This window comes from Apis florea, unplaced genomic scaffold, assembly GCF_048593485.1.
Source record: "Apis florea isolate Af1SG1 unplaced genomic scaffold, ASM4859348v1 contig_3811_pilon, whole genome shotgun sequence".
Classification (NCBI taxonomy): Eukaryota; Metazoa; Arthropoda; class Insecta; order Hymenoptera; family Apidae; genus Apis; species Apis florea.
The window spans coordinates 148,435-202,560 of NW_028256868.1; the positions used below are offsets into that span (position 1 = coordinate 148,435).

General features: G+C 45.6%; 1 protein-coding gene across 1 annotated transcript; it reads left to right on the forward strand.

The window, feature by feature from the left end:
• Positions 1–27,618: 27,618 nt before the first annotated feature.
• LOC100869820 (uncharacterized) lies at positions 27,619–53,896 on the forward strand. Its single transcript, XM_003692172.4, has 5 exons — positions 27,619–27,910; positions 30,945–31,210; positions 43,173–43,367; positions 47,957–48,114; positions 52,440–53,896. Exons 1-5 carry the CDS (start codon positions 27,906–27,908, stop codon positions 52,989–52,991), a joined length of 1,176 nt encoding a protein of 391 aa, XP_003692220.1. The 5' UTR covers positions 27,619–27,905; the 3' UTR covers positions 52,992–53,896.
• Positions 53,897–54,126: the final 230 nt, after the last annotated feature.

The following is a 54,126-nucleotide window of genomic DNA, read 5'->3' on the forward strand; positions in this document are numbered from 1 at the left end:
CCGAGCGTTAAACTCTCTGACACGCACACACGCACGCACGCATATACGTACGTGTATATATAAAGAGCGAGCGTGTGTAGCACGCGTGTGGAAGAAAGCAAGCAAGAGTAGTGTAAGCGAGGCGTGTAAGGGTCTATGGTGGCTTTGGAACGCTTGGAATAATTCATTCTGATTGACTCGGGCCTCGTCTGTCGTTCGCGGGGACGGAGTTTGTTCAGTTTTTTTAGGAAATGGAATTTTCTTCTTCTGGACGAACGTGTGAATGAATGGCGCGTATATCGGTGGGAATATTACAGTTACAGGTTTTTTTCTTCTCGTTTACTTTGCCGAGAGTTTTACGAAGGGGAGTTGTTAATTTAATTTAATTTTTTAATTTTTCATTTTGTTCTACGTAAGTATTGGATATTTACTGGAGTAAATATATGTATAAGGATATTGTTTTTCTTTTTTCTCGTTACGAGAGTCTTTTTTTTCTTCTTCTTCTTCTTCTTTTTTTTTTTTTTTAGAAAGTGATGGAACTTGGACGAAGCACCGGATATGATTTTCCGGAGATTCAAGGATGCAAAGTTAACTGCTCATCCTCGAGTTAAGTCAATGGTGTTTCCAATTTGTTGGAATTTAGCTGGATAATGCCCGCTTTCGACCAGTCACTTCCGCCTTTGGTTCTTGCGTCGTGTATCTCGTCGAAGATGCTCTTTAGAGTTTCTTTTCCAATTTCTTTTTTTTTCCGTTGCGTTAATTAAGTGGAAGATGGACGGGGATAACAATTGCGAACTGTTCGATTAATAGTTCTTTTTTTTCTCGTAACTCGAGGTAATGTACAATTTATTTTATTATAATCTGTATACATATGTATACGTATATGTATATATATATATATATATTTTTATCACAGTCGAAAGTTTTTCCTTCGAAAGGAAAAATTTATCTTAATCCCTTTTTACGCTTATCGCGAGATTACGTTTCTTTTAATGTTTTCTTTGTGTCGTTAATGCATTTGGAAATATGTTTCCGCCGTACTAACTTTATTATCCATTTTCCATTTCCATTCAAGATTCGTTAAAAAAGGACGTAAAAGCTTATCTTCGGACGGAGCCGCATTAGAACCTTTATCTTCTTCGTTAGCTGAAAGCATTTTACGAGCGTGTTTTCAAGAGTTTTACGAGCGAATCGATATTCGAAAATTAGTCGCTTCCGTCGATTCACAAGAAAAAAAAAAAAAAAAAAGGACCATAAAAAGAAATCTTGGACGATTAAACACCGCTCGGGAGCGTTACTTCAATTATCGATTCTCCACTCGCATTCCATCTCGAACAACGCTATAAAAGTTCTAGAATAGAGAGAAGAGAATCCTTCTCGTCTCGATTTTCTTACTCTTCAAACAGTTCTTCAGTCAGGAATTTTCGGAATGGTCGAATGATTTTCATACCGATCTCTCTTCGAGGAATCTACAGTTTACAATACTAGGCGATATTTCGGCTAATCCTCACTTTACACGGTCGAACCAAGGCAACCGACTTCTCCGCATTTGTATCTCCTCGAGTCTTTCGCGAATACCAGTTACACGCTGGGGAAACAATGCAAAAGGGGTTGTTGCGCGATCCACCCTTTCCGAACGAGTAATTTTTCTCAATACCCTAGCACGAGGTGGATCTTAATCCCGTGGAGAAAGGTGCACGGTTAAAGGATTCCTTCCACGAGAGTGGTGGAAACCGGACACGGAGGATGCGTTTCGGACAACGCACCGTGCACGGTTTGGCGCGTTCCCAAAGGCGTCGCCGGTATTCGCGTCCCTTGGCGATTTCACCCCGATTCTAATGCAAATCGGGGTCAGTTATGGCGATACCCCGGAGCCCCCCATTGAAATAACATTAATCTAGTGTGGCAGCGAACGCGCCACACGGTTGCCACGTTCGATTATCCCCTGCACTCTCTCTCTCTCTCTCTCTCTCTCGGTTGCCTTCGAAAGTCTAGCGTCAATGGATCGAACCCCTCCTTTCTGCGTATTTCTTTTTCTTTTTTCTCTTCTTCTACGTTCTTGTGACGTCAGTTGTTCGGCCCCTGGCACACGTTATTTCCTTCCGTGGCGGAAAATGGATCGAGGTTGGTTTTTTTTTTATACCAGATGAAGAGTTGAAATGTGCTCGAGTGAGTACAGTTTCGAAGATGATTCCAAAAAATTGAAGTTTCTATTGGATAGATGTTTTGTAATTTCGTTCGTGTTATATATATATATATTTTTCTTTTTCTCTTTTCCTTTTCATCGAACGTGGAAATGTCGATGCAATAATGCAAATCGAAGAAAATAACGCGCGTTTGTTGGATGATTCGATCGATGACGAGAATTCGACGTTAAACGTCTCGCTTATAAAAAGTTACTTGTCGGCTTAAATTTCAATATTTTATTTTCCGCTCTTTGTAACGCGTCGATACAAACGTGGCGAGGCGTGGAAGCGAATAATAGGTATAATACGAGCCAAAGCGTCGATAATATGTAACCGTGGCAAAAAAAAAAAAAAAAAAGAAAAAAAAAGGAAAAAAAGAAAGAAGAACGAAACAACGTTCACGAGTGTCACGAGTTATTGTTTCGGAACGTACCTCTTCCATCCTAACTAAAGAAAAAAAAGAAAAAAAAAAAAAAAGAAAGAAAAACGTTCTACGATCGAGCAAAATTGAATCGCTTTCAAATCAATTACTACGTGCTCCTGCAAAAAAAAAAAAAAAAGAAACCTTCCTTTTCACAAAATTATCACTTACTACCACACCATCGAACCTTATTCTCTTTTTCTCATTCCATCCGCGAGAACGATTTTCAAATTCTCCGCGCCACATTGTGACGCGCACGCGCGGTTACGTCGAAACACTAACGCGGCAAAAACGGCTAAGTGGAATTTATTGCGGTCTCGACAGGCCACGGCACTGCCAGTGTTATGCGCACACGTACGTACCTACGTACACGCGCGCTTATTACAGCCACACTCCACATAAACCCACTCCACGGCTCCCTCCCTATGATTTACACGGTTTCCGTCGTAACTCTTACCGGCCCATAAAACCGAATTAATCGTTGGAGAACGGGCCCTCCCGCGAATAAAATCGAGGACCCACACCGCACGATCCTCCGATCACTTCTCGCTCTCCTTTTTCCCTTCCTTCCTTCCTTCCTTCCTTCCTTCATTCCTTCCTCCCCGTCGACTTCCATCCACGCGGGAATATTTATGCGGGCCCCGTTCACCTTTCCCTCCACGGCGTCCCTCATTTTCTGCCTTTTCTCGCGTTGAATAGCGCGAACGGTTCATTTCTCCGCGTTCGCTTTTTCTTCCTTATTCCTTGTGAGCACCTTCGCTCCGAGAACGTGCAGCGCAACGGGCAGAGAAAAGAATACATTATCGAGCGTGTCGCGCTTTAACGCTCGCCAAGAGATTCCTCCTCGGATCGGGTTAACGATACGAGGAGAGGTTTTCTTCTTTTTTTCCGTTTCTTTTCTTTTCTTTTTTTTTTTTTTTTTTGTTTCGTTTCGTTTCGTTTCGTTTCTTGCTCGAAACGAGGTTTCTGCTTCTTTTATAAGGGGGATAATAATAATAATAATAATAATAATAATATAAAGGGGGAAATATAATATTGGGTATCGAGGAGGAGGTGAGAGTTTCACACGGATCGGGAAAAAAGGGGTGAGCGATCCCGGGGTGGTGCAGCACCTGCGCAACGGGGAGTGACCCGTTGTTAAGGGGTTGTTCTTCTCTTCTGCGTGGAAAGGGTGTTTCGCGATTTTTATGGGGATGGCGCGAACCCTTTCCTTTCGAGCAACCGTTGGAATTCGTTTATTTCCGAGGGAAATATTTTGGGAAATCGTGCGTTGCCCGACAGATGCAGACGGAAGGATTGCGTTGCCTTGTGTCGTCGTTGAATCGAGGAAAACGGATATCGAGTCCTTTTCTAAGAGGCGACGTTGACGTTAAAAGTTCGGTCACGGGACGATTGTGCGTCGTTGAACGCGTTACCTGCAAAATTTCGAAAATTTCAAATCTTCTCCTTCGCACGGTATTAAAAAAAAGAAAAAAGATTGATTTCTTCGAAAAAATGAGAAAAAACGAATAGCGAATTGGAGAAGTGTCGACGACGAAGCGGATGCCATCCGCGGAGTTCTCCGGAAGCGGAGAAACAAGAAGAATCCCATCCCCAATCATCCCCCTGCGCCCTGTTTCTCGCGCGCAACGGCCGTCGTAAAGGCGTCGTGGTCGAAAGTTGAAAGTGAAATAGTTTAGTGACGAGGGCCCCCTCTGACAAAGCGGGCGTTCCTCTACATTCTATCGGGTGTCCCCGGCGAAAAAGCGAGTTCGCCGACGTGCTGGCTCGTAAACTATGCGGCCCTCCCCCCCTCCTCGCATTGAAAACAGCCGAGCCGTGATATTTCAGGGCCCACGACGCTCGTATCCGCGCGTATACGATCCGTATTATGCAAAACAGGCGCGCGGAACGTATCGCCTGTTGCGAATCGCTCACGTCTCCGTGGCCATGCCCCGGCCATTTATCCGCACGAAACGCATATATCCTCGGCCTAATTGCCGTGCCGTCCGCGCCGCGGCCTTTCCTTTCTCCTCGACCGCTTCGGTTCACGGGGAAAATGCGCGTACGATCCCGTGCGTGGATCGTGCAATCGTTCCGTGCAACGCTCCAAGGATCCCTGACTTTTTACCGAAGAGCTCGATCGATCGTCGTCGTCGATTCGAAAATTTCATCCAACGCGAATATACGGATTGCAAAGTCTTCGTCGGTCGCGAATCCGTAAGGATTCTGCCGCGATTCGAGTATGAGAGAAATGGCCGCTGATCATCTTTCTCGAGTATCGTGCACATTTTTCGCTCGAAACGATTAAGCTTGTACGAGGAAAGTAAGACTCGAAGATATAATCGGATCGAACGGATTCCAATAATTCTTCGAAGAAAGGAAATTTTGATGACAATTTGCGTCCGTCAATTTGAAGCCAAAGAAAAAGAAATATCGTTCGAGGCGCAGAATCCTCGCGGATTCACGCACGGGCTTTGAAAAAAAAAATAAGTTATCTCGCCGGGAAGCTCGCGACTGGATAATGGAACCCCTCGCGCGGGGGTACCCTTTGATAAGGAGCACAATCGAGGATTCCATTAGAAGGTATTGGGGAAGAAGATAGGGTGAGGAAGGATAGAGAGAGTATCGGTGAATTCGGACACGGGCTATCCATTACGAATCCTCCGCCAGAATTCCGCCCTATCAATCTTCGCGAACGCCACCTCTCTCTCACCCTCTCTCTCTCTCTCTCTCTCTCTCTCTCCATAGATATCGGTAGTATTCGTTCGGATGTTCGATGTCCAAGGCACGAATCGGCCCGTTAATGCATACCATCGACGTGGCCAAGTGCCACGGCCGAAATTAATAGTCATCCAACGCTCGCCTTCTTTCTCGTTCCTTTTTTTCTTTCTTCTCTCTTTCTCTCCCTGACCACCCCTCCGTCCGGATTTTTTCCAGATGCCCAGGAAAAAAGTAACGCGGTCGAAATGGACCAGCACACGGTGAGGGTGGGAGAGGGTTGCATTCGTTCGAGAGGGAACGGTCACTTTGCACTTTCGACGAGGGTGATAACGATGATGGCTGGCTCTGAGGGGTTGATTTGGAAAAGCTTGTTTCCCCGATGATCTTTCAATAATTTGGAAAGGGGAAATGGTTTCGCGTTATAATGGTAAATTTGAATTTGGTGTGAAAATTAACGGTCATCGCCTTACTTTCCGTTTCTGTCTCTGTTGCCCAATTTTCCGACAACTTGGTGAAGAAAGAATTACGTTGGAATCGCAACGAAGTGATCTCGAAAAAAAGAAACGAAGATTTCTTTTCGAAATCGGTATCGAAATCGATAGAAACCCTTAAGTAAGAGAGATCGTCGATCCTTGAAATCGGGGGACAGGCGAAGACGCAACGTTTCTACGAGAGGCGACTAGAAACTTTTGCCAGGAATAGGAAAGATATTCGCGGTCTAATTATGAGTTGGCGGGATAAAGCTGGCATTATGAGAGGGCGTTGGTGCACGTTCAGGCATTCGCGCGCTATATCCGACGGGGGTGAAAGAGGGTAGAGAGGCGGAGAGGTAGAAAGAGAGAGGGAGAAGCGGAGCTTTTGCCGGGTGTATAGAAATCCGGAGACTTGGAATTTCTATCTGCCTATCCACTCGCATGGATGCACGTCGGATGGATGGTTAGGAAGAGGCGTCGAATATATACGCGGCATTGTATCAGCCTATATACGAGCGGTTAGGCGCGTTTCTGGCTGTTGGAGAGTCGGCCGGATAGAAGGGTGGCTATATATATATATGTATGTATGTGTATATATGAATGGTGGGCGGAAAAGAAAGGCGGAACGCGGGCAAAATCAAAATGTTATTCGTAATATTCGTCAGTCGGTGTGCATAGATGGCGCGTGTACAAGGCGGTTCACGAAATTGGGCCTGCAAGAGTTTGAGAAATGGATACAAATGTGTGAGATCGAACGAAACCACGTATCATTTGACACGCGCGTGTCGAATTGCGGTCGAAATTGTTTTAATTTTGAAAATCTCGTCTTAAGAATATTGCGAGAGATAATCCAGCAAGCGTGGAACAGCCTGTACACGCGGCGTTAATGCGATAATATGCGCGTACATATCGTAATTATAACCGAGTCTCGAAGCTATATATATATATATATATATATATATATATATAATCGTTGAAAAAGGTCGAATAACGCAACCCCGCGATCCTTTCTTCCCCCTTTTTTCCTCTTTCCTCTCCTCTTCACCCTCTCTTTCTCTTTTCTCTCCATCTGTTCCATCGCGGCGTCGTTTGTCCGCCTCTCTTTCACGCCCAGTCGATTCGACGACGATGCCCTCCTCCTCGATGCAGTCGCGAAACCACGCGTCATCTCCGTCGACAAAAAACCACGTGCACACCTCTGTCTTCCTCTTCTCCTCTGTACGCACGCGAAACCAGCGACTAACGAGAGCAGAGAAAGGGAAGACGGGCGAATAGAAGCCCGTTAGATTCGTTATTTCAATATTTCCTTTGTCCCTTCGTTTCGCGCCCCCCTTTTTTTTCCCTACCCTCGCCGAGCAACCACCGCACGCTCGTTTTTCTCGAAGTTCCACGCTTCTCTTCTCGTTTACGATTTACGATTATATTTATAATAAATATAACGGCACGTTTGAAATCGCGCAGCACGATTTTGCCACGCGTTTCATCGTGTTCATTAAGGACAATCTCTTTCGCGACGCTTGTGACAAGCTTGTATTTTATATCGGCGCGATGAATGTCGCGATGATAAGCCCGATTCGCGGTTTTCAGCCTCGTTCGTTCTGGATTCGAGTGGCTGGACGAGCTCAACGAAACGGTCGAGGAAATTTGTACTATCGATTCTCAACGAGCGAACTAAAATTTCTCTCGAATTTGAAGTTTTTTTTTTGTTAAGCACTCGTACGAATTTCCAACAATTTTCAACAATTTCAATTCCACGTCGGATATAATAATTCTTCTTATAAAAAGGAAGAAAGAAAGGAAGGAAGAACAATGGAGGAAAAGAGCATCGGGAGGGAAGAATTTCCAATCACGGATGGGGAAGGGTTCATAAATTACCCTTTCGTTATCGATCCACGGTGATTCCTTGAAACCACGTGATTACCGGCGTGGCGATGACGCGGATCCAAAGGGGCCACACATCGGGCAAAGACGTGTCGGCTCGACACGTTTCGGAACTGTTGCCAACGCTAACGAACGCCCATAAATAATAAGGTTCCGGCCGTGTATCTACGTGGAAAGGTGGCCGGGTTGATTTATTGCGGCGTACCGACTCGGCCGACGACGTAGCTGATTGGCGCTCGCAGGTGTTGCGACCGAGGAGGTGAGCGTCTTCGTGTTTCTTGCCTTCACGCATCCTCGCGTCACCGCTCGCCTTGCCTGTCTCTCTCTCCTTCCAGTCATCGATCGATCCTCCTCCCCCGCCCCGATCTTCTCGATTCCACTTGGAAACGCGTGATATTGCCATCGCGATATCGATGAATCGGTGGAAGAATCATCGTTGATTGTATCAGTGAGTCAACAATTTAAAAAGAATACTCGTGAAAAAATGAATAACTTTCGTCGATTCTTATATACATATTTCTTCATACAACTATCTACGAATTTGCTAAATAATCGAAGAGCAATGGATGAGCCACCGTTGATATTATATTTAGTTGGCAGTTTTATCAGACTGTTTACGTTCAACAATTAACAATATTTGTCTCGTTGAATGACTCAACGTTCCTTCGATGCGACTACTTTGCCCGAACCATTCCAGCTCGAGCTTGGTTCAATTCGTAAAAGGGATCGTAAAATATCGGGGGCGGCGTTATCGAGAAAAAACGCGGGTGAACAAAAATGAACAAAATCCACGGAAGGACGGTTTCGAAGCGGATCCGTCGGTTAAGGTCTGTCCAGGGTCAGTTTGATGGCTCGTCCGACTGTCAGATACGTCGCGATAGCGGCAGATCGGATCTCGAGGCGAGGAGAAACGATAGCTGCTAATGTACGTCGCGGTACGGAACAAGGGGGTGCCACCCAACGAGCCACTCCGATAGGAAGCGTGTTGGCTGCCTTGATCCCGAGTGTATCCACGTCTGTCCGATTAAAGCAAACTCGACACGGAGATCTCTGTCCGACCTGTCCATCGACCAACGACTCTCCTCGTATCACGATGATTATTAGCAGCGCCAATCGATCGTGTCGCTCGCTGCACTGTTTTCGTTGTGTCGCGCGGATAAACCGATTTCTTATATCGAGGCGAGCTTTGCTTCCTCGATCTTGGACGAAGTCGATCGATATACTTTTTTTGACGGATGAGAAATTTATTCGTAGAACAGGCTCTCTAACGATCCTTTTTGAAGATGGTCGGATTGAGAAGAAGGTTATCGAACGAGATTATTAAAATATCGCAACGATACGTTCTCACTCGGTTCACACAAATACAGTCCCTCGTAAATTATACCAATTTCCCACCTCGACGAGGAATCTTGGCCGATTTCCATTCTCCTCGCGTCAACCTCGTATCGATTTCCATTCCCGCTCGTATAATTTCGCGGATATATGATTCTCATTGTCGAGGCCTCGATCTGTATCCAAACGATACTCGTGTAACTATTTCCCTCGTAGCATCGATCGCGTCTTTCACGACCCCTCCTTCCCTCGATGTCCTTTTCTTCTTCTTCTTCTTCTTCTTCTTCTGAGGATACGCGGGGTGATTGAAATAACATCGAACGCGATTGGGGAGAGGATCGGATCGACCTATCGATAACCTCGATCGCGAGGGGTCGCGTATCGAAGAAAGGTATCCGCCAATAGGAATTCCAATACAATGCTAATTAAGGGAAAGGGTTTATTCCCGTCCGAAGGGCACGAATGGGAATTTGTAACACACGTGGATCACAATGAGAGCAGTTTAAGGGGGCACAATGTCGAGAGACGAGGGTACTACTCTCCCCCCCCCCCTCTCCTTTTTTTTCTCGAGCTACCTTGGATCGTCCACGAGCCTTCTCGAATCCGAAACGAATTTCTCTACCCCCCCCCCTCTCTCCCAGAGAAATGAGATTTCCTCGTTGGGCTCATTGTCGTCGATCGAAGTCGCAACGGATCTACTCCCTCTTTGTGGATGCGCACCTGTCGAGTCGATCCGCTGATTATTAAAAAATATTATTTTTGCATAATCGATGCGGCGGGACAGATGTCGATATCCGGGGTCGAGGAAGAAAGAAAAAGAGAAAAAATTGTTTTCCGTTCGGCGTCGAGTTGCCGGATTCATCCGTGAGAAACGCGACGGGTGGATCGATTTCTTCGAATCGATCGCACAATCGAACTTGATTCATACCGTTAATTGATATTCATCGTTTGGGGAATTAATTTTTATATATTCCTTTCGCGTTATATTATCCCTTGTGAGAGGATATAAGGAGCGAGAGGAATTCTTAAAAGGAGCGAGTTTCCCCTAGTTTCACCCGTGTGAACGTATCGAGATTATTATTCCTTTTCGCGACTACCAAATTTAAACGTTTTTTTCATCGAACGAATCGCCAACCAAGTTGATTTACTCGTTCGACGACGTCTCGATCGTTATCTCTCTTATCGATATATTTTTCCAAGAATAGAATCGCGTGGAAATCATTATACTCCAATAATACAAGTTTCATTCAAAATCGCGTACACGACGCCAAATCTTTTCTTTACTCGTCGAATCGAGGGTGTGGGCCGCTAACGTGTCCGCCATTGTGCGCGATTCGAGGCCGATTTTCGAGGAGAGAGAAAGAAGAGAGATTGGGGAGGAGACGCGTCTGTGGCGGGCATCGAAGAAAGCGTGGTGGAAAACCACGAGGAGAAATAAGGGTGTGGAAAGTTTCGACTAACCCCCTCCTCGAGGCGCGTACGTGGAGGCAGGGCGCGCGAGTATACAAGTGTCAGGAACACGTGTCGCCGCGGCGCTCCTGCGCTCGAGCGCTGCTTTAAAGATGTCAGATGTGTAGAAATTGGTCCAGATATACGCCTTATAACCCCGGACAACCCTGTATCCCTTCGAGAATCCTTTCACCTATTCCCGCGCGCAAAACGTTTCTTGGCCGCGAATTATCGAGAAATATAATTTATTTTTAAATAAGAAATTCGAAGATTTTCTCGTATTAATTCGGACGAATGATTTTGAAAAAACTTTCTTACAAAAAAGGTATTCAATTATTTCCAAATTTATTCCGTTCGATCGATGCACAATGAACCCCAATCTCTGAAAACCGCCCCCATAAAATTCTTGTTTCCATCAAATCCGTCGGCCGCGATACCAATCATTTCGAATAACGGATCCCCCTCCATCTTGTTCCGCTTTGTTCACCAATGACAGAGAGGTGTCATCGAATCGAATCGCTCGGGAGGCAAGCAATCTCGATCCAATCGGTGTCGCCCTCGAGAGGACACCGATCCTCCTTCCTCCTCGACTGCTGCGTAAATTAAACGTCGAATTTAGGCGATCTACGTCGCCCTCGACGAGCGGGAAAGAAGGTGGGTAAAAAGGTTCCGAGTGCTACCCACCCCGTCCTCAAGAAGAAGAAGAAGAAGAAGAAGAAGAAGAAGAAGACGAGATCCAGATCCTCTCCTCGGATTTCGAGATCAATCCGGTATGCAAATCGTCGGCGCGGTGGCGACGAACAATCGAGCGGGAGATGGCGCGAGGGAAAATAAATCGGCATATCGAGGGTTGGATTCGACGTTGGAATATATCTTAATCACGGATCTTCCTCTCCCTTACCTTCTCGTCGCTCCATCCAATTCCCATCCGCGAATAAAAGTGGAAATCTCGTCGGACGAAGAGGGAGGGGAGGGGGGAGAAGTGGCCGACAAACAGATCGTGGCTGGAAAAACGGATAATTATCCGGGCTGGCCGAGCCCTCTATTTACATATCGGCCGGGCGGACAATGACGGATTTAAATTAAAATGTTGTTTGCCCCGATACTTAAATACCGCACTTTGTCTTTCCCGCGTCGCGACGTCGGCAACGCGATGGACGATTCGAAGGAGAAGGATCGAGGGGAGACGATTTGCTCGAAAATAAAAGCGAGATACAATGTTTGCGGGTGGTTAACGGGTGTAATTTTTGTTCGATCGTGTTTCGTTTCGAGGGTGATGAAATGAAGGAGAAAGGAGGGGGGGGGAGCTTCGATTTTCATTTCGGGGAAGAAAAGCGTAAAGAAATTTTGTTCTCTGATGTATTATTTGTTTGTTCCAACAGGTACTCGACTCGAGATGGATCCGAGAAACACACCGTTCAGCGGGAAGAAATGTAAGTTCGTAAGTTCGTTTCGCCGTTCGTTAAAATTTTCGAAAAATCTCCTTCGAAAAAGGAAGCAAGGAAAGAAAGGAAATACGATGCTGCGTTGAGTTGATTGGAAAAAAAAAAAAAAGAAAAAAAAACGTAATCGTCGCTCGATCGACGATATTTCGCGTTAAATTGAACGAAACGAAACGGATTATAATTCGTAGTTATCGCGCGCGACAAACGGATTGGTTGACAAACGGGCCGAACGGGAAGGGAATTTATGATAAAACTCGGTCGAGCAGGCGTGCACGGGTGCGTGAAACGGGCGCGCGATCCGTCGGGCAAAAGTGCGCGCGATGCGAGCGCTAATTGAAACGTTTGTTTGCCTCGTTTGACGAGCCGCGGCTCTTTTCAGAGAAATTTAATGGCCAGTGACAAAAACAACGTGGCACAGCCGCTCGATACACGCGACAATGGCCGCTCCCGTCCATGTGCAATTGCATTTTGAAAATTGGAGTTCGGTTTTCGCGAGTTAAAGGCAGATTGCGCGGTGTCCGATACAATGTGAGGAGGGGAGAGGAGGGCGCCACACGCCGGATCAAGTTAAATAATAAAAAGTATAACGAGCTCTGTTTTGTCACGTGTCCGCACAGATGTTACAAACTATGATATTGTTATACGCGATAGAGAGTGGGACAAACGCGCATTTGATAATTGATGCGGGAACACGGATTTGGATAAATACGTATATTTCGAGATATATATATATACGTGTCGTGAGTATAAAGAGAATTTTTTCTCTCTCTCTCTCTCTTTCGTCCGAGAAAAGCGAAGAATGGAGTTCTATCGAAAATAAAATGTCATAGAAATTATTGTCGCGTCGCGATAATGCATCGCATTCTTTTCATTAAAAATAGAAAACAATTCGGTTTTTGATGCTTGGAGAAAAGGGTTATTTGCGTGCAGAATTTCCCTTTTGTCTTCTACCACTGTATACCCTTTGTGCCCGACACTTTTTCGAGTTTTCGCCTAGATTTTTATATTTTCATTTTCAATTTCCGAAAACGTGTGAAACGCGAGTAGAGATCTTCGAGATATTCGCTTCCATCGACGCGAAGATGAGGGAGAAAAATCTGCATATCGCGGTGGTGTTGGAGCCGAGGTGAGAACCAGTGCTCGGTCATCGGTTGGAAGGGACGAAAAGCTTGGTGGACGTCTCCCATGGGGACGTGTCCTTTAATAAGCTGTCCGCCATTCATCCCGCCGATCTCCCTTTTTCAATTTTCATTGACGCCTGTGTGGACCGTGTCACGGGCCATTAGCACCGTGCAAATCCATTGATAGATTTTTCCGTCTCGAAGGAAGAAAAGGGCCAGCGACGATCATCCACGTTTCACACGCACCTGTTGTGTTCGATGCGAATTTTAAAAACGCGCAAGAGGGGATGCAAATTACGGAATTACGAAGATTCTTACGGAACTTGATCGATTTTGAAATTGATTTTTGTCTGTGAGAGATCGTTATTAAGAGATAGGAATTTGTAAAAAGGTAGGATCAATTTTGAATAATTTTCATCTGTAAGGGATAACGAGAAATAAAACTTTATTCTTGTCGTTAAAGAGACAGGAAAACGAAAAAATGTTAACTGCTTACGTTCCTCCACGCAACGACGACTTCATTCCCTTTGAAATCCGGTTTTCCAAAAATCATTCATCCACACCTGTCCTTCTTCCTCTCCGCAACTTCCTCCCACGAATCCCCGCCCACCACTCGACCTGCCGCCAGCTGTGACTCGGGTCACCGGTCCCTCGGTTTTTTCCTTTCCTCGATAACTAGATGCACGCGTGACAAAACGCTGTTTCTCCACTCGGTTCCTCCATTCAGCCGGTTGTGCCATTACGCGGCGTCGCGGTTGCCGAGACGAATCCCCGAAAACGAAAGCTCATTGTGCTCGAGGAAGAAGAAACGGCGAGGTTGGTTACCGTCTTGTTACAGCCAGATCGAAAGGGGCCACGTTAAACGTCACCGATATCCCTCGGTCGAGAAGAAACGAAGAAACTTTGATCTTCTCAGAGGAGGATAAAATGGAGGATAAGCGTCGAAACAACATCATGGTCACGAAACGAAGGATCTGATCGAATAGAGAGAAGGAGCTCTTCTCAGCGAAGAACGTTGGAAACTTTGATTCTAACACTAAATATCTACCACGCGCGATCAAATGACCATTTTTTAAATTTCCTTTAGAATTTCTTATACTATACAAAGTTACTGTATCGCCGTATGACTTTACAATAGCACAAAATTCGGTGATTAAATATAACCGATCACACATTATTGTAGCACCAGAAAAATATTTTGTTTAACATCCAATTAGCTAAAATTCTCTTCCTATATTAAGATACAAATGTTTTTTTTGCAGCGGTCATTTGACCGCTCATGGTAGGAATAGGTTTACATGAAATGTCGGTAGGTTTAGTGTTTTATTAGAGAGAAGGAAGACGTAAGGATAAGGAAAGAGATAAAATAATTTCGCCTTTTTTTTTTTTTCGCTCCTTTGATATTCTCTTCGTCGTGGGAAGATTGCCTTCCTTGGCGCGAATCTTTTTTGGATTTTATGAGGGGAGGGAGGGAGGTTTGTCTCTTGAATTAGGGAATATTTATGAATACTTGAAAGATTCGATAGAGGGGTGAAACTGGGATTGAATGTTGCATGGGTGTCGTATTATCTGTTAATTTTACCAGATGAAAATATAGTGGAGAAGGATTGTAGTGCATCTTGCGAGTGATCTTTTTTATACATAGCAATGGCGATGAAGAATCTTTGAAAGAGTTACAAAAGCTTCGATAGTCTATATCGAATATGTAACATAAATAATTTCTCAAATAAGAAAAGAGACTAATTTTATCTATCTCTCGATTCGATCCCTCTCCAAACTTACCCCTTCAACGAAAAAAGGGAAAAAAAAATATTCACCCTCATTCTAACACCTCATTCTTCTTACAAGCCATATTACCCGTGAGAGGAAAGATTCCCTAGCCAAGAAACGAGACTAATTCCATCCAGCCAAATCGAACGATAAATATCGAATAAAATTCTCTGACGCCCGACGTCATTCAAAATCATCTCGATTCGATCCAAACTTACCCCTTCAACGAAAAGAGGAAAAAAAAAAAAATATTCACCCTCGCCCTAACCCCATTCTTCTTACAATTTTTTACATCGCACATTTCTCTCCTCGTGCACAAAGAAACGAAAGATAACGGTCCCGGCTCGCAAGGAAAATTGCTCTCCATTGAGATTCAAAGTTGTCCGCGACTTATTACCGCCGTTGGTAGTCGAAAGGGCGGAGAGGGGAGGGAATTAGCATCCGGATCCGGCGGTGGTTGCGAGGATGGGCGGCGTGAGCCGATTTATTAAGCGTTCGAATTCGAGATCGATCCAAGATGGTCCGCGTGTTCACCGTCTGCCCTTTTTCCTTTCCCTCGCGCGATCGAGGCGTGGTTAAAGCCGATCTCCTCGTCGAGCAGGCGACGAGGTAATAAACGATTATTTATCGGTAGGCGTGTTTCGCGGCTCGGACTGGGGAGAGATCGATTGAGTCGTTGCCTTCGGGTGTGCGCCGTTTAACGAACACCCTGCCTTCCTCCTCTCCCCCCTCTCTCTCTCTCTTCGGTTATGAATTTCATATCCCTTTTTTATGCAACTTTTATGCGCGTGCATTTCGATCGGAAGGACAGATGTCGAGCGAAGAGAAATTTATATATATATATATATATATATATATACATATTTTATCGACGATGATGGTCGATAAAATTGACTCGAGGGGTTGATTCGATAATTGATTTCGAGATTGGACTCGAGTCTTACTTTGGTTAATCGATCGTGTTGGAAAGGAAGATTTTTGGAAGGAAAAATTAGGAGACACGAGGCTATGTACAAGTTTGTTTGGAAAAGCTTTTCGAAGGAAAAGTGGAAAAGTTTACAAGAATCGAAGCTTTCGGGGGGAAGGGGGGGAAAGGAAAAAAGGAAAAAAAAAACAGGTTTTAAAATGGATCCTTCGATTAACCATACGCCTCGTAACCGGACACGACTAATCGCTAATCCGGGCGTGCAGCGGGTGAACAATGATCCGGGAGTGAGTAAAATCAGCGCGAAATTGGCGCGGTTCGAGCGATTTGACATCGTCTATTCTGACGATTGGCGCGCGGCGTGTGCCATTTCGACGTTCCCGCTTGCACGGGGCCCGGGTCCACTGTCATGCAAAACCGCGACACAAATCTCGAATCCCCGATTCGATTGCCATTCAACGGGCAATGGGGATGGTGACTGTGCGGCCTGTCGGGACGCGAAATCGAATCGAGTCGAATCGATGTTTCCAGCCGCGCTCCTCCATCTCTGCAAATGCATCCATCCGTCCTTTTCTCCATCCTTTTTTTCATCCTCGTTCCATCCGATCGATCGAAATATTGCGCGAACAGGAGAGAGAGAGAGAGAGGTATCCTCGGCTGCATACGCCACTTGCCCTTATCCACGGCATCGAAGGGCGAAAATGGTGAAAAGGGGCGAAGAAGGGGTGTGGAGGTCGAGCAGGTAACGCGCACGCTTACGATTACGGCGTCGAGAGATGCTGGTATGAATAATTTCTAATCGGCCGTTAACCCTCTCCCCCATATGTAATTCGACACGTATTTTCCGCGCCCAACCGGGATCGAATCGAACGGTTACACGGATGTTCGACTCCATTCGCCTGTGACGTGTTCCACCTTTCCCCGCCGCTCCAATTCTCCCGTTGCTCTTTTCGAGAACCGAATTTTCGATTGTCGATTCGAAAGACTTGAAAACCGTGTCTTACGGTTTTTTCGAGCGAGTCGAAATGCGCCGGCATCGCGAATAAGATGGTCGTCTTCGAATGGTTTTCTCCTACGGGATTTATATTTTATCTTCGTTACGATAGGTGATGGATTCCGTGGTAAAAATTCTGGATCCGTCATATAAATATTCTCAAAGAAAAAGCGAAAACGTAAACGCAATCTAATAAATCATTCGTGGTCCGAGATGAAAAGTAAAAGAAAAAGGGAAAACTATCCCGTATCGAAATCTGAAAGATCATCCAACCTTTCGACCATTCCCACGCGACATTCCTTCGAGCATTCACGTACAAAGCTAAACGAATCAACGAATCATTGCCATGGCAAATACCAGGACACGGTTCGTGGAACGAGATTTTCCCCAAAATCGAAAGAAGGATGTGGAAGGAGAAAGGGAAGGAGAGAGGGTGAAGAAGAGGGTGTGACAATGCCGGTAGCAGCAGGTAACAATGGTTAAGCTCGCTTCCTACAATAAATGCTGCAAAGGGGCGGTCCTCTCTCTCTCTCTCTCTCTCTCTCTCACTCTCTCTGTATCCTCTCGTTCATCCACGCCTTTGTGCCACGGGATCTCTCGGCCGGCAATGGGATTTATTAACAGCACGACGAATTTATTGTTGCCCTGTTAAACGAAACTAAATCTCTTGCCCCATTCGTGCGCGGCCAAGGCGATTGGAGAGAGAGGGAGCTTTCGTCCTCCTTTTTATCGCCCTCGTTGTCATCCAATAGAGAGAAACACACCTCTCTTCCGTCTGGTTAAAACCGGATTTTAATTGCGTTAAACTCGATATCCTGGATAAAATGCACGTGGACGAAGCAAGTGGATCGATTTAATCGAATAATTTTTACTTTTAAGAGAAAGATGAGGATGGAAAATTAACATCGATCGAATGCAACTAAACTTTCGTAATAAATAGAAAATAGAAAATGGATACTTTCGTTCAATTTCGAAAAGGCCACCAACCGTTTCGTCTCATGAATGGCCAGCCATTTCCCGCCAAAAACGAAGAAGGCGCCCAGCGGTCTGGCCGACACCGGGATGCGTCCCGGGATGGGTCTGGATTTTCAAGCCATTAGGCCGTCCCTGTCCGCAGACTCGTCTCGTTCGACCAGCCACACCACCCTCAATGAAACCTGACGCCTTCCACGTTCTCTTCTCTCTCTCTCTCCGGATTGGAACACGCGCGGGAAACGTGTGGCTCGGGGTTGTTTGAGAAAGAAAGAAAAGGTGGAACTACGCTCGCAGGTAGATCGAAGAAGTTGGACAATGTGGCAAAGGTGTTCGCGTCGAGAGGACAGGTGGTAGTGTGAAACGAAACACCCTCGAAGATATAAGAATCATCTTCGCTATTTATTCTTTCTCCCTGAATTCTTTTTAATATCAGCAAATTTTTCCAGACCACGCGCGTCGATATTTAAAATTGTCCGTATTGAAAATCGCAAATCACGCCTCCCCTTGTATCTGGACTCACCGCAACCGACTCTTATCCACGTAACAATCAAAATTAGCAATAGCTCCGGATAAATGAGATTAGAAAGAAGAGAGAGAGAGAGAGAGAGAGATTGGACGCAGGGGGGGTCGAAGCCGCGGAGAGGCACAAAGAGTCGGCGCAAAAGAGAGGACTTTGCCGGGTCGTTGCACGCTTTTCCGCGAGAGGATCGAACTCGAGATAAGAGATCCACCGAGAGAATAACCTCCCCTTTGTGGCGAGTCGAGCGACCGTACCCCGCCCCGCTTATGCTCCCCCTTTCCACGATTCCGGGTTACACGTACGCGCGAGAGACGTGTGTACGCGCCGGATAATCCGATCGTGGGCCCATTGTTGCGGATCGGCTCGACGCCCACCGCTCTCCTCGCAAAACTTCGCCTCTCTCTCTTTCTCTCTTCCTACCCTTTTCCTATCCTTTTTTTTTCTTCTTTTTCTTTTTTTTTTTTTTCACTCTCTATCCCCCTTCTTTGCGGCCTCTTTTAATCGGTAGCCATCAGGACTCGGTTCAGGGTTAACGTTCAACGTTTTCTCGATCGTAATCCCGTTACTTCCGCGGATCTGAGCCTGGTCGATTCGCGTTGATACGTCGTTTCTCGACCGGTATTCTCGAGGATAAATTAAGCATGGAAGCTCTCTCTCTCTCTGAATCAACGGTGAATGAGAGGCGCGAGGATGAGATTGGCGGGGAAAATTTTGATACAAGATTTTTATGAAATAATTCTTAATTCTTTTCGAATCGCAGATTCTCTTCGTCGTATCCTTCTCGTCGTAATTTAACACTAAACCTACCACGCGCGGTCAAATGACCGTTTTTGAAATTTCCTTTAGAATTTCTTGTATACAAAGTTACTGTATCGCCATATGACTTTACAATAGCACAAAATTCGGTGATTAGATATAACCGATCACATAGGTTAGATCATTATAGGTAGCACCAGAAAAATATTACATTTATTAATATCCAATTAGCTAAAATCTCTTTCCATATTAAGATACAAATGTTTTTCTTTGCACCGGTCATTTCACCGCTCATGGTAGGAATAGGTATACATGAAATGTCGGTAGGTTTAATGTTATTAAATGTTATCTCTAGGAGTACGATAAATTCGAATGCAAAAATACAAAAGTACACTATACACCGGATACCGATCAATTGAAAAACCAAGAAACCTACCCCAGCATTCGGGCAGAAAAACTCTCTCTCTCTCTCTCTCTCTCTATACCCATACCAACACTCCTTACTCCCTCCAGAATGATGACCGGAGGAAGCAATACATCCCTATTCCGAGCGGAATAATGGATCAATGCACCGAGGTTATCCCCTAACATTCTAACCGATCCTCCTAATCTGGAAGATGTACCGATAACGTCAGTCAATTGGCGATCGAGTGACTCGGTTTGACTCTCTCTCTCTCTCTCTCTCTCTCGCCTCGCACACCTCCCTCCCTTCCTCCTTTGTGGGAAAAAAAATGTAGCCAAACAATCGGATAGCAGACGGCCCGGCCCATTGTGCACCGGGACTAAATGACAGCGGAGGAGATCCTTCACCCTGCGATCCCTCCCTCTCTCTCTCTCTCCCTCCCTCCCTCCCTCGGTGGCTTCGACTTCCTTTCTTCGGGCGTAATGAGATGTCCCGAGATGCGCCGCCGTGGCTTCTCGCGCGCGCGGATAGACGGAATACACGCGCGCAGGTCGGATGGAAATACACAGGCGAAGGCGCCCCCTGAATCGGATTTTCCCCGATGCGGGGAAGGAGAAAGGAGGGGGAGGGGAGAGAAAAAAATAGGAGATGTATTACGTGGACGGTGAACGCGGTGAAAGCGCCGTTGGGACGCGTTTTGTTGTCGCGCGCACCGCGTTTTCCACGGTTTTCCAACGGCGTTCGAAATCGACTAGGATAGGCCGAGGAGGGAGGGGGAGGAGGAGGGTAGAGACCGGGATCTAGGTCCGAAGAGAACCAAGTTCCGCCATTCGCTCCCTGCCATTTGCATTTCGTTCGTTTCCAGCGGGGAGGGGAGGGGGAGAGACGAGACCCGGATATTTTCGGAATCGGCATTGTGCGTGAGAAGAAAATAAAAAAAAAAAGGGAAATTTTTTTTTTAGGGGAAAGGTATTTTCAATTCGTCGCGAATGTTTGTCCCGAATGTTGTGCCCTGGCTTGCGTCCCCGTCGTTCTACAAGGATAGGATAATTCGGAAGGAGCGTATTTTTCGTTCGTTCGTTTCTCTCGCCATGATTACGATCGATTTCCGCGATTTCTATTCTTTTTCGAAGAGCGTCGGGGTTGTGTATACAGGATCAATGGATCGTTGTATCTTTATTCTTAACTCTCGATCGATATCAAGCAGATGCCGCGATATCATTTGCTCGAATCTGTCTTTCTGCTCTCGAAGCGAAATGAACATTATCACGATCCTCTTGGGCTGCGGCGGACAAAGAATGAGGGAACAGGGGGAGAAGATCGGCGAGAAACCGGGACGAAAAGGTGGCCAACCGTAGCCGCGAGGATTCGATAATATCGTAAGCGGATCCCGCAGGATACGGGCTTAATTTCGGCCGGGAATCCGGATCCGGTGGAGAGAGCCTGTGATCGCGCGACGAAAGACGTTTTACGTATTACGTAGCCGAGTGACCGGCTAAAGAGAAGCCATCCTTCTCCGGCTGAACCCGAATTCGGCTTATCCGGGATTTCTTTCTCGGCCAGCACGTGTCTGCCCTTCGTCTACATACACCTCTGCGCGAAAAGAGACGGTAATTTCCTCCTTTCTCCCCTCTTTTCTTCCACGATCCCCGCGATTTTTCGTTCGATGTCGTCTTCGAAAATTCTCGCCCCGAAGTATCTACACGTTGAAACAGTTACACGATAGAAATACGATAGAAACTAGACAAACCGACTTCGACTTATATGATCTTTGGAACAAAACAAAGGAAAAACGATTAATCAATCTTATCTACGCTCCGCTCAATTCTCCCAAATTCTCCTCAACAACCAGAAACCAAACACCCGAGCCTGCATTACGCTTCGACGCATACACACATATATATATATATACATACATACGCAGTATGCATACACGTTTACACGTTTATTTGCAGAGAAAGGTTCTCCGACCGAAAATTCGACGGAAGCGGCAACAACAGTATGGATCCCTGTGTACATCCCTTGTACACAAATGCGGGATTCTTCTCGAGTAGGCGGCACACGTCAGCGCCGTAAGGTGTGACACCCCGACTGAGGGGGTGGAAAGAAGAGCGCGAAAGAAAACGCGCGGCGACGGAAAAAGAGAGAGCTAGGGCGGCGGAAGAATCGAAGAGAGGAGGAGGGGAATTTATCCAGCGAGCGTCGCCTCCCGTGCAACCCGCGATTTATTTGCCTGGGCTAAAAGCTTGAGAGCCGTTCGTGTATTCCGCGCTGGGAATACACCCAACCGGTGGTGTATTCTGAATTCGTGTCGTCGTATTCTCATCCATCAATTCCACGTATCGGGGAAAGAGTGCGGCGAGGGGAGAGGGTTGGTTGGCTGAGGGAGGGGGTCGAAGATTTTTTTCCTCATTGTTGGCGCGGTTGTCGTCGTCGTCGCCCGCCATTCGTCTGGTTTATTCGCCGTCCCATTGTGTTTCTCGCGGATGCAAGCACGGCCCTTTTCTTCGCGCACCGTGACGCGAAAATAGGTGAACTTGCCTCCTCCCTCCTCCTTTCTCCGCAGAGTCTTTCCCTACACCCCCGATTCCTTTCACCCGTCGGTCGGTCGAAACGAGCGTCGAGGAAAATGAAGCCGATGGGGAAGGGGATCTTTGCTTCGTTAAGAAATAGAAATTTTCGTGGAGAAGATCGGAGAGGAATGATGGAAATTTGGCGAACGATAATATCCCTCGTTCCGTACGAACTTCTTTTCTACGATCCATCGAGCGCGGATTTTTATCGAAAACGGTGTCGCCCGCATGTCGTATCAAAATAACAGAACAATAAACCGAAAAAAATATACATCTCTCTGGTTAAACATTCGACAATCCTTGCAATCGTTTCTCGCGAACAAATAAAGAAATTATTTACCCCGCCAGCTGAGTCTTTCTTACGAATTCAATTCGCTCGAAACTCGACAAGAAAGAAAGAAAGGAAGAAAGAATATATCATCCACCCCCTGTTTCCTCGAAAACGGAAAGAGACGAACCTCGTTTTTCCTTCGAAAACCATCCGTCCCATTGTGCATTAATCGAAGGAAGGGGTTGGAAAGAATGGCGACAACGCAGCTTGTTCCGGTTGATCGGCCAGCTTTAACGACGCCTCTTCTTCCCCTGAGTAATGAGCGAGAAAAACACGCGGACTTTCAACCCCCCCGCCCTGAGGAGAGAGATCGGATAGGGAGGCTTTTGTAGGTGCAAATTCGCATGTAAGTAAGGTGGCAGAACGATCCTAAATGGATCCTGTCGGCCGCTTTTAAAGGGCTTAGCGCGAGCATTAGCCGGCCATTAACCCTCCTCTTCCCCTTTGTTCCTCGCCCGACGCGTACACGCCGCCGCTTCCGGGATTTGTCGCTCGGATGTTATTAATTATTTAGGCGGTTGGCCAAGCCTGGAACACCTGTAGGCCACCGATCATCCTGGAGTCGACCAAACGTCGCGAACAAACGCCCGACAATCGGGGTGATCGGTGATTTTCGGCGAACAATTTATGGCGCGAGTGCTGTTTTCGCGTCAATCTCGGCGATGACGCGGAGAATTTGGGGGGGTTTCGAGTTTGAGATTTTGCGACGAGGACAATTTTGCATTCGAGTCGTCGGTGATTAAGAGAAATTTAATAAGAAGAAATAATAATAATCTTGTCGCTTGAACAAGATTCCTGGAAGTCCAACCGCCCCCCCCCCCCCGTCCCCTCGAAGCTCGAAAAACAGCAGCCATTCTTCGGAAAGCCGCTCATTTTTATTAAATTGTTACAAGCGTGTTGTTCGGTTGGGGACCAGCAAAAGGCGGAAACGAGCGAGCCACCGAGGCAATACCGCCGAAAAAGGACGACACCCGCTGCGCCATCGACTATTCCTCGTGCCCTTTTGAACGAGCTAAATTTTACCGGTGGTCGTCCATTGTGTCGCCATTGTCTCGTCGTCTCTCTCTCGCGCGCGACACCTGCTCCTTCGCCAAAAGGAAAGACAATAGGTTGGAAAGGCAAGAGAGAGAGAGAGACGACACGAAGAAGAAGCAGCAGCAACATCGATTTTAGAGACGGATCAGCAGCAAAGGAAGAGATCTCTTCCGCGGGTGGTTCCTTCCGATTAGCCCCACCCCTCGATTCTTACCTTTGACAGAGGTAGAATCCATAATAAAAGTTTCTTCAAAACTTCGTTAAACATCGTCTCCTCGCTCAAAGAGATCTTGCCCGATACAAGGACTGGTGGCCGTCTTTTGTCCCCCAGCAGGATCTCGTTTGCGATTCGACTCATCACCACAAAACTGCGGGAGACAATGGGATAGGATAACACGGTTGTTTCCACCTTAGAGCCACGGGACAGGTGGGATGGGATGCATAGTTTCCAGGGAAAATGGGAATGGCCTCCTCGACGACCTGGACGGCGAACAGTGGCTGTTTGGGGGAGAGGATACTCTTCGACTGGTGGCTCATTGTCGCCCGGACAATAAGGATTTTGTATTCTCTGGCCGCGTTTTCGTCTCTGTTTTGAACAAATCGTTGGTTTGGTTGGCGTGCTTGTTGCCACGGAAGAGAAAGTTTCCTTCGGATGAATTATGGAGGGACAATTTTTGGCCAATCAGTCTTAACAGGAAATCGAAAGATTTTCGATTACAAATCCGACATATCGATATATTAGCCGGAGGTTGAACAGGTTGCGATTAGAGTAACAGGTTTCACCTCGAACGCTACTTCCTGCACGTTAACGGCACTTATCGAATCGAGTTTCGTATTTATCCCAATAATAGCCAATTTCACGTTCGATCTATCGCTGTTTTAAAATTTCCCTCTTTCAGATTGAAATCTCTGTTTCTTCTCTGTCTCGATTCGATCGTCCCGCGCAGACGAGGATCTAAAATTTACCGTCTTTTTCCTACGAAAAAATTCTCAAAACTTTCTCTTCCGTGTTGGCAAGAGATAAGGCGATGAAGGCGATCGTCACTCCCCCATTCCCCACACGTGGAATTTCAACGTGGAAGCGGTGAAGCGAACGGAGAAGAGGCTGCGGTCTGGCGCAGATTTGCACGAAAGTTATTATCGTGCACTCGTCGTATCGGCGTGTACAGCGTGAGATTTACACTTGGGGCTGTTATTCAACGATGGAGGATCCCCGAAGGGAAAGGACCCTGATTCACCGAACCCCTCTCGAGGCTCCTCGAGGGTGGTTCGCCCCTCCCGAAACAAAACATATTGTCCGAATTTAATTGTGGATAGGGTGCATTAGATATTCATACGTTACATGTTCCAACGACGCGTACAACAATATCTGTCGCGACCCTGGTCCGTGCGCAGGGAGTCAGCACGTGCTCGAGGGGAAATAAATCTTCCTCGTGATAAACAGTCGGAGAATCATCGTCGTCGTTTCGGAACGATTCTTCGGATTCTTGTCTAGATTTGCAATTTTCGGAGGAAGGTGAAAACATTTTCTTGCAAAGTAATATTTTTTTTTTCTTTTTTTTTTTTTCACTATTCTCAATAAAATTGAATTTTTGAGAATTTCTCATCGAAATCTTTTCGAGAGAAAGAATATGGTAATTAGGATATTGTAGAGAGATGTTTACGCAAAATTTGAATAGAACACGCAAAAGAGATATAATAAATTTATATTGTTTTTCTCTCAAATATAAGTAAACACACACTCTTTATTTCTCTGTTAACTATAATAAACACTCTTACGCTCTATGTATGCGTAACATTTTTTTTTTCTTTTTTTTTCCTTTTTTTGCGTTAAACTTTACTGGAATTACACCGTGTTTGAATTCTCCATCGTGTTTTTTTTTTTTCTTTTACCTTTACTTTTCTTTCTTTCTTTCTTTCTTTCTTTCTTTTCTTTTTTAGAAGATATCCGCACAATCATTATTCATGAATGCAATAGTCGAGTTAAAAGTGAAATCGTTCCAAGAACGTTACAAAACAATCCGCACAATCTTTCTTCACGTGACTCGTTAATTTCTAAAGAAGAAAAGCGACGTCCACCAGGAGCGCAATTGCATCCGTCCTACAAACGAATCAATGGCCGTCTCGCTAAAGTCGTTTTCCAACGTTCCACCAAGGTATTCGACAATTTTCCACGAATTATGTTTAAACACACGCGGTGAAAGAAGATCGAAAACGAGCACGCTGTGCGAAACGATAGGTTTCGCCGGCCGTGGAATCGTTCGCATCGAGTCGAGATCCGCGATCGAATAATCTCGTTTTGCAATTCGCCATCATTCGGATCATCGAGCACGCGAGACATCCGGTGTCGATCGAAATTATCGGATTAGCGCCCGAAACGCTCCCCCCCTCGCCCCTCCCTCCTCACGCCCCCACTTGGGAATAAACAGAAGAGGCGATCGATGGACGAGGCGTGGAGAGGGTCGAGAGAATCGAGCATCCGCGGAGAGAAGAGTTCGTAAATTCTTTTGTAATCGACCTCGCCACTTCGTCCGTCAGGAAAACGATGGAATCGACGATTGATTCGGCCCCGTCCAAGATTCTCGAATTGGTTGATCACGTCCAACAGCCATGATCGATGAATTTGAACCCCTCTTCTCCCCCCTTTGAACAGAGATTTCAATCATTTTCCCTGCGTGAACAACAGTGAAAAAAATGTTTAAACAATCATCTCTAAAAGCCAGCATTGGAACGCTCGACCGCGATTCCAATTCATCGTTCGACGCGCCGAAAATAGAGTTCTCGAGTTCTCCCCAAACTATCTCGACTCGTGGCGCACCGCTATCGACATAGTGCGCACCGGGGGTGCGGAGGCCCTCTCCCTCCCCGCTGCCCGACCGGTAAAAAGAGCAGAAACGTCGTCGAGCTACCATTTTGCGGGAGAGCGGGCCGCCTCGTGGATCGAAGCAACAATGTCCTCGTCCCGGATGGAAGCAGGAGAGAAACACAGACTCCAACTCTGTGGAAAGAGGGACCTGAGGTTGTGCGAGATCGAGGCGAGGCGAAGCGAAGGGAGGGGTGTCGAGAGGAGCGAGCGAGAGAATCGAGGAGAGAACTCGCCTTCTTATTTCCATTCTTAGCACCGTTCTTTCGAATTCGACTCGGCAATACGAACGGCCACCATCTCGAAATCGTCCCACCTTCCCTTCGCCACGTCCCCCACCACGCATGGGCTGGCTCGGTTGGTACCCGTGGTCGGTGGCCGTGGAGGTGGCGGCAGTAGCTACTCTCTACTACCTGGCTCTCTAACTCGCCCACCCCCTCTCATCCCTCTCTCTCTCTTTCTTTCTCCTTCTTCGTTTTCCTCCCTCTCTCTCTCCCTTCTCCGCGAGGGTTCGACCCACCCTCAAAAAACGCTGGGCGACGGTGCGTTACGTGGATGTTAACCATGGATGGTAACTCCCATTATCAATCAAGGGGACTCAAGAGAGATTATCGCCGAGAAATTATATTGATGCGAAACTCCGACGATACAACTTCAGGCTGTTATCTTCAAGTAAGATAAGTGTATTTAAAGCGAAAGAAATTCCGATGTATTCCCCCTCCCTCCGTTCGGATGATATCTTTAACTTGTCGAGATCTACTTAAAACTTTCTACTCCAAACTATTTCACCCCGACAAAGAAGGAAAAAAAAAAAAAAGAAGAAAGAAGGAAAGAGAAAAAAAAAAGAGTACTCTACCCTCGTACCACGAGTCAAAAAACATTTCCAGAAATAGGGACCGGTGACCACCGGTCCCCAGAAGAAATTCGCGTGGCGGTTGCGAGGTTCCAGGAAAGAAAGGCGAAACAAGGAGAACGCGGGAGGGTGAGCGAGCGAGGCGAACGAGGACAGAGAATTTAAATCGCGGAAGAGGAGCGCGAGATGCCCGATGGTGGGGAGGCGGATGAACGCAGGACGGTTCGTTATCGACGGCCTCGCGATTCCTGCCAATCGAAATGCTCAACGGTACCGCGAATATCCCATTGGCCACGCCCCCGGCGCTGCTGGATTGGCTCGGCCGCTCTTCTCCTATTCGAGCCTCGGTGGTGGGGGAAGGCTGGCGCGCGGAGTCCGTGGATCGGCAGCGGGCCTCGGCTCGTGCGTGCACACTCCCAAAACTATCGTCCGTGGAGGCAGATTGACCGCCGTGTGAGCTCAACATCGTGTTGGTCCCCTCGTGTTGCGTCGCTCTCGAGCGCGGCCAGTCGCTTGCGTGGCCCTCGCCCCCACCCTCCCCCCCGGTCCCGGTTTTTTCGCAAATTTCGACGAAATTGGGACGATTGGCCGTTTACGACGAAACGCGGAAACGATGTCGTTGGACTGTGACCAGTGTCTCGGCTCGGTCGTCCGATAAAACGGGAGGAGGGAAGTGAATTTCTGGGGTGGAGTACAGTGAATAAGAGGAGACACTAGTGGACGGTTATGACAGTGCAGTGACTTGCTGATTGTTGATTGTTTGTTTCTGTTGTTGGGCGTCATTCGGCGCATCCGGTCTTCCCCTTCCTAGGTTCTTCACAGTTAATCAATTTCTTTGTGGAGGAAGACGAGACGAGAGTCTCAACCACGGCACCAAAATTGAGCTGGACTTGCACCAACGAGCCGCCGGCCACTTTATGAGGTGAGTCTGTATGTACTTGATAGATTTGACGAGAGTGCTCGAGGATGTTTGAACGGTTGTGTGAACGAACGTGTTCGAAACTTGTTTAAATTCGAATTTTGTGATTTCTTCTTCTTCTTCTTCTTTGTTATTGGTATACTTGCGATACTCGGTAAATGGAGTTTTAAAATTGATCGAGATAGATTTGCGGATCGTTGGAAAGTAACGCGTATAACGGGGAATTTTTTTAAACGAAAGGATAAACGAGTAATTGAAATTTCTTTCTGTTCGAAAGAATCGGTGAGAAGGAAGTAGCGACGAGAAAGAGGAAATTTTAATAATAAGAAAGAAAAAAAAAAAGAAGAAGAAGAAGAAAGAACAAATTGAATTATATTCTCTAATTTTTAAAAATTCGATTATTATATTGCCTTTACACGCCTAATCCATTTTCAAATAATATAAACACGATCGTCGCTACGATTATATCGAAAACAAAAGCCAATCCAATCCGGCAATTTGTTTTTCAATCACAATACGAAGAATCGTTCATCCATGAGCACGCAACCTTTCAAATCCATATGTACAAACATCCGACGGTTGTCGGATCCCGCCGCTCTTTCAAACCTCTTCAAACCATTTCCTCATCCGTCATCGTTCGCTCCATCACGACGCGAATCGCCTTTTCCACGCCACTTTTCGCTCGCCTTTAACCCCAACGCTCCGAGCTTCGAGAGCGAGGCGCGCTTTGTGCCGTTCCGCGGCGCAAACATCGTCGAACCGTCGTCGTGTCTTTTAAGAGCAATAAATTGCCGCGTGCACGCATCTATCGTCGACCGTTGCCTAAACATTCAATTAGCACTTCCTAATCCCCCGTCGCAGCAGCAGCAGCAGCTTGTCAACAGCCATTACTTCCAGCATCTTCTCTCCTCTCCTCTCGCTCTCTCTCCTCCGGTGAACCACCCCCGAGCACCCTTGGGGCCTCTCTGCAGCAGCCACACGCTGCTCCATTCCACCTCCGCTCTCCCCCTCCCTCCCTCTCATCTCTCTAACCAACGTATCTATTAATCCGGGCTGAATGACACTCGAGGGTGGCCCCGCAGGGCCGAGGGTGATTCTAACCCTACAAAATCGTAACTACCGCCCCCGGGGTTAACTCCCTCGACCACTACAGGTTTTTTCTTCTCTTTCTTTTCTTTCTTTCTTTTTTTTTTTTTTTTTTTTTTTTCCTTCCTTTCTTAACGAGTGCTCAAGGAGATCCGCGTAATTGTGTTAGTTCGCGGAGGGAAGGAGCATTGCGAGAGTATTTACGTGCATCCTCGTCCGTCGGTTGCGGAAGGAAAGAGAGAGAAAAGGGAGAACACCCCTGAACGAAGGGTGACATTTAGGGTAAAAAGACGAGGAGAGAGAGAGAGAGAGAGAGAATGGGGTAGGGAACGCGACGAGATTGGTTAATGGCTTTGATACGAGAAAAGGATAAGATTAATTTGCTTATGAATCAAAGAGCAAACGAATAAGCAATTACCGGGACCGTGAGGAGTGGTTGCACGAGTGCCCTCGCTCGGTTCTTCTGCGTGTCGCTGGCGCACAATTAAAAGCCACCGAATGGTATACCGTTGGAATTCCTTTCTGTGTACGAATTTTGTACGCGTGTGTGTGTGTGTACGTGTGTGCGTATGCGCGCGCGTGGATTATTGCACGGTGAGTGCTATTATAGCCGGTGACCGGTGGAAATTCGCTTTTGACGGGATTTATAGACGAAGGATTTTAGAGAGTGTAGTACCCGGCTAATTATAGGTGTCAACGTTTCGTTTATAAACGACGATACTCTCGTGACGAAACGATATCCGTAGTGAATATGATGTACCCGTTTGTTCATAACCCGATAATCGAAGTATTTATTGGTTTTTGCCGAACGATCTTTCTTTTATTTCATTTCGCGTAAATTCGTTTCTTTTCTCGTTTTCGCGACTCGGTCGTGAAAGGTGGATGGTCGCGGGTTTGGTCAAATAACTTGTTGCTTTGGGATGAATGAAACGTGTGATTGATGTAACGAGTCTGTCAATTTGGAAGGTTATTCAGCAGTTTCTTAATGATTTTAATCTCCTTCTGACAGGCAGGCAACCCGTTTCGATTCTCGTCGCCTCTTTCAGGCACTCACGAGTTTCGGTAAAGAGAAAATTGCCGGTGAGAAAGATTGTTTGTTGCTTTCGCGACGGTACTAATTTTGCCGATGGCTCGCTTGCCTACGAAAAAAACGGGGATGGTAAAATTGCATCACCGATGGAATACGCTCATCGTGCGTGAAATTACGTACGCGATGTGAAGTATTGTTCGCGCAATCACAATAATCAAAATTTATATATTCAAATCTGTCTCCTTTTCTAATCCACTTTCCAACTCATGTTCGAACGAAACGAAATCTCGAAAAATCAACGAGGAAGCGAGACCAAATCGACGATGCAGAAAATCCTCAAAAAGGAAAAAATACTTTCGAATCATTCTCCGAACAAACTTTCTCATTCGTGTATTTCGTCGCCCAGCCTCGTGTGGACCCTCGACCCCGTGGTACAAAAATTACCACTCTGGAAGGAGACTTTAAACTCACCCGATGATCGGGCGACCGAACGCCCCTCCCCCTCCCAAAAAAACCTTCCAAAAACCAAATTACTCCCGGTCGAAGACAAACTTTCTCGCATTTCATCACCTCAACCTCGGGACATCGACCAGAGACCGTCGTTCACGCCAAGGACGTCCCTTAAACTGCCCGAGCGAGGTGACTAAATAACCAAAATAACGTGGCGAAGATCGTAAATCACGATACGTACCCGAGGTTCCCCTTTGGAGACGGTGTTGGTCCGTGCCCCGAGACAATAGCGAGTGCCCTCTCGCCTCCCATTTCTCTCCTATCTCTCTGCCCGTCCCCGTCTCCCGAGGAGCGGAGGGTCGGTCGGTCGGTCGGTCACTCGTCGTGGTTGTTTTCACGTGGGCGTGTCCCCCCCCCCCCCTATTAACGTGGCCGCTGGGCTTACTAATTGGTGGCTGCGTTTAATTACAGAGCCGGCGGCAACATGTGCGACGGCTCGTTCACCGAGACCCTGCGCGGTATGCAGGGTATGCCGGGTACGTCACCACCCGGTGGCGCGGGGGTCGGCCCCATGGGGGTTGGCCTCGGCAGCCCTCTTGGCCCGAGCCCGAAGAAGGCGCAGGTGGAGCACATCAAGAGGCCGATGAACGCGTTCATGGTCTGGTCCCGGCTCCAGCGGCGGAAGATCGCCCAGGAGAATCCCAAGATGCATAATTCAGAGATATCCAAGAGACTCGGTGAGTGGTGGCAAATTTTCTTTTTTTGGGGAGGGGAGGGGAGGGGGGCAGGGGCTTGGAGTTCTTTCGTGGCCGAGTTCGGGCGTGTTTTTTTCTTCTCTTCGAATTCGTTCGCGTCGAGAGACTAGATGTCGAGACTATGCTTTTTGCGTTTCAGGGATAGCACGAAAGTTTTATCGACGGAGATGAGATAGCGAGAAACATTTTTTTCAGAAACATTCGAATATTGATGCTGTACAAATGATCTCGAGAAAATATTCGAGATATATCAACGTATATTTTTCTAAAGAAGGTATTCGTACAATCTAAAAAAGAGAAATAATCCACGCCGCAACGCAAGCATCGCACGTTCCTCATTATCGAAAACCGAGCCTGCTATACACGTTCACTTTCCGCGAATGCAATTAGTGAAACCGAACGTGCGACCGTGCAAAAAGAAGAAAAAGAGAGCAGCTTCTTTTTTCCACCCCTGGGAGAAAAGAAACTCCCTCCCTCCCTCCCTCCCTCTCTCAACCAACTTTGCCAGCGTCAACACAATCACGTTCTGAACGATCAAACACGATCTCTCTAAAATCTGCATACCTCTTCATCGCCTCCCCCCCTCCCCCCCCTCCCTCGCCATTCACCCTCTTTGAAAATCGGTTGATCGCGGTCGACACGCGAATTACTCGAATTATTCGAGTTGGCCGCGAGAAGGAAAGGAGGGCGAGTGGGGGGAGGGGGGAAGGAGAGAGGGAGATAGAAGGAAAGTGGACGAGGAGAGGCTGGGGCGGCGGGGGCCGTGTGTACCCGGCGGAGGGAAAAAGAAAAAGGGATAAAGACGGCTACGACGACGACGACGACGACGAGCGGGGACGAAGGGTATTCCGGTTGGTATTTCCGTTAAATACCCGGGAATCGACAAAGCCCGACGTACCCGCAGCCACCCCTCGAAGCTTCTTTACCCGTCATTTTCTTGCTCGCCTCTGGATCTTCAACCCACCCCGGATCCTCACTTCGGTTCCCTCGGCGACGGCGAATAAGGGAAGTGCCTTCTCCTCGGCAAAAATGATGCGCGCACGCTCCAACCACCTCCCTCTTTTCCTCCGGATTCCACTCGCTCCCTCTTCTCCCTCTTCCTCGCTCGCGAGCCACCCCTCTCCTCTCCAGCTTGCACCCTTTGTCGAAGCGACACTTTTTCGTCGCTCTTTTACCGCCATATCCCTGCCACCGCGCGCATTTCTGCTTGATATACAACCCTCCACACCACCACCCTCTGCGGAGCTTGTCGGAGCATTTGCAAATTTCATCCCGCTACCAACAACCCCCCCTTCGTCCGCGCGCCTCTCCTTCCAACAACTGGTTGTCCTCTTTTCTGTCGGTATTCGGTATTCTTCTTCTTCTTCTTCTTCTTCTTCTTCGTCTTCTTTCTTTCGTTTCTTTGCACCGTGTGGTGGTGTAGGTATTGGTGTAGAATCGTGGACAAAAGGAGGGAAGGTGGAGGAAGCGATGTACTTGCGCGGGAAAGCCGCGACTACTTCTCCGTCCATCCTCCCCTCGAGCGAAAAGTTTTTGGAAAGGTTGAATTTTGAAAGTGCGAATCGAGCGAGCTCGGATATTTTTGTTTTGAACTTTCGCTATTTAATAATGTGAATTAATCAGATTCGTGTTACGATTGGATTCATCTGGAAAATTAAAATTTGTATACATAATTTGCTCGAGATCTTTTCTAGCGTTTCCGTTCGATCGAGGAATAAATTTCAATGGGATAAATCGAACGTGAAAAAAAAAAGTAAGGGACAAGGCGGGGTGGTAGACGCGCGAAGTGGTCAGTCGGTTGTTTGCTCGGTCGCATAAGCGCGTTCGAAAGCTGCGCCGCAATTGACCGACCGTTTAGTTGGCTTGCAACGTAGTGCAAACTTTTTAGTTGCCCAACTAACTAGTTGAATGCATGCGCGGTTTCACGCACACACTCTTTCTCTCTCTCTCTCTCTTTCCCCGTTTCACTTCATTCTCGAACCAACTGAACAGTTAACCAACTAAAAGTTGATGGTGTTTGCAAAGCCTGAGCAAACGCGCGTTCGTCCAACGCCTCGGAATAGATTCTAAACGGGAATTTGGATTGGAGGGAAAAAGCGATTTTCTCTCGTTGAGAAAGATACGGCGGAGGAATTTTATCGCGTCGGTGTTGCGGAGAGGTATGTCGTGGATTTTCTTATGGATAGTAAAATAAGAGTCTTATCGCGATCCTTGCTACGAACACGACCTACGTGGGATATAAGGGAACCGTGGCGTAGAAGTGGTTTAAATTTTCCTGAAAGATCTTTCTCAATGATTGCGCGGACAATTTTTTTCTCGACGTAAATTGTCGAGAATCGAGGGTATCGATGTCGTGAACGTGAAAACCCGAATATGAAGTTCTGAGGAATTTAGAGGTATGTCGAATTTATGCGACGCGTATATTGCCCGCAATATTTGCTTGATATTTTATTCAAACGCGTCTCTTTGTAACACGGTTTACATCACGGTAGATGTAACAATTCTGCGCGCATTATGCAACTATCCCCGCGATGTAATAAAATGCACGAATATCACTGATCGTATCTCAAATAACTTTTTTCGCGAAAACGAAAAAGCGAGAAAGGAAAGTAAAAAACTAACTTTCTAAACTAAAAAGATTGTAATTAAATCGTGTCAAACCTTCGTTTCTTTCGTTTTAACTTAATTCCAAGAAGAATTGAAGAACCATTCTTTAAATTAATTTTAATTCTCATCTCATTATCAACTTCAACCAAAAAACATTCCAAAAAGAATTAAACCGCTCCACCACGCGTCGCAATCTCGTTCAAATACCGATATTCCAAGCAAGCAAGCTTCCTCCATTTCCAACGCTCGAGGAAGAGACAACGTTGGATCAACGAACGAGCTGTCGCGTTTTCTCGTGGCAACGCGAGATTTACTTGGCACGATTCGCGTGAAACGTCATCGACAGGCAAACGTCGGTTTTACGACGTGCGATTAACGGACGCCGTTTATCTTGCACCCGTTCGGGCGGACACGTTCCTCGAAAACTATGGCGGAAGCGAGATTGAGAGCCCCGTATCGCGATCCCATTGGGAGAAGCTAATCCGGTTATTGGACGCTCCTGCAACCCCGAGCGAAAACTTTCTCCATCCTTTCCTCCGTCCTTCTCTCCTTTCCAACATTTCGGGCAGGTTGAAAAAGGGGTTGTTCGTATTTCCTCCTCGACAGACGAGTTAGGGTGGATGTTAATTGAATGAGAATCGATTAGATTTCGGCGGATTTCGTTTCGAGTTTTGTTCGGAGTGTGTGTGTGTGTGTGTGGAGAGGAAATTAAGCGGATATTTTGGATCGTCTCGAGATTTCTCCTCGACGAATCGAAGATACAAGGAAATTTATAATTGTTATCTCTACGAGTATATATAGAGAAATATAGGTAGAACAATTTCATTTCGTATCGTGGAAAATCTGCAGGAATACACGGTTATCCCTCGTTCCTCGATTACACTCGGATTTTGTGATTTCGTGGATGGGGGTGGGAACTCGTCATCGATCGTCGTAATTCCCCTCCGTGTCCTTCCTCTTCCTCTCCAAAATACATCCGCATTGTCGTTTCGTAGAAAAAAAAAAAAAGAGAGAGAAAAGAAAAAGAAAACGTCGCACGAACAACACACCGCGCATCCTCACAATGCGAGAAACGCATTTTCGCGGTGCACGAAGTCGACAAGAAGAAAAGTCGACAAAGAGGAAGAGGATTGTGGATGTGTGCCTACATGCGCACGAAAACGTGGAGATTGTGAAGAAACACACGGGCCCTGAAGATAGAGAGAGAGAGAGAGAGAGAGAGAGGGGGGGAGAGGGTTGAGGGTGAGGAGACTTGAGAAGGTAGGAGCAAAGCTTTCATCGTAATGAAGTATTTCTGCCTGATTCTCGTAGCCTGTCTTTCTCTCCCTCCCTCTCTCTTTCTCCTCCTCGTCCATCCAGTTCTTTCGCGTGCGTTAAAGAAACGACTTGTCGGTTTTGCGTACTCATCGACGTTAAAGCGGAGCCGAGCGAGGAAGGGAGAGAGAGAGAGAGAGAGAGAGAGTGAGCGAATATTCATCCTCCCAGGCGAAGGACAACCCTATTTAACCCTTGGAGGCCGTGGAACGAGCGTTTTCTACGAGCTTCCCTCCCTCACGAGAGAACTCCCTGTTTCCCCTTCGACGGAGGAGGAGGAGGAGGAGGAGAAGGAATCCTCTGACGGGCTCAAATTGCTTCGGCGTTTTGTGGCTTATCTGGTTAAACGAGGGAGACGGGCTTCCTCTTTACTGGCCTCCCCGGTTTGTTCTACTTTTTTCTTTTCTTCTTCTTCTTCTTCTTCGTTTATCTATTTCAGCGTGATAAACGGTTGGAGAAAAGTCGGGATTTCGAGGATGCTTATCGTTTCGAATAATTTAGCGAGTTTCCTGGATTCGTCTGGATCGAAAATGTGCGTTAAAGAAATCGTAGGAATTCTTCTAAAGTAGAAAGCTTACGCGCGAGATGACAAGATTATTTAGTTATTTCAAACGAGCAATTTCAACCCGCTTCCTCCACTCTCGTTACGAGCGATTACAAACAATTACACGAAACAATTTCCATTACGGAGGAACGCAATCGCTCCGAGATTCCCTCCGCGAAAATTCGTGAGAGGGGAGGGGAGGGACAAAGGGAGGCCGCGAAAACTCGGCTCCTCCGAAGAGGAGGCATCGTAATCCCGTGGAAAGTGGACGTAATCGTGTCTAGGAGAAACTCTCTCTCTCTCTCTCTCTCTCTGGTACAAGATTCGCGAAGAAAACAATTCGCGGAGGACCCCGACACTGCGATCCTATAGAATCGCGAGAACAATGCCGCCCTTGCGACAAAGGAGGGAGCACAAAACGCCTGCACACAGGTACACGCGCGCCGCCACTCACCCTCATCCAGCCCTCCGTCTCCGCGTGATTAAAAATGATCGTCCCCAAGCAAGCTTAAAGCTCTCTCGAAAGCTGAAAGCCCGCCTCATCGCGACCGATCTCGCGTGGATCCATCCATCCATCGCGTGGAGCACGGTTTAGAAAGAGTTACGCGTATTCTCTCGCGCTATGAGTTTGAGAAGAGGAAGAAAAATTCCTGGAAACAAAGTGGAATAGGGTTAATTTGTAAAACAAAATTTGTGAACCGATTCAATCTCGATTTTGTACGCGATGGTAGGAGAACATTTTTGGGGGGCGGATATGGGGAATGAGGAAGGATTCGACGTGATAGTAATTTTTTGAAAATTATGACTTTGAAAAGAAGAAAAAAAAATCCTGGGAACAAAGTGGAATACGGTTAATTTGTAAAACAAAATTTGTGAACCGATTCGATCTCGATTTTGTACTGCGATGGTAGGATGGTAAATTTTTTGGGGGGGGGGAGCGAATAGTAATAGTAATTTTTTGAAAATTTCCCTATGAAAAAAGCGCTGTCTCAGTTGTGAGATGCGACGACAATCGGAAAGGAGCGAAAGCCTGCGTGAAGCTTGATCGAATCCGCTATAAACTTGGTGGCACGCATATGTGTATAAACAATACGCTAATGGGGAGGGTTGTTTGCGTATAATAAACCGAGGGATATCTTGATTCGCTCACGTATCAAGCCGTGCAAGCATCGTTTGTAGAAACCGAAACGATACGATTTACCGCACCGTGGAAAATACGGCCATCAATTAAATCTCTCCGCACGTTCAATTTCCCTTTCAAATAAGAGGCGGCGTCACCTGGTGCAGCCATGATATCTGCATTTTTCTCTCGTAAAGTACGCAATGCTCGCCACGCACAATAAAGGCAGCGCGGGTCCAAAGTCGCGCGTTTCTTCGCCAACAGGAAGGCGAGTACAATTTATTTGTTGAATTCGGTTCTTGGCGCGATAAAAAAAGAGAGAGAGAGAGAGGATGCGCCTCGTTGCGCGGATAATAACGCAACGGTTATTAATCTGCAATGTGTACGGCTCATTAATACGTCCAACAGTCTTCCATGTCGAATAATAGATCGTTGGGGCCGATATACGGGGCCATTGTTTCACCTCGACTACCAATCACGTGGATCCTCTCGTCGAGATAACGTTATTCCTGCCGTTTATACGTGAATACGAAAGAGCGAGGAAGGAAGGAAGGAAGGAAGGAAGGAAGGGAGAGAAATAGAAAAGTAATTTTTTCTCTTTCCGTTTTTCGTCCAGTTTTGTGTCCAGTTTCGACGAAAGTTTTTATTTCAAGAAGAATCGCAAGAATTTGAAAATGAACAAATAACAGGTCGAGTTTCACAAACACAGCTTGTTTAACAAAATTGTTCCACCTTTTTTTCTTTGTCGCGGAATAAGAGTTTGTTTCTCCCTAACCGTTGCGTCGCGTCTCCGCGCAGACAGGAAATGCAGGAAACGTTTTCCAATTTCCACGTTTCATCGTCGGGAACAGGCTTCTGGATAGAATGGGTCTGTGGATCGATCGACAATGCGGCGACCGCTCTGGCAACGTGCTCCGCCACCCCCTGTTTTTCTTCGCTCGTCAGAGCAACTATATATCGTGAAAAATATTCTTTTGAAGGTTGGTTCACTCACACTGTCTTTTGCGAGAAGATTCGCGATATTTGAATCGAGAAAGAAGGTGCCTGTTCCTCTGAATAGTAATATCTTTAAATGAAATTCTCTCTCTCTCTCTCTCTCTCTCTCTCTCTCTCTCTCTCTCTTGAACCGTTTTCTTTCTGTGTGTTCAAAAAAAAAAAAAAAAAATTGCATCCTGAATAAAATTCCCCCCCCCCCTCCCCCCGTTAAAAAAGAGTTACCGAGAAAATTAGTCTTTCAAGCAAAATTCTTCTTCCCTCGACGGGCATTTTCTTGAAAAAAAAAAAAAAGAAGAAGAAGAAGAAAAACTCACGTTTTTTTCAACAGTTGCAGTTTTTCCTCGAAGTCGTTTCAACTGAAAACTCGCATTTCGTGTAAAAAGTGTTCTTTAGTTAGTCACGCTCGTCGGAGGAAGGATTGGAACAAGACGTAAATTACTTTTCATATTTTGCCCTGTCCGGGATAAAGAATTAAAACAAAGCAACGTCAACGAAGCGAAATCCTCGCGAGAAGCTTCTAAATAATCCCTTCATAACAAGTTGAAACGTCGTTTCGAAACATTTACATTCACATTCCTCTGATTTATAATCCAAAGAGAGACCCGTTCCCCCCCCCCCGTTCGAAATGATAAAGCGAATGGATGGTGGAAACAATCGTGTCATCGTCAGTGGCGCTAAAATGCGACGGAAAGAAGAGAAAAATTACAGGAAACTTGTAACCCCGAGACGAGAGCGGGGCAAAAAGAGAAAGGGATTCGAGTTCAACCGAGATAATTAATTAACTTACTAAAAGGAAAAAAGAAAGAAAAACCGACGAACCGCTCTGTTCGATTCCACGATAAGAGTGGAAAGCCAAACAAATTTCGCGCGCGCGCACACTGCGCCCTCTGTCCGCTCCGCAACGAAGCGCGCTTAACGAGGAACAAAGAAGAACAAAGACGCGAGAAAGAAAGGAAGAAAGAAAGAAAGAAAGGAGGGGAAGAAAGAATGAAATTAAAAAAAAAAAAAAAAAAAAAAACAGAAAGAAAATAACGTGCCGAAAGAAGGCTTCAAACGTGAAAATGAGGAGAGGAGAAGAGAGAACAGTCGACTGGGTAGTAGCGGCGGTAGTAGCCTAGTTTCGACCGCGACAATGAAGACGAGCAAAAGGAGAAAAAAGAGAAAAAAGAGAAAGAGAGGAAAAAAAGAAGGGAGGGGGAGAGGACGAAGAAGGAGGAAGGAGAAGAGAAGAAAGCAAAGGCAGTGCCTTGGTAGCGGGTCTCCGTGGACTAATAGCAGCTGCCTTCAGAAATAGTAATGCCGGGGCAATAGCGCGTCGTTGGTGTGGTAAAAGCAATGGCTCCCCGTCGCCATGCCTGTCCTCTCCTCCTACCCTCCGAGTTCCTCTTCCCTTGGCTTCCGTTCTCTCTCCCTCTCTCTCTTTCCCTTTCCCCTCTCTCTCTCTCTCTTTCTCTTCTTCGACCCCGTCCATTAATTAACAGGCTTTGTACTTTTAAACGATGTTAAATAAACGGCATTGTTCGCCAGCGAAAGGACTGAAAGGCGGGCGCCATTGTGCTTTAAGCCCGGTCCTCATCGTAGTCGTCGTCGTCGTCGTCGTCGACGACGATGCCGGCGACGACTACGACGAGGAGGAGGAGGAGGAGGAGGAGGAGGAGGAGGAGGACGTGGCCGAAAGCGCGGAAAGAGGAGGAAGGAGTGGTGGCCGAGAATACCTACCTACTAATACCGACGGTGGCGGGAACCCTTTGTTCTAAACAAATACGCCACCCCCGAGCCGTTCGCCACCCTCTCTCTGTTCCACCTCGCTCCTTGTTCATCCGTGCCACCTGCCTTTCAGACCGACGTGTATCGATTGGAATAGGCTATAATGTAAATAGCGTATATCAGGAAGAAAGCATCCTTTGAGCGAAGGGAAGGTGGATGCATCGATCGAATGTCGCGAAGGAATTTTTTTTCTCTTTTTTTTTTCGATTCGAAATGGGCGGAAACGCGTTTTCCTTTCAATTGGTGAAATGTTCGAAGTCGAACATCAAAAAGAAGAAGAAAGAAAGAAAGAAAGAAATTTAAAATAAAGTCGAGCACGGTATTAAATATCTCTGTAGGAAAATGACAATAACCTGTTCATACCGGAGCAACCGCTTCCCAGTTAAATCGAAATCCCGCCACCCTTCGCCAACAGGCAATAAGCTCCCAATAAGCTCGAAACAGATCCAAACAGTGCTTCATTGAACTATTATTTCGAAACACTATATTTCCACCCTCCGAAACGTTATTCAAGACTGGGACGTGGAACAAGGATTAAGAATGGCTCGACACCAGTCGGCTCGGCTCGAATGCGTTATCAGCGCTGCACATTGTGCCGGAAGACAAAAATCTCGTATTCTCTTGTTCCGTTCTCCTCTCCGTGCAACCGTTCCTCGAACTTCATTGTGAACCACCACGTGTCCGTATTGTTTAGCCCGCTCTCTCTCTCTCTCTCTCTCTCTCTTTCCTTCTTTCCCTCCGCCTCTGTCTTTCTTCGTCCGTGTGCTCCGCTATACACCGAGCAACTCTTTCCATTGTCGTTGCCTGCTGTCAGCAACAATAACGAGGAGAGTAAAAGATCCATCGGGCAACGTGAATCCCATCCTCTCCCCGGTATATCTGCTCCGGTGCGCCTCGAATTTCCGCCACTGTATCTCCACTCTGTATCGAGAACTTTCATCCCCCTTGAGCGATTCGTTGTATGCCCGGCCGGAACGTGCTCGTTCCTGATATTGCTGTCGAAATTGCGAGCCCTCCTCTCCTTGGCCTCGTTTCTTATCCTTATTCTTCTTTTCGGATTTCTGTCGCTGTTCTCGTCCCCGTTCGTTTGTTGCCTTTCGTCGTCGTTTATTACGTCTTTTGTTGGTGAGAAACAAATCCCGATTTTTAGAAAGATTTCCTATAATAATACGATAACAAATCGAACAAAGGGGAACGATATACGCTTATCCGTCGACTCTATTTTCATAAATATTAATGCGCAATCGTCGAAGCAAAATCATTCGATTCAATTCGAGAAACACCGCATCGAACGATCTAAACATCGTAAATCAAACGTTCCTTCGTTTTCATCTCCATTACATCGATCCTCGTTACTGGACTTCAAGATTAATTTCGACCGTTCGTGTTGCTACTGTGCGTGCAATCACTGTGACAAATAAAGGGTGTATCATCGTACACAACCGAAGCAAGAAACAAGAACAAATCGTTTCGTATGTTCGTGCACATCCGATCGAAGATCGTCGCATGGAAAGACGGCAACCGTCTCGACATCGGCGGCCATTGTTACCGCGAGGCTGGTTGCCTTTGTTTCAGGGGCTGGAATCGCGGACTTCGCGCCGTTTTCTCGCTCGAGCCAGCCTCCGTTTCCGGGATGGCAGGATTTCACGCTTTGTTTACACCAAGCCACCCCCGACGACAAGTAGTAATTAATTCTCGACGAAACAATCGGACCGCCGAAGGAACAAGCAAAATGGCGAACACGGAGACCGCGAGAAGATTGTTTCAGGCGAACGACTGCCTGTTTTTTGACGCTGTGAAAAACGCGAAAATCGCGTTTCGACGTTCGAAATGCGCCAACACCGTTGTTTTTTTTTTTTTTTAATTATATTTGCGACTTTTGATCGAAGGAAAACGAATGGAACGAAGAGTTGGATTGGATGAAAGTTTTTAGATTTTTCGGGAATTTTACTATTACTTCTATTTTTGAGGAATTTAAGTATATAATTTTATGTGTACATCTTGCGATTATTTCTGTAATTTCTTCCCTTCGTTCTTACTTCGTTCTACTTACAAGTTTTTTAATTATAAAATAGTGTTTCGTATCTATTAAATCCAGTTTGAAGAAAATATTTACAGACGCATTTCATTGTCTGAAATACAGGTTCCAAATCTGCAATCGCTCTTGTCGCGCGACTCGTACGTTTGCAAGAAATACTTCGTTCATGTATTCGTTCGTTTACTCCATTTCCATCCGAACACGAGACATAAACAATCGATTTTCATCATAAATCGTTCGATTTCTAATTACTTCTCCACGAATTATTATATTCGACAAATTTGCTTCTTTTCTATTGTCCGAAAGAAAAATAGAAAATCGGATTTGCCTTCCGGAATAATTAATTCGGATAATCGGATAACTCTCCTCGTCGATTAAAGAAAAATCGATAAAAATCCACGTGTTGAAAAGAGAGGAGGGGGAATGGAAGAAGTTCGCCGGAAAAAAATCGAAAATGCAATTTTCCAGATGGGCCGGCGCGAACAAGGCGGATTTAAATGAGGCGCTATTACGAGCTCGTCGATAATTCAGCCATAACGGCTGGCTGTGCCGCCGGTGGCACACAACACGGCCGTTTCATCGGGTAAACACAGCGTCCGAATGCCTTTTATACTCATTGATCGGACGCGTTATCCAAGTGCCTATCGCTCGTTTACAAACTGTTTTATACAGCTACGACTACGAATACAATGGGAGAGAGACGATGTAGGGAACAGTTACCTCATTCTTCCCTCGCAAATTGAAGGATCGAGATTAGATTGGAAAAATTGCCATTTTATCCGGAAGAAACTGAAAAACACTGCGACAGCGTTAAAGGATATATATACTGGTTGCGCGTAAGGAAGAAGGTGGTTAACGAATCGTGCGTATTTCTTGCTTTTCTCGTCTCGTTAAGATAAATTATATTGCGCGTAGTCACGATACTAGCGAGATCTTCGAGGGAGAAACAGCTTCACATTTGTCTTGGAGATTTGTTTTGATCTGTTCATCGGTGTAAATATTTTACGCCTCGTTGAAGATTGGTATAAAGTATAATTTTGTTTCCTACGTTCGTTCGTTCAATTTAATTTTTAAAGTCACGTTTAAAGCCACGTTGTTCCTTGAAAATTTATTTTTTAATACAACGACATCGATCAATATCGATCGAATTATAGTGTATTATTGGTTAACATTTGAAATGTTTGTTTCTTTTTTCTTTCATACTTTTTGTTTTCGTATTTATTATTATATATCGTTCTTGAAATTAATTTTCTCTTCACACTTTCATCCGCGTGAAATATTGTATATGCAGTTATAAACTATTCGTCGATTTCGAAACTCGTTGACGAAATATTTGGACGTGGAAATTAATCATATATATATATATATACAAAAACTTTTCCGATCGAAATTTTCATTCTCTCGAGCTCGTGCACTCGAGTGCCTCGTCAAAAATTTTTTATACTCCCATCCTCTAGCAATTTTTCGAGTACGGTATTCAACGCTAATTCTTCAAGCAGTCCCAACTCGTTGATTCGTTATATTAATTCTAACCAATCGAAATGATATATCGTTCCAGGTGCCGAATGGAAACTCTTAACGGAGGATGAGAAACGACCCTTCATCGATCAGGCGAAAAGGTTACGGGCCCAACACATGAAGGAATATCCAGATTACAAATACAGGCCTAGAAGAAAACCGAAAACATTACGGAAAGAAGGATATCCTTACAGTATTCCATACCCTAGCGTGCCTATGGATGCATTTCGTACCGGTGAGTCGATATTTTTACTAAACGTTATTAATTCTCACCCTTATTTATATATATATATAAAAAAAAAAGAAATATCAATTTCCTCAATTTACTCTTAAAATTACCGTTCATATATTTTTTATTTTAATTTTTCAAATTTCACAAACTTCACCTTCGTGAATTTATTTCTTGTTTCCGCTTTGGTTCTCCCCAATACAAATTTCCAAAAATTCCTCTTCTATCGTTCTATCTATTATCATTTTATTCTACGAGAAGCAATCTTTCCTCTTAACGATCCACCTTAAAAAAGGAAAAGAAGATCTCAGTATCGCAAGCCACCCATTAATCTTCACCGATCGCAAAAAAAAGGAAAGAGATCTTTCACGATCCGCGCGCAATTATCCCTTCTCGAAACTCTCCCTCCCCCTGCTCGCCTTTCCTGAGGAAACAATGCAATTACGATAGGGCGCGGGAAGAGAAGAGGCGATCCCCCGCGAAAACCCCGCGATTCGGAGAGGTGTGTTGCGGGCGTGGAACAATGGAGGAGGAACAGTTTCGTCTGTTCGTGGCTTTGATATTCTTTATCTCTTTTCTTTCCTTTCTTTCTTTCTTTCTTTCTTTTTTTTTTTTTCGTTTTCATTTCCGCGCATTGTTGGCGGCGATGCCCCCAGGTTTCCGTGGTCGGAAGTCTTATAATGGCGATTTCTTCGAGGTTCGACCGACCCTCGTTTCCTCCGCGCCATTTTCTCCACCGTCCACCGTCTAATGGTTCACGCGTTGCCCGGCTTTCGGAAAGCTCAAAGGCTCGATTCACACACCCCTCCCTCCCTCCCTCCCCCCCCTCTCGCCGGCCATTTCGTATTATCATAAGCGGAGAATGCTGACGGACGATGCGGACTCGCCCCGTTCGCGATGGTCATCTTTCTTTCCTTTGGCGAAAGTTTATCTCGTTTCGTCGCGGTTTCGTCGCCACCTTTCTTTGTTTCCAAGGATAGGGAAGAATAATTAAGCGTGGAGAGGGGGAAAAGATGAATTTGCGAGAGTTTCTTCTTGCTTGGGTGGCTTTGATAGAAGAATTGTCGAAATATCTTCTTCTTTCTCCTCGCACACAAGATTCTTAATCCTTTCGCAGAGTTGACGACATGACGATTGGACGGAGTCGTTGCACATCGAGTACATATGGAAATGTAGCGTCAATATTTTACTTGACTCATCATCATTTGTTCATCGTCAAAGCAACGGTCTTTCTCGCATTTTTGGTGGCGGAAAAATCGCTCGTAGCGAAGAGGTTAAAGAGCTGAACACGTGTCGTCTTAAGTTCGAGAAACGAGCTCGATATATCGAGGCCTGTCTTCGACCTTCCCCAACCTTTCTCCCCCTCCCGTCAAACTCCTGCTCCTTCTCCGTATCATTCAGGGGAACGTCACTCCCGTTTCGTTGCCGCGACAATGGCACAAGGTTGCGTTCAATTACAAGATCGGCATCTGTCGATTGCCGATCCTCCTGCTTCCTTATCTCTCGCATCCCCGCGAGATCGGCGGGTCCAACAGATGTTGGACGAATCCCGCCATCCCCTCGATTCGCTTCCTTTGCACAGGATTTGTTTGACATCCCGCCCTCTCCATTCTGACCATTGTCTCTCGCACCGGATCACGTAATTTTGAATTTCTCCAAAAAAAAAAAAAAAAAAAGGAAACAAAACGAAGGAGCGGGATTCGAACAATCGTGAACGAAGACACGAGATTTTTTTTTTTTTTTATGAGCTCCCTGAGACGAATAATTATTACTTGGTTTCTTCTTAGGTGAAAATTATCTTTTTTGAAGTATTAAGTCAGTCTGATATACGAGGTTGAAAAATCGGTATATAATAACGCAACGTTTCTTAATTTCTAATTGTGAGGTATAGTATAAAATAGTTGGAAAAAAGATATTACCTTAGCGTTAAAAACTAAATTGTAATGGATAGGAAATTATTAAAAAAACATCTTATATAAATAAAATCAGCATAGAAGAAGTTATTTATGCTCGCGTTATGTTTAATCGAATAATTCAACGTGTAATATCCTCTAATAATAAATAAGGCCAAGAAAATTATTTTATACTCGCGACCATTCCTCGTGCGAGGGTGGATATCGGTTAGAAAAATATTTCTATCCCACGTGAAAATCGGATCCACGTAAAAAAGAGTAGGAGGAGGAGGAGAAAGAAGCGGGGAAATAATAAATTAAGTAGTCACGCGACGCGTCCCCTGTTTATTTTCGAAGACACGGGTCAAAAGTCGGCGCTGGGTATCGGAGGGGGGGGGATCTTTGCCCGGGGAGGGGATGGAATAAATCGTGGAATAATTCCCCTGGGCGCGGAAGGGCAGAACGATTCATTGGCTTTGTGCACGCGAGAGCATAAACGTGTCGCTCGCTCGTTATTTATTCGAATTGTCTTAACCGTACGATTACACGGCTCGTTCGAGAAGGCGCGCGTGGGTAACGACCGAAATCGTGCAAATCTTTTCGAGATCGGCGAGAATATTTTCGTGAATCGATCGTGAGATTTTAGAAGAATTTAGAAATTTATTTAGTGTAAATTTTCGACAAGGAGATCTTTCTTTTTCCTTTTCTTTTTCTTTGTGGTTGGATAAAAGACTCGAATAATAAGCGAGATGTCTTCAAAAAGGTTTCGTGACTTTTTCGTAGACAGTTACGTTTTCCTCGGCCGTTAAAGAAAGGAAAGAAAGTAGCGCGAATTTCCGGCCAGAGAGAGAGAGAGAGAGAGGTTCGCCCTTAAGTTACGGTCTTAAGTCGTGCTATCTGCACGAGCGGAAACCCCGGGCCAGAAATTCCAGTCTAAGCCGATAATTTATCCCAACCACCCACGCACTTGTCTTATGCGCGTGCCACCGTGCCACCTTTCGCTCGCCAACACCTCGCGAAGGTTAAAAGGAGACAACGGAGGAAGACAACGAGGGAAGACAAAATCAATAGCCTTTACCTAGAAATTATCATATTCCACGCGGAGAATTTTTTTTTTTTTTTTTTTTTTTTTAATCCATTATTCAACTTTGCGAAATATCGAGATGTTGTAAATTTAGATTATTATTTATATGTAAAATTCCAGAAACTTTCCAATTTTTATTACCCGTAATAATTTCCAATTATTTATGCGTCTCTATCTCGGTTTATTAATTTTATTAAATAAACCAAATCATTTGTCGAATCGGTCGACTGATCATTATTGGATACGCGATGATCCCGAAATGTAAAGATATAAAAATTATCAATGTAAAATATATTCTCTTCTCTCGAAATCGCTTAACCCTCGGCCGACTCGTAACTCGTTTCACTTCGGACGGGGTGGGTCAACGAGATTCCCCCATTTTCATTCACGTCCCCTTCCATCCGTGCATAAACGGACAAAATTATTAATTCCAGCAACGGGAACGGTTATAGCCAGACTTTATCCCATCGCCCACGCGACACCTTGAAATTCGCGATCGGTAATCCCCGATTTATCGCTGCTTGGATGCCTTCGTGTCCACCTTCTTACCTTTTCACCTCCCTTCTTTATCCCCTTCCCCATCTTTCCCCATTTTCTTCACGAATCGATCCTTTTCGACGTTAATTTCTTTCGAAAATCAGGAAAAAAGGAAATTCGGAGCTAACAGAGAATTCCTTGAATTCCTTTCACATTTCGCGCAATTAAACAAAATTATATTTACATATAAGATGGAAGAATCTTCTAGAATAAATCTAGAATAGAAATCGAATTGTTCCACCACTGTTCGAAAGTTTAAATGCAAGGACATCGATCTTCAACATCCGCGTTTTTCTGAAGAGGAAAAAAAAAGGAGAAAAAAAATTATCGAGCGACGTCCCATTTCCAAAACACATCATCCCCCTCTCCTTGTCTTCCTCGACACCTGTCTCGCGCCAAGACAAAAACGCCTTTCCACAATACCTTTAATCGAAGCGAGGCCTCGATCGGCCTCGACCTTTCGTCGATCGACAATACCGATGATTAACCGAACTCGTCGGCTCGATCCTTCTTTTTCCCTTTTTTTTTTTTTTTTTTTTTCGCCGAGATTAATATCGCGGCTCCGTAAGCTTATCGATCATCGTCGCGGCGAACGACGGAAACGCGGCGGAAAGAATGGCCGCTCGTTGCCGGCAACGCTGAAGAACGGATGACGAAGGAAACGTCGCGCGAAAGAAACGCGGGGATGATTGGCGGGGAGATTTATGACCGGCAACGAAGAATTCACGGGGCCGATTATTAATCGCGATTTTGTAACCGGCCCTCCCCTTCCTCGTCGACACGAGTGGAATCCTCGTCGAGGGATGCATGGGGACAAAAGTGTTATTTTTTTCTTCCCCTTTTTGAAGGAGGAAAGTCGTTCGAAGTTTTCCTTGATCGATTAATTTTTTAAAATTCTTCCTGAATCAATCTCTCAACATTTCTACACGCAATCTTACGGATTCCGCCCAAACATCGTACATCGTGTAAATTTTCCAATTTTCCTTGAAAATTGTAAAACCTGTGCCAGAAACCAGCTTGACATTATATTATGTTATGTTATTGGAAAGATTTTTCAATCGGTGACAAACTATCTGTTGCAGGAATGGCCGGCAGTATGGGTCAAGCTGGAATGGGCTCGTACTACGGGCCTGCAGCAGCTTACGGTTCGCTATCGGCAGCCAGCATGGCCGCGGCCGCGGCCGCGGCTGCACAGCAATCCGCGGCGGCAATGTCGGCTGGCCTAGCGGCACCTGCTCAGGTGAGTCGATGCGCTGGGGAACCAGTTTACACTGTCTCCAATCTTACGATCCTCTTCGAAATTTCGATCAAGAGACTCGTTACGAACGATCTTGCGAAGGAAGGATACTCCAGAAAGTCTCGATTTCCAACGATAAATTTTTATCAGAAAATTTGCATTCGTGATTTATATATTTGGGTGTTGGAGCAGATGATCTTTCAGAGGAAGAGAAATTTCGTTTCGCTGCAGGAATTTAAAACACAGTTTATCAACTGTGTCACGGTTTTATCAGCCGTGAAATCGCGTATATTAGATGATCTTAGAAGGAAGATTTTCTTTTCCGAACGGGTGATGCAAGAGCGTAGAAGGAAATGTGGAAGGATTGCGACAAGCGACGGTCGCGTGGAATGTTAATTGCGAATCGGTAGGCAAAGGGAGTGTGTGCTGGCCACAGAATTGTGGCCGAATTCGATGCACGTTTGTTCGGGGAAAGGAGGTGTGCCTCGTTGCGTAATCGAAACGCGTGTTATTACCGTTATTATTCCGTGGAAAATGGGGGAAAAGAAAAGTGTTGTGTTTCCACCGTGAAAATTTTTCTCGGCCGACCGAATTATCATGTTTAAATGGGCTTCTTTATTTTTTTTTTCACTCGTTTATTATTTATCATAATAAGTGGATGAGTGAGTTTTAAATCGGATTACAAATTAAGGAGAAAGAAAGAATAGGGTAACGATTCCGAAAATTTTGAAAAGATAAAAGGAGAAAGGAGGGACGATGTGGATAATAGATATTTAGAGTTGGAAGGGGAGCGATTACGATTTGTCAGAGACGAAAAATGCGTAAGACACGGTCGCAGGGAGCGTTATCGAGATGCCGGCGGAAAAGAGCCACCCACGCGGTTATTTCTTGCGCGTCCCTATTCAATAGAATTTGACGTGAAGAGACTCGATCTCGAGATTTATCGCCGCATCCACGCGTGTCCCTTACCTCGGCCGAACAAGCGAAATTCTATTAATCGTTTCGAAACGTATATTTCATCGCTCGCTCCAAGGATAAATTTCCATGTTATAACACTTATCCCTCCACTGTTCCAGCTTTTTCAACTCGTCGTCTCCAATTAAGTAGCTATTAATTACGCTCGCGTAAAAGAATAGCGAATTCGAATTTACGTAATAACCTCCTTCAACAAATTCTTCCATTTTATTTCCATTGTAACCTTCGATCAAGCATTCAAAAATCGAACGTGTTTTCGAAGAACAACGAGCATCCTTAAAATTCGGAGCAATCCCTCTCGACAAAGACGCCCCACAAAAGTAAAACTCGCGAAAGAAAATTGTCCAAGATTTTTCACCTCCCCGATCGAGGAAAGAATCGAATCGATTGGAAAAACGTGAACGCAAGAGGGGATCTCGTGCTCGCCAGAAGGGAAGATAGGATAGATAGGTTGATGAGAGAGGCGACGGTTTGGCGAGCGCGGGAAGAGGAGAAAGAAGAGGAGGAGGCGGAGGAGGACGAGCGAGTAGGTACGTTTCATTCGTTGTCGCAACAAAGGGGCCCCCGGGTGGCTTCGCAAACAGAAACCGGAGACCGTGGTCTGTGTATGAATTTCCGCAGCTGGGTACGGGAGACAAACAGATAGCTAGTTATTTCTGCATTCAACGGCTGAATGGCCGACGCGTCTGGAACGACGCAGCGCCGCGATACAGACCGACTATTATTGGCGAACCGGCGAGCACGAGCGAAGAATTCCAACGCGCGCCACAACCGGCCCCGATCTCTCTGATCTGTGTGTGTGTGTGTGTGTGCGCGCGCGCGCGCGTTATCGTCCCTCGCGCGGACCAAACGGCACCGTCATCGCCGTCATTTTCTTCTTTGCCATTTTAGGACCGACGTTCTAACCTTGCGAGCCTTGCTCCTCGACCCTCCTCTGACCTCCTCGCTTCTTCGCTCTGGACTCGTGGAAAGAAGGGGGAGGAGGAAAACAGGGTGACAATTGAAGGGGAATCGGGGGGTGGAAGGGTTTATTTGATGAATTTTTTTTATAATTTTATTCGAGAAGAAGAGGTGGAGGAGAATCGAAAGTGACGATCATTTGGGAGAATAATTTTTCTTGTAATAATATATCATGATTAATCGCATTGCTAGTCTTTCGTCCTCGTGCCGTGTTTTCGTCAAGGAAAAGCATATGAAAAGGGAAACGGTGAAAGAGAGAGAGAGGGGGGAAAGGTAGACAGGAGTAGAAGGAAGACGAGTAGAGGGGGAGAATGGAATGTCTTTTGCTAGGAGAGCACTTTATTTTCCAAATGGCTCCTCTCTCTATTCCCGGGTCAAAAAAGGTTCTGGCCAAAGCGAGAAAGTCAACCAGGGGCCATTGTTGCACACGGTTCGTCGATATTTCACCCACATCGCGCCCTCCTGGATTCAGGGCGAGCCCGAGAGTGGATTTTCAATCGAATGCCCGATTTTGTTCTTCGAATTTATGCGCATTCCGCTATATGAAGTTAGATAATCAAAAGAAACTCGAAGCGTGTGTGTATAATCTCGTCGAATAGTTGGAAAATTTGCAAACGATCGATTCCATTAAAATAATCGAATCTTTTGCCACGATTGAATATCCAATGTAATTCTCGAATTAATCCTTCGAAACAGATTCAAATTGGATCAATTTCTTATTCACCACTTTTGTATCAAGCTTAGAATTTTATTGTTAATACCAAACATTCAACCATGTTCCACCACTTTGCCACCATTACCGGCAAATAATGTTTAAATTTCGAAATCAATCGGATCACAGATCTGTTGGATATCGAAATAATTTCCGGTTAAAGCCCTTACGCCTTAACGTGTTTAACCCAAAATCAAAAATTTATCTTCCCTTCGAAACAATTTCAAATTCCGAAACGCAAAGGAAACGAATTTTCTTCTTCTTTCAAACATTGAACAATGTTCCCACCACCGCTTTGCCACGACTACTTGCAGACAATTTGGTTAAATTTCGAAATCCATCTCCGAAATGTTCCGTCGGAGCATCTTCCGATTCGCGCAGTATCTTTCGAGGCGGGCTAAGAAGAGGAGTCGAGGCGGTAATCAATTGGACGTAGCCCAGGGACTGGAGCTAAGACTGGATGTAAATCATCCGGACAAAGCCGCTTAACGATCCGACAAAGGGCCCGGCGCGGTCCACGAATTATAGAATCGGGAATAATCGCGCTCTCTTCTCTCCTTTTCTTTTTTTTTTTCTTCTTTTTTTTCAAGGATCCGTGCCAGTTTCACGGCCGGCGAGAGACGAGGACCTACGACGCTACGCTCGCGCGGCCCCTCTCTCGCCCTCCCCCGCCCCGTTTTGAAATTTATAGCCATTGGTAGCTTTGTCCTCTCGCGCATAGAACAAATCTCTCTCTCTCTCTCTCCTCCTCCTCCCTCATCGCGGATCCGCCGATTTCGCGGCCCGCGCTCTCCGCTCGGACCGAGTCGAATTCCTTGACACTGTTCCTCCCCCTCTTTCTTCGCGCGTCAGCCTATCTTTGTGCCATTTTCGTTTCTTTTCAGGATTTATTGGAATCGATCGGGGGTGGTGAATTACGATCAAGCTTCGAAGCGAGGTGGTTTGGGAAATTGTTATTAAGGTTCGTTGGTGGATTAGCTTTTTTCAACAATCGACGACCAATTACCGTTCTATAAGATTAGAGACAATGAAACGTTCTATATTACGACTATATTGCAACGAAAGTATTTACCATATATCTTCTACGCATCTATTTACCAATTTATTTATTTTTACACTGCGATAAAGTTTCGAATCGAGTTTCAGGTTTGGGAAATTATTATTAAGATTTGTCGTTGGAATTGGATTATCTTTTTTCGACGATTACCAATCGTGGACCGATTACCGTTCTGAAGATTAGAGACGTACTACAATGAAACGTATATATCGTTTCCATCTTACGATGAAGTTTCGAACCGAGATGGTTCAAGGAAATTATTATTAAAATTCATCGTTGGATTATCTTTTTTCAAAATTTTTTCAACTTAATCGTCGACCAATTACCGAAACGTATTTATCTATTTACCAATTTATGTACTTTTACACCGCGAATATGTATCCTTTCCATCTCGCGATACAGTTTCGAATCGAGTTTAGGAGATTATTATTAAGATTTTTCAACAACGATCAATCAACTTAATCGACCAATTACCGTTCTAAAGATTGGAGACGGTAAACCAAACCTTCTTTGTAACGTTCTGTACACTCGTCCCCCGAAGAAGAGTGGCACACCACGCTTTTCATTACGGCTTATCGTTTTCCATCTTGAAGAAACGAATTAACGAAGGCCGGTCTGTTGCAGGTGGTGAGCTCGATGGACGCGATGAAGTATTCGATGGAGGCGGACAAGTATCGCGCGGCGTACATGCCACCGAGCACCCTGACCATGAGCATGTACTCGGACCCGAAATACCTGGACTCGAGTCCGAAGTCGTATCTCGACCGGAGTTACCTCGACTCGGCGACCAAGGCTTACTTCGAGCAGTCGAAGCTCTACATGGACCAGAAGCCGGCAATCGCCGATTACAACAGGCCCACTTACGAGCACAACAAGCTCTACGACGAGTCGAGCCCGGGCAGCGTGGTGGGCGGCGGCGGGCCGGCGAGGTCGCCGGCCGCGGAGTCGCCCGACGTGAGCAAGCAGCACGAGAGGACCGAGCAGGGCTCGTCGAGCGCCAGCTCCACGTCCACGTCGTCCGCGGCGAGCCCAGGCGCCAGCCTACCCGCCTATTACCCGGGCCCGGTGCAAACCGGGGGCATACTGGGCCCCCAGATGAGCCAGTACAGCGGCTACCAGACGGCGCCCGCGCCTGCAAACGAATCGTTCAGGCGACCGCTCACTGTCATCTTCTGACCCGATAGAACGTAGCTCTGATCCATCTTCGAGGAGCAGTCGCCCTGATTTCGGTCAACTGGTGTTCAAACGTGGTGGTGGTGATGATGATGATGATGATGATGATGATGATGATGACGATGGTGGTGGTGGTGGCGGTGGTGGTGCAACGTTTCGTAGGTAAACAGGTCGGGCGCGAGTATATCGAATATATCTCGGGGATATATCTCGTTCTTGGAAATTTATTATTGCGTGGGAAAAGCAATTGATCATTCAATTGGATTTCCGCGATACGGCTTTTTCTTACGTTTTTTTTGTGCGCGTACACGTTTTTGGTAGACAACTCATATATAATTGCTTTAATTACGAAGATATTCGTCGAGCATCCGGAGCGATGATGTATTTGGGAGAAAGGAAAAAGAGACAAAAGGAAAGTGAACAATGAGAGCTGGGATTATCCGATTAATTTAATATTATATATTCGGGTAATGTAGTATACGCTTGGATTCGGATTTTTCTCTCTTTTCTCCGGGGAAAAAATCGAGAATATCCGAGTATCTTTCATTCTTAAAGATAATTTTTACGCGATAGAAATCTTGTCTAATCTTGTCGTCGATTTTATTTGGCATTGCATCGCGCGTATATTTGCATTTCTGATTTCTAATTAAATTAATAAAGGAAATTAAAAATAACACTCTTATTTATAATTTAAAGAATAACATTTTTTAAAATTTGATGTAACAAGTATATATCATAATGTATTAGTCTTCGAACCATAAATTCGCGATAGTTCGAGTTTGTTCCTTTTACTTTTTTACTTACTCTCTTTCTCCAATATCCGAATTATTCGAATTTATCCAGAATAATTAAATAATTCGAATACCAGCTCTATTCTGATCACTTGAAATTAAAATGAAATTAAAATTTCAAAAATTAGGTGGCAATTATACGTTCAAAGGAAAAATTCTTCTTTTTCTTTTTTTGAAAAATTTGAAATTTTTCATCGTATTTTCTTTCATGAGTAATCATAAGTATGTAATTATATCATATATTATATGTCGTATAAGGTATAAACTACATACATACTTATTTTTAATCACCTAAAAAAAATACAAAAATTATAAAAAAAAAAAAAAAAAAATACAGAAATGTAATA

Excerpts from the sequence above, each read along its gene's own strand:
- LOC100869820 (XM_003692172.4), top strand. Across the intron at positions 31,211-43,172 it reads AGAGATATCCAAGAGACTCG|GTGCCGAATGGAAACTCTTA; the intron begins GTGAGTGGTGGC and ends ATATCGTTCCAG. Across the intron at positions 43,368-47,956 it reads TATGGATGCATTTCGTACCG|GAATGGCCGGCAGTATGGGT; the intron begins GTGAGTCGATAT and ends TATCTGTTGCAG.